This window comes from Lolium perenne, chromosome 1 (assembly GCF_019359855.2).
Source record: "Lolium perenne isolate Kyuss_39 chromosome 1, Kyuss_2.0, whole genome shotgun sequence".
NCBI classification, from domain to species: domain Eukaryota; kingdom Viridiplantae; phylum Streptophyta; class Magnoliopsida; order Poales; family Poaceae; genus Lolium; species Lolium perenne.
The window spans coordinates 256,799,650-256,871,738 of NC_067244.2; the positions used below are offsets into that span (position 1 = coordinate 256,799,650).

At 42.7% G+C, this 72,089-nt stretch overlaps 2 protein-coding genes across 4 annotated transcripts; one reads left to right on the top strand and one right to left on the bottom strand.

Annotated features, from left to right (window-relative positions):
- The first annotated feature begins 12,990 nt into the window (after nucleotides 1–12,990).
- LOC127327758 (nuclear transcription factor Y subunit B-4-like) lies at nucleotides 12,991–15,762 on the top strand. 3 transcript variants are annotated; one of them, XM_051354549.2, is made up of 6 exons: nucleotides 12,991–13,155; nucleotides 13,262–13,461; nucleotides 13,571–13,700; nucleotides 15,029–15,034; nucleotides 15,128–15,196; nucleotides 15,343–15,762. In XM_051354549.2, exons 2-6 carry the CDS (start codon nucleotides 13,277–13,279, stop codon nucleotides 15,355–15,357), a joined length of 405 nt encoding a protein of 134 aa, XP_051210509.1. In that variant the 5' UTR covers nucleotides 12,991–13,155; nucleotides 13,262–13,276; the 3' UTR covers nucleotides 15,358–15,762. The 3 variants fall into 3 exon arrangements, 1 of the variants encoding a protein (XP_051210509.1); XR_007868711.2 differs by having other exon boundaries at nucleotides 13,571–15,034; XR_007868712.2 differs by having other exon boundaries at nucleotides 13,268–13,461; nucleotides 13,571–15,034.
- A 3,788-nt stretch (nucleotides 15,763–19,550) lies between these two features.
- On the bottom strand, nucleotides 19,551–22,867 carry LOC127327757 (ketol-acid reductoisomerase, chloroplastic). Its single transcript, XM_051354547.2, has 10 exons — nucleotides 22,543–22,867; nucleotides 22,349–22,441; nucleotides 22,053–22,118; nucleotides 21,684–21,824; nucleotides 21,227–21,454; nucleotides 21,003–21,120; nucleotides 20,784–20,923; nucleotides 20,543–20,710; nucleotides 20,262–20,417; nucleotides 19,551–20,098 (listed from the first exon to the last, which is right to left on the bottom strand). Exons 1-10 carry the CDS (start codon nucleotides 22,801–22,803, stop codon nucleotides 19,733–19,735), a joined length of 1,737 nt encoding a protein of 578 aa, XP_051210507.1. The 5' UTR covers nucleotides 22,804–22,867; the 3' UTR covers nucleotides 19,551–19,732.
- Nucleotides 22,868–72,089: the final 49,222 nt, after the last annotated feature.

Consider the following 72,089-nt stretch of genomic DNA (forward strand, 5'->3'; position numbering starts at 1 on the left):
AAAGCGTCAATCACATGATCTATTCGAGATAGCTCATCTTGAACATGCACTTCATTTTTCTTTTCTTCATTACGTTGATATCTTGAAGATACACAATAGGGCTCACCCCCTCTTCATCTTCAAGACATACTTGGTCACTTGATCTTCTTCATTTTCATCCTTGACGCCAACAAATATCCCTAGAATGGTCCATGGAGAAATCCTACAAATATAGCTCAATGCAACCATTAGTCTATAGTAATTGTCGTTAATTATCAAAATCACCATAAGGGCTCCATGCACTTTCAACCATCCTACCACATTATGAGCTTTATTTGGATTAATGGTATGTGTCGATGTCTTTCTCCTTCAATTGCTTTGGTAGCGCTCTGGAGATGATCATGCCTGGCCATGGGTAGCTCAACCCTAAGCCCGACGAGAAATTATCGGGCCTGGGATGAGAAATGTTGGCCCAATAGTCGAGCCGGGCTAGGTCTGGGTAGGCCCAAAATGTGAAATAGGGAAGGCTCGGCTTGTGGCCCAACGGGCTTTGGCATTTTTTTGGCTGGTCTAGGCATGGGCCTAGTTTTTGTGTGTCGGGCTTTTCCTGGCCCGGCCCAAAGGATGCTCAGGTGATGCAACAAGCAACTTCGAAAAGGTAATACTCCCTCCATCCATATTTTGATAAAGTTGAGATATCCCACCTACAACTTATATTCTTTTTCAAAAGAGAAAAACGCACCCGCGGTCCCAATTCTTTAGCATGCGCGTCAGTTTGGTCCTAATTCTGTAAAACTGCATAGACAAGTCCTAATTGTTTCGTAGGCGAGTCACTGGAGGTCCTAAACTGGACTTAGTACCATTGAATGTTGTCACGTAAGCTATGGGGCCCAGCAGCAACAACAGCTGGTGGTACAGTTTTGCAAAAAAACCTCGTGGCTTTCATTTCTCGTCATAACCTTACCCCTCAATCGTTTCCACTTCTCGGTGTTGTCTCCCGCGACACCGGCGGCGATTTGGAGGCGGTGGTGTTGGGAAGTTGACGACACTGGCGGCAATCTCGCGGCGGCCGCTGCCGCGATGAAGGAGGAGTCGAAGATGGAGCCCGCGAGCAAAAGCCCAAAGCTGCAGCGGCCAGGCGATGCTCCGCCACGCTACGGTGAGTTCTCTGAACCCTAAATCCCCAATTCGAGCAGTAGCAAAGAGAAATAAAAAGTGATGATTTTTTTTGCAACATAGGAGTATTTGAAGACCAGTTCACGGTAGAAATAGACCATGGTGGATTTTTTGCGGATTTGGTTCAGCTAAGAGCTATGTAGATGGTGTAGTAGCTATGTTTGACCGATGCGAGGCAGACACATGGTCGCCTTTGTGGCTTACTAATTTTATGGAGCAGCTAGGGTATACAAATCCAGTGGATCATAGTTTGTATTGGTTGCTCCCGGGTAAAGATAGATTTAGGATCATGACTGCGCATAGTGGACAGTGATGTAGATACACTGCATATGATTGTCGTAGTGCCAAAATTTTAGTATTTTCAGTTGTTTGTGGATCACAAGAAACTGAATACTAGCCCAGCTGCAAGTATTGATGACGTTTTCATATGTGGATCTCCTGAATTGGCAATAGTGTTGAGCCCAATGTCTAAGAAAAATAAGGGGAAAGCAGCATCAGGTAGTAGCAATGCTTCAAAGCAACAACATCATGCTGGCCATGAGACCAGAAGAAGCAGAAGGAAGTTGTATGTAGAAGAGGAAGCGGATGATTACAGTGAAGACAATGATCTTGATTCTGATTGGGTGGACTCTGAAAATGAGGTAGAAGCAGATGATGGTAATTTGTTTGATGAATGGGTAGATGAAACATATGAGGCGAACAAAAAGAGTAGCAACAAATTTCATGAAGACAGTGATTATGATGCAGATGCAGATTTGGAGGAGCTTGAAGATTCATACATTCTAGAGGCAAGTTAAGCTGATGAAGTGTTAGTGAAGGACAAGCAAGGAAGGAAGAAGTTGAAGAAGAAATTTAAGCTCAGAAGGTGGAGGCCAGAGAAGATGAAAGAAGTGGAATTCAAGATTGGAATGGTTTTTATGTAAATTTATGAGCTTGAAGGAGCAATACATGAATACATTGTGCATCAGAGGGTTGGTGATCATTATGTAAAAAATGATCGGCAGAGAATTAGGGCATGTTGTGAGGAAAAATTCCCATGGTACATGTATGTTGCACCTTGTATCATTACCAAATCTTGGACTATCAAGAAGTACCATGCAAAACATATGTGTGAGAGAGATTTCAGGATCAAGCAATTCAAAGCAAGATACCAAACTGGTAAATACTTGGAGAAGTTCAGGGTTGATGACAAGATGTCATTGAAGAATTTTTGTAGGATAGTTGAGCAGGATTTCAACATGTCAGCTAGCAGAAGCAAGTTACAGAGGGCCAGAAGGTGTGCGCTGAAGCAAATGCATGGAGATGAACTAGCACAATATAATTTGCTATGGGATTTTGCTGCTGAAATTAGAAGATCAAATTCAAGGAGCACTAAGTTTGTGAATGCACATGCTGGTAGAAAACAGTCTTGATGACCCACAAGTATAGGGGATCGCGGCAGTCTTCGAGGGAAGTAAAACCCAAATTTATTGATTCGACACAAGGGGAGGTAAAGAATACTTATAAGCCTTAACAACTGAGTTGTCAATTCAGCTGCACCTGGAAAAGCACTAGTAACAGGGGTGATGTGAAAGTAGCAGTGATATGAGAGCAAAAATATGATAACTCAGCCGGTAATAGTAACACAGGAGCAATGGCACCAGAAAATAGTTGATACTACTTCCAATGACATGTAGAACGAGTATATGATGATGCGAGATGGACCGGGGTTCCCAGCGATCTACACTAGTGGCAACTCTCCAATAAGTGACAAGTGTTGGGTGAACAAATTACAGTTGGGCAATTGATAGGAATCAAAGCATTAAGCTAGAACATCAAGATTATTAATTATGTAGGCATGTTTTCCAATTATAGTCGTACGTGCTCGCAATGAGAAACTTGCACAACATCTTTTGTCCTGCCAGCCGGTGGCAGCCGGGCCTCAAGGGAAACTACTGGATATTAAGGTACTCCTTTTAATAGAGCACCGGAGCAAAGCATTAACACTCCGTGAAAACATGTGTCCCTCACATCACCGCCATCCCCTCCGGTTGTCCCGATTTCTGTCACTTCGGGGCCTTTGGTTCCGGACAGTGACATGTGCATACAACTTGTAGATACAATCTAAGCAATAATTATAAAGCTCAAATCTAAGATCATGCCACTCGGGCCCTAGTGACAAGCATTAAGAATAACAAGATTGCAACAACAATAACTTCACAAACTTTATAGATAGACTAATCATAATGTATCATCCATCGGATCCCAACAAACACAACACCGATTACATCAGATGAATCTCAATCATGTAAGGCAGCTCATGAGATCATTGTATTGAAGTACATGGAGGAGAGAATACCGACTAGCTACTGCTAGAACCCGTAGTCCATGGGGGAACTACTCACGGAGCATGATGGAGGCGATGGCGTTGATGGAGATGGCTTCCGGGGGCACTTCCCCGTCCCGGTAGGGTGCCGGAACAGAGAGTTCTGTCCCCCGAATTGGAGTTTCGCGATGGCGGCGGCGCCCCTGGAGTCTTTCTGGAGTTTCGTCAATTGGTACCGTGTTTTTAGGTCGAAAGGGATTTTATAGGAGAAGAGGCGGCGCAGGGGGGCACCTGGGGGCGCCTCACCCTAGGCTGGCACGGGCCCAGGCTTGGCCGCGCCGCCATAGGATGTGGTGGCCCTCTGGTCCCTCTCCGACTCTTCTTCGGTGTTCTGGAGCCTTCCGGGGAAAATAGGAGGTTTGGCGTTGATTTCGTCCAATTCCGAGAATATTGCCCGAACAGCCTTTCTGGAACCAAAAACAGCAGAAAACAGGAACTGGCACTGTGGCATCTCGTTAATAGGTTAGTTCCGGAAAATGCATGAAATCATCATAAAGTGCAAGCAAAACATGTAAGTATTGTCATAAAACAAGCATGGAACGACAGAAATTATGGATACGTCGGGGACGTATCAGCATCCCCAAGCTTAGTTCCTGCTCGTCCCGAGCAGGTAAACGATAAAAAGAATAATTTTTGTAGTGACATGCTACTTACATAACCTTGATCATACTATTACAAAGCATATGAAATGAATGAAGTGACTCAAGGCAATGATCTATAGTTGCTAACAAGTAGATAACATATAGCAAAACTTTTCATGAATAGTACTTTCAAGACAAGCATCAAAAGTCTTGCACAAGAGTTAACTCATAAAGCAATAAATTCAAAGTAAAGGCATCGAAGCAACACAAAGGAAGATATAAGTTTCAGCAGTTGCTTTCAACTTTCAACATGCATATCTCATGGATAATTGTCAACATAAAGTAATATGATGAATGCAAATAAGCAAGTATGTAAGAATCAATGCACAGTTAACACAAGTGTTTGCTTCTAAGGTGGAAGGAAGTAGGTAAACTGACTCAACATAAAGTAAAAGAATGGCCCTTCGCAGAGGGAAGCATTGATTGCTATATTTGTACTAGAGCTTTGGTTTTGAAAACATAAAGAGAGCATAAAAGTAAAAAATTTAGAGGTGTTTGTTGTTGTCAACGAATGGTAGTGGGCACTCTAACCCCCTTGCCAGACAAACCTTCAAAGAGCGGCTCCCATTTTATTTTATTTTTGGGTGGCACTCCTTCCAACCTTTCTTTCACAAACCATGGCTAACCGAATCCTCGGGTGCCTGCCAACAATCTCATACCATGAAGGAGTGCCTTTTTATTTTAGTTTTATTATGATGACACTCCTCCCAACCTTTGCTTACACAAGCCATGGCTAACCGAATCCTTCGGGTGCCGTCCAACAATCACAAACCATGGAGGAGTGTCTATTTTTATTAATTAATTTGGGACTGGGAATCCCATTGCCAGCTCTTTTTGCAAAATTATTGGATAAGCGGATGAAGCCACTAGTCCATTGGTGAAAGTTGCCCAACAAGATTGAAAGATAAAAACCACATACTTCCTCATGAGCTATAAAACATTGACACAAATTGAGAAGCATTTTGAATTGTTTAAAGGTAGCACTCAAGCAATTTACTTTGGAATGGCAGGAAATACCACATAGTAGGTAGGTATGGTGGACACAAATGGCATAGTGGTTGGCTCAAGGATTTTGGATGCATGAGAAGTATTCCCTCTCGATACAAGGCTTAGGCTAGCAAGGTTGTTTGAAGCAAACACAAGTATGAACCGGTACAGCAAAACTTACATAAAAACATATTGCAAGCATTATAATACTCTACATTGTCTTTCTTGTTGCTCAAACACTTTTACCAGAAAATATCTAGACCTTAAGAGAGATCAATTATGCAAACCAATTTCAACAAGCTCTACAGTAGTTCTCCACTAATAGGTTTAAACTACATGAAAAAAAACTTAATCATGATCTACTTGAGAGCTCAAAACAATTGCCAAGTGTCAAATTATTCAAGACATATGAGGCATTTTCTGTTTCCAACCAAATCACAATAAGTGTTGTAGTTTCCAACTTTTATCATTGAACATTAAAAGTAAAACGAAGAACAAGTGTTCATATGAAAAAGCGGAGCGTGTCTCTCTCCCAATCAAGGATTGCTAGGATCCATCTTATTAAAACAAAAACGAAAATAAAAGCACACAGACGCTCCAAGTAAAACACATATGATGTGACCGAATAAAAATATAGTTTCAGGGGAGGAACCTGATAAGTTGATGAAGAAGGGGATGCCTTGGGCATCCCCAAGCTTAGACGCTTGAGTCTTCTTGAAATATGCAGGGATGAACCACGGGGGCATCCCCAAGCTTAGACTTTTCACTCTTCTTGATCATATATCATCCTCCTCTCTTGACCCTTGAAAACTTCCTTCACACCAAACTTCTCATAAACTTCATTAGAGGGGTTAGTACTCAAAAAAATTTTGAATCCACCTTGGTCCTGTAGTGGCACATTGCAAGAACTCAATAAAACATTAGCTACAGCCCTCTACGTCTAGAAAGCCTTGCTTAAAGTCCACAAGAGACAATGCAAAAAACAGAGACAGAATCTGCCAAAACAGAACAGCCAGTAAAGACGAATTTTAAATAAATACTTCCGTTGCTCAAATCAGAAAACTCAAAACTAATGAAAGTTGCGTACATATCTGAGGAACACGCACGTAAATTGGCATATTTTTCTGAGTTACCTACAGAGAAAACAGCCCAGATTCGTGACAGATAGAAATCTGTTTCTGCGCAGAAATCCAAATCTAGCATCAACCTTCGATTAGAGGCTTCACTTGGCACAACAAAACACAAAACTAAGATAAGGAGAGGTTGCTACAGTAGTAAACAACTTCCAAGACACAAATATAAAACAAAGTACTGTAGCAAAATAATACATGGGTTATCTCCCAAGAAGTTCTTTCTTTATAGCCATTAAGATGGGCTCAGCAGTTTTAATGATGCACTCGCAAGAAATAGTATTTGAAGCAAAAGAGAGCATCAAGAGGCAAATTCAAAACACATTTAAGCCTAACATGCTTCCTATGCAAAGGAATCTTGTAAATAAACAAGTTCATGAAAAGCAAAGTAACAAGCATAGGAAGATAGAACAAGTGTAACTTCAAAATTTTAAGCATATAGAGAGGTGTATTAGTACCATGCAAATTTCTACTACCATATTTTCCTCTCTCATAATAATTTTCAGTAGCTTCATGAACAAACTCAACAATATAACTATCACATGCAGCATGCTTCTCATGATTTCCAAACACATAATTTTTATCAAGTTCAAGAATAGTGGAATAAAAACTTTCAAACTTACTTTTATTAATAATATAACAAGGTAGTTGATCAATCTCAAGAGATATGGGACTCATAGAATAAGTCAAGGACTCTCCAATCCCATTTTCATTAGTAGTACAATTAATATTATCAAGTAACATAGGACAATCATCTAGAGCTTTATCATAAACATTTGCTAAGCAAAATTCTTTAGTACCATGCATTTCGACATCAGGCACAAACAAAGCATTATCATAAGATTTATCAAAGTAGCATGGATTATCATAAATAACAGTAGCATAATTATTCTCACAAGTTTTACTCATAGGGAATATTTCAAGAGAATCCACAGGAACATAACATTCAACCTCTTTCGGTAAGCATGGAGGACAATCAAATAGTGTAAGAGATAAAGAGTTACTCTCATTAGAAGGTTGGCATGGGTAGCTAATCCATTCTTCCCCCTTTTGTTCGTCGCTCTCCTCTTCTTTTTCATCCAATGAGCTTTCAGGTTCATCAATTTCCTCCTCTTTTTCATCCAATGAGCTTTCAGGTTCATCAATTTCTTCTTCCACCAGTTCCTGCAAATTGTGAGTGCATTCTTGTGCATTAATGTGTCTCTCTTTATAATCAAGGATATAAGGATTCCTACTGTAGCATTCTATGCAAGAATTAAGGATAGTAGAGACATAATCTTTAAGGTCCTTACAAATAGCACAAGTTTCATAATTCTCAACCATGAAGGATTCTATCTCGGAGGCTCCCATAAATAAGACAAATTGTTCTACCTCTTCGAACCCATAATGAATATAGCAATTCCGATTATAGCTCTTAATAAAAAATTCCTCACTAAAGCCACATTGAAATTTAAGATGTTTAGTATCCTGTTGAGAGCAACAGTTTATATCATGGCGTCTAAGCAAGATTCTAGCAATTGTATTAAATTTTTCTATCATAGCACTCATTACTTTACCAGTTCTTGATTCTCTATAACAATTATAACATTCCATAAGCTCCAAGTAGGTTGTAGGTTCTCCCATAATAGCAGTTTTTAATTTTTTGGTTTTTCAAATTTTTATGGATTTTTGGATATATGAGAAAAATAAAACAAGACTGAAATAAACTAGACAAAAGTAAACTAAGCAAAGTAATACTAGACAGAAATAAACTAAGCACAAGTAAACTAAGCAAAACAAAATAAAATAAAACAGAGAGAGAGGTAGAGTGTACTCCCCAGGTGAACTTATGAGTAGAGCTATGCCTCCCCGGCAACGGCGCCAGAAAACAGTCTTGATGACCCACAAGTATAGGGGATCGTGGCAGTCTTCGAGGGAAGTAAAACCCAAATTTATTGATTCGACACAAGGGGAGGTAAAGAATACTTATAAGCCTTAACAACTGAGTTGTCAATTCAGCTGCACCTGGAAAAGCACTAGTAACAGGGGTGATGTGAAAGTAGCAGTGATATGAGAGCAAAAGTAACAGTAACTCAGCAGCAGTAATAGTAACACAGGAGCAATGGCACCAGAAAATAGTTGATACTACTTCCAATGACATGTAGAACGAGTATATGATGATGCGAGATGGACCGGGGTTCCCAGCGATCTACACTAGTGGCAACTCTCCAATAAGTGACAAGTGTTGGGTGAACAAATTACAGTTGGGCAATTGATAGGAATCAAAGCATTAAGCTAGAACATCAAGATTATTAATTATGCAGGCATGTTTTCCAATTATAGTCGTACGTGCTCGCAATGAGAAACTTGCACAACATCTTTTGTCCTACCAGCCGGTGGCAGCCGGGCCTCAAGGGAAACTACTGGATATTAAGGTACTCCTTTTAATAGAGCACCGGAGCAAAGCATTAACACTCCGTGAAAACATGTGTCCCTCACATCACCGCCATCCCCTCCGGTTGTCCCGATTTCTGTCACTTCGGGGCCTTTGGTTCCGGACAGTGACATGTGCATACAACTTGTAGATACAATCTAAGCAATAATTATAAAGCTCAAATCTAAGATCATGCCACTCGGGCCCTAGTGACAAGCATTAAGAATAACAAGATTGCAGCAACAATAACTTCACAAACTTTATAGATAGACTAATCATAATGTATCATCCATCGGATCCCAACAAACACAACACCGATTACATCAGATGAATCTCAATCATGTAAGGCAGCTCATGAGATCATTGTATTGAAGTACATGGAGGAGAGAATACCGACTAGCTACTGCTAGAACCCGTAGTCCATGGGGGAACTACTCACGGAGCATGATGGAGGCGATGGCGTTGATGGAGATGGCTTCCGGGGGCACTTCCCCGTCCCGGCAGGGTGCCGGAACAGAGAGTTCTGTCCCCCGAATTGGAGTTTCGCGATGGCGGCGGCGCCCCTGGAGTCTTTCTGGAGTTTCGTCAATTGGTACCGTGTTTTTAGGTCGAAAGGGATTTTATAGGCGAAGAGGCGGCGCAGGGGGGCACCTGGGGGCGCCTCACCCTAGGCTGGCGCGGGCCCAGGCTTGGCCGCGCCGCCATAGGGTGTGGTGGCCCTCTGGCCCCTCTCCGACTCTTCTTCGGTGTTCTGGAGCCTTCCGGGAAAAATAGGAGGTTTGGCGTTGATTTCGTCCAATTCCAAGAATATTGCCCGAACAGCCTTTACGGAACCAAAAACAGCAGAAACAGAGGCAGCCGTGGCATCTCGTTAATAGGTTAGTTCCGGAAAATGCATGAAATCATCATAAAGTGCAAGCAAAACATGTAAGTATTGTCATAAAACAAGCATGGAACGACAGAAATTATGGATACGTCGGGGACGTATCACTGGTGTGTTTCAAAATTGTTGCATGCCACTAGATGCTTGCAAGAGAGGCTTTATGGCAGGTTGCAGGCCTATTATATGTATTGATGTCTGCCACATGAAAAATAAATTTGGTGGTGTGTTGCTTGTAGTTGTGGGAGTTGATCCAAAAGATTGCATATACCTCTGGCCATTGCCATTGTTAAAGTGGAAGATACAAACACTTGGAAATGGTTTTTGGGCACACTGAAGGATGATCTTGGCATTGAAAACACTAGGCCTTGGATATTTATTAGTGATAGACAAAGGTGATATGCAATCTTGATGTACTTTACTCTCTTTAATCAGTTGAAATATCTTTATGCATTGTTTTACATGTTCATTAATTGTGAGTGTAGGGTCTGATAAATGCAGTCAATGCATTATGGTCTGATGCACAACACAGGTTCTGTGTAAGCCATTTACACCAGAACTTTGCAAGAGCTAGTTGGAGAGGAGACATTTTTAAAAACAAATTGTGGCAAATTGCTAGAGCAACAAGGGAGTGTGACTGGTAGGGGCACATGGATGATATGAAAGCACTGGATGAGGGTGCATTTGAATACTTGAATGCTATTGATCCTAGACAATGGTGCAAGGCTTTCTTTGAGGATCTGCCCAAATGTGACTTGCTTCTGAACAACATATGTGAAGTATTCAACAAGTGAGTTACTGCTTTATTTATTTATTTTCGCATGCATTGGTCAGTACCTTGAGAACCCTATATTTATCTTTATTTATTTATCCATGTAGGTATCTACTTGGTGCTAGAGAACTTCCTGTAGTTACTGGTTTGAAAAAGATTAAAGATCAATTAATGCTTAGGTTTTTTAGCAAAAGGAAGGAACTTGATGAAATGTGGGGCTCCATTTGTCCTACGATAAGAAAAAAGATTGACAATAGTATTGATTTTGCCAACAATTATGAAGCACTGCCTGTAGCAGAAGATCTGTTTAAAGTTACTGGGTTATATGGTGAATATGAGGTGCACATTGGGAAGATGGAATGCTCTTGTAGGGCTTGGCAATTGTGTGGAATTCCATGTAGACATGCATGTGTACCTTTTAGGCATGAAAGGATAAAACCGGAAACATGTGTGCATAAATGCTATAGTTTAGATGCCTTCAAATCAGCTTACAATGAGGTAATCATGACATGTAGTGATCCTAGAGTTTGGAAGAAAATGAATGGCCTTGAAATAAAACCACCTAAATATGACAAGAAAGTGGGTAGTACTAGTAAGAAGAGAAAGAAATGCCCACTGGAGGAGGAAGGTGGCACAAGGATTAGTAGGCATGGCATCATTGGACATTTGCAGTGTGTGCAATGAAAGTGGCCACAACAAGAGAAAATGTCCAGCACTTGACAGAGAGAGGAGCAAGCAACCTACACAGGAGCAAGCAGGTGAACCTGAGCCTGAGCAAGCAGGTCAACCTGAGCCTGAGCCTGAGCCCATTCATGTAGTATTTCCTGATGATGAAGAGCAACAACAACCTCGTAAGAAAATGCCAATAAAAAGGATGTGAAGTGCCAAGGTAAAATACTACCAATTCTCCTTTTCATTTCAAACTATAGTTGTATCTGAAATTTTATCGCATTTCTGTAGAAACAAATAATGCCACACACTGCCGCAAGTGCAACAACAAGTATTGTGGTATCTGCAATAAACTATGACATTACAAGCTCTACTGTTATGCAAGTTCTACATGAAAAAGTGAGTTAGTTATATGAATTCAATTGATATTCAAACCACAAACATTTCAATAACGAGTGTTGCACTTGATCTGTAGGCAGTAACAACACAAATGTCCTAGACTTCACCACCAGGTCCTCTACCTGAGAATCAGCTCATACTGAACTGCGGAGAAGATCTCCCACCTCCAAGGGCAGGCACCAAGACACTAGGTTTACCAAGGGAGAGGAAGAAGCTTGCTTCTACAAAGATGAAAACCGATGCTCATTAGTTAGGTTCAAGTATTTTAGATAGGTTTGCCATATTTTGCATAGGTTTGACAGAAACCTTATGCTAAATTGTAGCTCTGGTTTCAACCAAACCCGATGGTCCAAAAACTATGCCTTTATGCAAGTTTTAATGACATTTTATCTGCTTACTTATTTTCTATGAACATTGCTCTGGTTTCAACCAAACGTGATGGTCCCAAAACTATCAGCATCATACAATCAAATTAACCGAACTTGATAATCACTTTTATTTATCCATTCATTCATCCATCATTTAGCAAGTGCAACATACACCACTACAACAATGACAACAACAATAATTAGCTCATCCATCTTCTACATCACCCCATCCATCATCTTCAGTCCAGCATTTCCATTCTCATCCTCTTTTTTCTTCAGTTGCATCAACAATATAACCATTCGCCAATAGAAAAGCAGCATAGCTATCTTCACCACTCTCCAGTAGTAGTGGTTGCAAGGACTAGGTTCAATCTACGCCAGAAATCAGCAAAAACTCATAAAAATTCTTAAAACTGCAGCCAAAACAATGTCCAGTACAACAAACTTACACCATGATTAGGGTATTTGTAGAAGACTCGTCCTGGATTTGTGCTTGATTTAGACACGAGGCGAACTGTCCTCCGAATTCCATAGTACGGACATGGCACCAATGGCAGCATCCTTGTCGGCACAACAGCTGCAACATCCAACGTAGGAGATGCCAACGAGGGGATGTAGAAGTTGGCTTCCTCCTCAGCCTAGGGGCAACAACTGAGCTCGTCGAGTTGCTCATGGTGCTGCAGTGGGCGCGAGAGAGCAAAGAGAGAGATAGACAGACCTAAGGGCCTGGGAATAAGAAGGCAGGTTCTTATAGGGGTTCAGTTGCAAAAAATCACATGCCCAACCACGGGAAAACTCCCGTCAAACTGCCCACGGCCTGCGTGGCAACAGTCAATGGTCCCTAGACCAGTTTAGGACCTCTAGTGCCTCACTTACGAAACAATTATGACTTGTCTATGCAGTTTTATAGAATTATGACCAAACTGACGCACAGGTGAAAGAATTGGGACCGCGGGTGCCTTTTTCTCTTTTCAAAACTAAGTTGTTTGCAATGTCCTCACACCATTATTTCACATACAGTACTTTCTTTCTTTCAAAATCACATATCGCGTAACAACCAACATACTCAACCTGATTAGTCTTCAAAAAAATCAATTTGTGTTAGGATTCTTTAAGATCCATCATAAGTGTAGCAAATATTGTTGAAACAAAAAAAAATCGCACGGTTAAGAAGGGGTTATTGTTATTACTCCGTAGATCGGACGACTCTGGTTCCCAACCATCCCCTGGGTTCGTCGCGCTGAACGCAACAGCCGCCCACACCATCCCCTCCGCCCCTGCAACGCACCTCCAGATCCGGCGGCCGGTGGGCGGTGGCGCCCCCAACCAACGGCGCTGATAACCTCCGCCATCTCCGTCCATCCACCCCGAAACAGGTAACCTCTGCTGCTTCTCTCCCCCGAACCAAACAGAGACCTTTCCCTTTTCGTCACCTCACCGCCGGCGCTCCCTCCCACGGGCCACGGCGCCACCCATGTCCAGCTGCAGGCCTGCGCGATGTCGGAGTCGGTCGACACGCCCGAGAGCGGCGGCGGGGCCAAGGAGCAGGAGCGGTTCTTGCCGATCGCCAACATCGGCCGCATCATGCGGCGCGGCGTGCCGGAGAACGGCAAGATCGCCAAGGACGCCAAGGAGTCCATCCAGGAGTGCGTCTCCGAGTTCATCAGCTTCATGACCAGCGAGTCAGTCTTTCCATTCTCTCTCTCCCCGCTCTCTCTGTAGTCTGCTCCGCCCACACTTGCCCAGATGCGAAGTTGCTTAGTACTCATCGCGTCCGATCCCTGGCCGCAGAGCGAGCGACAAGTGCATGAAGGAGAAGCGCAAGACCATCAACGGGGACGACCTCATCTGGTCCATGGGCACGCTGGGCTTCGAGGACTACGTCGAGCCCCTCAAGCTCTACCTCAAGCTCTACCGGGAGGTATTCCCCTTTTCTCCCTCAGCACTCTTCCCCCTCTCTGCTCTGTTCCTAGCACCTCCTGATGCTACATGCGAGCTAATTTTGCACAGAATGTTTGCGTTACGCATGTGAGATGGGAGAAAGGTTTGGTCTTCAGGATTTCTTGAATTTTGCCAATCGGGGCTCTCTATTATGGATGTTTGTCTGCATTACTTTTATTGAGTAGGATGATGGGCAGGCAAGATGAGGCTGTTGAGTAGCGTTTGATTCTTGCTGTAGGATGCTGCTGGTGTCATGGTCTGACTGTGCCAATCAAGGCCTTGACTTTAGTTGGGGTACCACTCACATGGGTTTATTGATTCGCTACTCACTGTGTCGATGAATGCTTGATGGAGTTGTCAACATCAGGGTAGTGTGGAAGATCTGTGGATAATAAACATCCTAGAATTTTTATTCAAAATATGAATCTTTACACCCGCTGCTTATGACAATGAAACACAACCTAAATCGATTAAAACTGCCTTAATTTTGCGACTGGAAGGATCTGGATAGTGCAGGCTGTCAAATGGCCTGGTTAACAAAGACTGCAAAAGGAGTTTTGCCTTCACTCTGCTGACTTAATGTTCAAAAAATTTACAGGTTTACCTAATATGCCAAAAAAAAAAAGATGAACATAGTATGTTGCATTCTTGCTGAACTGAATATTAGCGTGTGGCCAGAACTACAGATATTGCTTGCCGGTTGTGTCATGAGAATGAGGTATATAGCGAAGTAATATATGGATCGAACATAGAACATGTTTTTTCGTAGAATTCTTTTGTAAACTTCTCTTTACCAATAAAGGCCTAGGAGTCTGAAGTATGCATCTCTAGGGTTAAATTTCCTGTGTACGTATTGACAGTAAAACAATAACTAATTCGATTAAAACTATCCTAATTTTGCTAGTGAAAGAATCTGGAGAATGCTTGTGGTGAAATTGCCTTGTTAGCGAAAATTGTAGCAGCCGAATTTACCAAAATTACCATCTATACATTGATGAACAAAACATATGTTGCATTCTTATTTGACTGAATATTACTGTGTTTGAACTGCATAAATTGTATGCCAATTGCTTGATGAGATATATTTAGCAAAATAACATGATGTTAATTGTTATGAAATATATATAGGCCAAACACAGGTCATGTCTTGTTTTTTTTTCTAGTAGTATTGTTAAGCGGACTGCTCTTTTCGGTTAGAATTATTACTACTTACATTTTACAGGAAATAATTGTGTGCTGACTAGTTTTTTTACTCTTCTTTCATGAATAATGATGATTTGTCGTTGATGACCTGTGATGTTTATAAAGATGGAGGTATTTATCATTGCATTATAGTACTTATTGATCTTTCATGTTTCGATGATTCACTATCTAGGGGTTTGCTAAACTACTCCTTGTTTTCCCTAGGGTGACACATCGAAGGGTTCGCAGTCAGGAAAGAAAGAGGTTGTACTTAATGGGCAACCTGGATCATCGGTAATATGTGCTTCCTTGTGTTAAGTTTGTCGAATCAATATGTATTCCATTACCTTGGCTTTAATACAGTTACTTGTTCTTTTGCTTTACATAATCTGGCTTGACATATGGACGCAAATCTCACTGGAAATTTTGTTTCTTGGCAGTTCAACGGCATGTAAGATGGAGGAGGATGATATAGTCAGACATATCACTCTTTGGAAGCGTGATGGCGGAACCATTGTGGTCAGCGAATGAACCCAAGAACCCTGTTAGTTCTGTACTATCAGGATGCTTCCAGTGCTATCCATAGATGTTAGTTGCTCTCTAAGACAGTGTTTGCATTAGCCGGTATGTGCAGACCTCTCGTGCATACGTAGCTCGTAGTTTAGTTCAGTCTCTGCTGTATGGATTCATGTAACCGTATTACCCATTTAGGGCTGCCTGGTATGGTAAATTCAGAAGATATCTTGTAGACCTCATCTTGCCCCCTTCTACTTTAGGAAGATCCGATCAGGTGAGAACTGTAATAAGTTCGTGATGCCTGGGTCTTATGGTTGAACAGGTCTGGAACAATGTCTTTAGCTTGGCTTTGGTGTTGACTGGAGAAGAGCATGCAGCTGATCTAGCTCGGCTTTGGTATTGACCAGAAGTTTTCTCCGAGGATATTTTCTTTTTGAGAAAAAAAGAGGTATGTTTTGGACAACATAGAAACTTGTATACACTATGACCTGGGAAAGACTCAGCACCCTGTTAGTTGTGTAGAATCAGGATGCTTCCAGTACTGTGTTATTTATAGATGTCAGTTGCTCTATCTAAAACGCCGTGTTTGCGTTAGCCTGTACGCGCAAGCAAATTTCATGCGTACGTAGGACGTAGCTCCTAGTTTAGTTCAATCTCTTGCTGTATGGATCTGCCTGGTATAGTGGTATGGTAAATTCAGAGATATCTTGCAGACCGCACCTTGCTCCCTTTTTACTTCAGGGAGATCAGAGCAGGTGGCAACTCTAATAATAGCACAATGCTGATGCTTGCGGCTTATGTTTGAACAGGTCTAGAGCGCTGTCTTTTACCTCGGATTTGGTATTGACTTGTGCGGTTTTGACTGCGGTAACTTGTCATGTATGGGTTTGACTAACCTAAAACATGTCCACGCAAATCACACACGTGTGCGCTGTGTGGACGTCATGTGATGCGTGTGTTGTCCTGCGTCGAAACTAAAAGAAAAAAGTGCTACCGCTTCTTTGTCTGGCATGTTAATCTGTGCTGCTGTACAGAAGTCGTATGTGTTCATCGTCTCAGTATTCTCTGGAGCTTCCTAGCTGCTATTTCCGTGACTGGTTCAGACTTACATCACCGTTTTGTAACAGCACGTCAGTGCCATTACAAGTATATGCCGTTTTAATATTTCGCACGTACTCATAGGTAGCACCTTGACCATCAAGGACTCCTATACTTTTCTTTTTTGGACAAGATAAAAAAACAAGTGTAGATATGGTAATATATTCACGACGGATAGGTTGGTTGTAGAAATTTGTTGCTGCAAATGTGCACGTCGATTATTGATGGTCAAACCTTAGCACGTTTGACTTGCTACATTTTACACGTACGCAGAGAAAATATGGTTATATCCTTTTTTTTTTTTGAGAATAAAATATGGTTCTATCCAAGAGCCCCAAAGAAGGAAGAGTTCCATGGTGGCATAACCTCGTCAAAGCCATGGCCGTGCCGTTTGAAGATCACACGTCTCCCTCAGCTTCTTTTACTGAGCACGGTCAAACCCCTGCCACTGACGGCTCGTCGGCTACTTATCTCCCTCCTGCGCTTCCTCTACCTCTAGACCTGCATTCCCATTCTCTCCTCTGACATTCTGCTCGATGTCGGGTGAGGAGCAAGGAGCGAAGCCGGCGACGACGGTGAGGATCGTCGAGACGGTGTACATCGAGGCCGGCACGGCCGACGACTTCAAGGCCGTCGTGCAGCGGCTCACCGGCAGGGACTCCTCTGCCACCGCCATCGCGGCAGCGGAGAATGACCGGGCTGATCTGCAGGCTGCTGATCGGAGGGGTGGCGGAGGAGGGCGCTCCCGTGGTGGTCGCGAGGTAGGCAGCACCTCCGACGTGAAGCGAGCAGCTGAGGTCGATGCTGTGCATAAGTGAACTAATCGTGTTCTAGGTTCCAGCCAGCTTAATTATTGGCAATAGCTTCCATTTTCTCTTCTTGTTTTTCTCGTCTTTTGTTTGTCAGAAGTACTCAGTTTCATGGCAATTGTTTGAATGTAATCGTGTTTGAGGCGTCTATCAACTAATATATAATTTGCTTTTTGGGCACACCGTGGCATTAACGTTTGAGTTCTTTGCAGTACTCCAAAATGAACACGAGGAGTAAAATACATGGTTGGTCCACGTACTTGTCGACCTAGCTCACTTTGGTCATCGTACATTGGAAATACGTATTCACAGCCCCCAAATACGTGTAACTGTTCATCTACGGTCACCGGACACTGGTATAACGATGTATTTGTCCACGTGGAAATGTGTTGACAAGTCTATCCGTGCATTTTTTGCAAAAACGTCCTCACTAAATCTGCAGGAATGGGTCTCACGAGTCAGGTCTCATCCACTCATGTCATTATTTTTTCACGGCGTGTCTTATTTTTTCCTTATCTCTTTCACGCTACGGTCAACATCTCCAGCCCGAATGGTTCCGATGCGGCGGCGTCCCCGGGCACGAGGGTGAGGCCGACGCGGCGGTGGCAGGCTTGTTCCGCCCCAATTGGTTCCGCAAGTCCGGCCGCAGGCGCCACCACGCGGAGCTACTAGCACACGCCGGCACGATTTCTTGCCCTCCAGCGCCGTCACCGCTAGCACTCCGCGACATGAACCACTGCGTTCATGAACCAATGGGAGGCCACAACCCACAGGGAGTCAACGCCGACACGCTGGACCACAGGGAGCGCGCTGGACAGTGAGGAGTCCACCGGGATTTGACATCGGCGCGAGCGCGGGTGGCCAGGGCGGCCCGCAGGACAGGCAAGCCGTGGCTACTCGCGGGAGTTCACGCGTAGGGGTGATTGGCCGGAGCGTCGGGGCTGGCTGGCCGAGGTGGTGCGTTGCGCTCTCACACTTTGCCGGCGAGCCGTGAACGCCAATCGTGCAGGGTCGTCGTGCTGCGTATCTTGCCTTGGAGTGCTGTGAGCACCATGATTGTCCGACGGCGAGTGAGGCAAGGCGAACGTGGACAGGGCTTTGCCGCCGCCCCACACCCCCGCCTTGAAACTCCACACCACGCACTCCTCGCCTCCAGAAGCTGAAGCCTCATGTTGAAGCCATTGGCCGCGCCTCCATCGTCGTTGGCACAACGAAGCAAGCCGTAGCAGCCTTCAGTTCCCAAACTCGTCGGCTTGCCGCCACTCAGGCGCTTCCCCCAGATTCTGTCGTTCATCTACATCACCAGGAAGACGACGCCAAGACCGAGGGATCAAGGCCCGAGCAGGACGACACGGGGAGAGCGCTCGAGGACGCGCGGCACTTTGGAGCTGTCGGAGTTGACCGCGGCGGAAACCAGACCTAGGCGCTTATGCGGTTAGAGATTTTTTGTGAAATAGCCCTGCGAGGATTGTTGCCGCACGCTCTGCAACAAGTAGGGAGATTCTTTTCAAAATAAATTGCTTGAGACCAGTCAACGTGGTGCCACATCAGCGAATACAATGCTATACCGGCAAGCAGTGACCGTAGATGAACGTATCTGAGGACCGTGAATTAGTATTCCTAATGTACAATGACCAAAGTGAGCTAGGTCAACAAGTACGGGGACCAACCATGCATTTTACTCGAACACGAGCCATCAATTTATAAACTCGTACTCCACACAAGGTATTTGTGCATCAGCACAATATTTTGCTCAAAATAAGGCGAACACACGCACTCTTATTTTTAGGACAAACTTCTGCATTCAGGTCACTTCGTTCATGGCCGACTGAGACGTGCAGTTGGGATTGTGTTGCTGGCATGATGAACATTAATGTGTCTATGCCGTACGATCGAAGAACGCATTATGCGAGATTTTTTCGATCCCCGTAATCAGCAACGCTCGTACTACTCACAGGTCGGTGCTTAAGAAAGGCCACGCATATCTTCAGTTTTAAGAAACAAAATGCATGAGGCTAAACGCAAAGCTGAACACCAAATCTCAGATCCAGAACATTAAATTCAGTGCTCCTCTACCTTTGACGAACATGTGGAACCAACGCTACGGATCAATCACGGCAGTCACCGCTGTAGAGAAGGTGGTGTTCAGCAAGACCTCACTAGGATGCGCTATGACTGAAACAGTTTGTAACGTGAATTCTGAGAGTGGTGGCAAGCACAGCATCTAACCGGACGAACTAACTTTATTCTTGAAATGACCACAGTTCAGTCCAACCCAACCATGGGCACTCTAATCTGACAGCAGCGCACAAGTTCACACACTTTGCTCCGCACACATAAGTTACAGTCCATGAACATATCCCATCAAAAAACAACTCTTCCTTTAGCCCGCGACCACCAGACCAATCTAGGCAGACTGCCTGAGCTCGGGGCGCACAAAGTCAGCGTCGGCCGTTACCGAGATGTCGACGGTCGGCCTCAGCTCGGCGCAGACCTTGATGGCGCCGTGGACAGGGTCCGAAAAGAAGTTGCTGATGAGATCCTGGTTGATGGGCGCGTCCTTGTCAACAGTCACGAAAGCCTGCTGGGTCAGGATGTAGTCGAAGCGTGGTGCCCACTTCCTTGATCCCAGCCGGGCAGTGGTGGAGCAGTTGTCGACCATGAAGGCCACCCCACTCGCGTGCATGAAGGGGTTCAGCGAGTCTACCGACTCGATCACGCTCTCGTTGATGATCTCAGAGTACGAGTGGCCCTTCTTCCTGAGGACCTCAATCTGCAGCATAGAAAAACCCAGACAATTCAATAAGATTCGTGCAGAATCCTCACTCATGAAATGTAATCTACAGCTGTGACATGGCAAGGTGATCCAAATAGGGACTCAATCAACCTTATCCTATATGCTAGTATAGTAGTACGTAAGAGGAAAGGAGACTGACCTGGGCCATCATTAGCGCAACGTAAACTCCAGCGGTGAAGGGGTGAAGTGGCCCAAGGTCACCCTGTGGCCGGGTTGCCCGCACCTTTTCACCAACCTTCCACATACGGGTTTGGTCAATTTTGCCCATAGGGAAAGCAGGAAGACCTTCCTTATCCTGTGAGAGCATAATCAATAAGATGGTGGTGTCAATGAATATCTTATTTGGTGTCCAAACTCCAAACTTTATCATGAAACAGAACCATAATCGAAAATTGAAGTTTAAATAGTGCAGAAACTCACATAAAACCTCCGTCCGGCCAACACAACACTCCTGATTTCACTTCCAGAGGCAACATCTTCATAGCACTCGTAGAGGATATCCATGCAAGGATAAAACGATGCGCTGTAGGCCTTGTTGAACTCCTTTTTGCCTTCCTCACTCAAGGAGTTGTACACTTCAAGCATACCCTGGTAACAATATGGGGATTGAGCGAGTGAGTAAGGTTGAAAAGAGGTAAGAAAAAGATTAATAGTGGTGTACCTTCTTCGAGATGGTTTTTGAGATAATTCCAGTGATGCCCTCTACAGTGGTTTTGTAAGCCAATTCCTCATCCATTCCTTGCTCTGTGTATCTCCTAAATAGAGCCTCCACGATGCCATGGACAGCACCAAGCAAAATTCCTGGAGAAACCCCAGTTAGTTACGGTACAATCAGAACAGCTAAGACAAAGTCCATAGATAGAGGAAACAGAAGGTCCACCTCGCTCCCCAAAGATATCACTCTTGTACTCCTGTTCTAGAGTAGTAGCGAATGTGAACGGGGATCCTAGTGCAACCGACCATCCTAGAGCAACATCAGTTGCCCTTCCATCAACATCCTACACATCAAAAAGAGCACACGCACATAAGCTCTCAGTGGATAGCTGCATGTCTTCAAAACAAATCGATGGTTAATAAGTTTGTTTCTCAGTGAAATTACTATACCTGGTGAACAGCGAAGCTAGCGTTGATGCCAGCACCATTCACTTCTTTGCCCTGAACATAAAGTCTCCGCACTGATGGGCCCATTCCCTTGGGGCATACAGCAACCACACTGATGTTCTTGGGGAAATCAAGGCCAGCTGATTGCAAATGTCCAAGGAGAAACCCGTGGGATAAACCAAGAATACTGTTTGGTTTCATGTGAGAGAAGATTTTCTCGTAGTTGTCTGCCTGCAGCGAGTAAGTGGGGACTTTAGTTACAGGGATGGAATAAAGTGACAGTGTGAGTAGAAGAATGTATCGTGTAGGGAATGATAAAAAGTACTCTCCAGATACAATAAATTAATTAATTAAACCAACAGGTTGCAAAGCAACATCATGCTGAAACTCTGCAGAATCTAAAAAAGCATTTAATAGGAGAAAGCTGGAAACCATGGAGCTAGCTAGCATAAAAGCACACCTGTGCAGAATCAGATATGAGCAGCAACACAAGATCACTGCCTGAAACCGTCTCCCATATATCTCCCAATGTCCCGTTCTCCTCAGTGAACCCAGCTGCACGTGCCTCATCAAAAGACTTGGAACCTTTCCGGAGACCAATCTGAAAGCAAAAGGCAGCTTAGTGAACTGACATGCCAAAGTAGATATAAACCATAATATATGCTGGCTAGTTATTTCCATGTTCAAGTCGTATGCAATCAAATGCCCACTGCAAGTAAGAGCGGGTGAAAACTGTGGACAGTAGTACAATTTAGCGAAGCTGAACAAAAGAATACACATCGTATCATTAATTTATTCAGAACTTAAGACAAAGCTTGAGCGCTTTTACCTTGACAACAATGTCCGACTTGGCTTCAGTCAAAGAGTCTCTCAGGTTCTGGGCCTGTGCCGGACCCTGCAAAAACACCACCAGTGGCACTCTGTTATTTCAAACAGAGTTGATTTTCTATTGGTATGAGAGAAATAAATCAATTTCAAATCGGCGACATCTGATCTAAGCTCGACAGTGTCAGTGTGCGCTTATTCAGGTAGGACGGCTAAGCGGATAGATAGACGGGGTAAATCTCGGCAGAGAAGGGGCTAAACAGTGCGCTGAGAGTGAGGGGAGCGGAGCTGGCACCGTACCTGAGAGCCCCACCCGATGACCCCGATCTGCTTGACGCCCTTGAACGCCTCCGGGAGCAGCGGGAAGAGGTTCCGCCCGCCCCTCACGATGTACTGCACCGCAGAAGCAAATCGTCAAAAAATAGAGCGATAAGCAATCCTCCAGGAAGGAAGACGAGATTGGTGCGGGAGCGAGAGCGAGAGCGAGAGCGTACCTCCTCGTGTCCGGCGAGGGAGACCTTCTCCTTGTTGAACACCGCGGTGTCGAAGTCGAGCGAGGGCATGGCGGCCCCCACCTTGGCCGGGGCGGCGACCATGGCGGCGACGGCGCGGCGGCGGGTGGCGAGGGCGCATGAGGGGTGGGCGGCGGGGAAGGCGACGGAGGTGGCGGCGGAGAGGGTGGCGGCGGCGGCGGCTAGGGTTTTGGGGTGGGAGAAGGCGAGCGTGGAGGCCGCGGAGGTGGTGGGCGCCGCCATTGCGTCTCTCTGGGGGTGCCAAGGGCTGCTCTGCAACGGCGGTGGTTGGTGAGCGAGGGGTTTGGGGTCTGGATGACCTGGATGGATTTATACGGCCGGCCCGACCGTTGGATGGCCTCGACGGTCCAGATTGATCCGGCGGGAGGTGGGGCCCACGTCCTGGCTCGAGTGACCTCACGTGCACCGCACTAGCAAAACTTTTTTTTGCTTCGGCAGCAGCGCATGGAGATCCGCGAGGGGTCCTTGTCTCTTCCTGCGTCCTTGGCGCAACCATGGCATGGGCAGCCAAGTTCGAAGTTTGCTGCTTCCCAGCATGAACATGGAGATTAGCTCTCTTCAGGTTTCAGACTATCATCAACAACAGAGCGATTGATGATAGCTTGTGTCGGCGTCAAATAGTCGCCGTCTGTGGCGGCATCTCGGGATATCGTCTTTGGCTGTGGGGCACATGGATCCGCTCCGACAATGACGCTGCCCGGCACAAAGCCCTCTCCCATCTTTGCATCGCCACTCTTTTTCCCTGATAAAACTATTGTGCTGTTTTCATTTGAAAATAAAATCATGGAAATCAAAATATTCCACATAAGTGATAGGGCTTATTTTTAACTGGATTTTATTTTGGATTTTCTTTCATAAAAAAAAAACATTCCTTTATGATTGCAACATGTTAACAAAACATATAGGTGGTTTAAAATATTTTGAAAAACAAATGTTCATGAAATCTTTATTTTCGGAAATACTTTTAGATACTGTTCAAAAAGTTTTCATTCCTCAACAAATACAAACAATTAATTTATTCTTTTCACATTTCATATTTTGGAATTTTTTGGGATGTTACATAAGCTATGCAGGATAGCTTCAAAGGGCCGACGAGGAAGTATAATTTGTTAGCCGATCCTAGCCGGGGGGATTTGTTGATGCCCAGTACTTCTTATTTTGCCAATCCACTTCTCATTCCCCTCTCACCGCCGTGTGGTATGCGGGGAACCCTAAAAATCTCACCTCCCCCGCCCCTCCATCCTGCTCCCGCCACTGCCAGATAGTATGACCAGGAAAAGCTCGGCTGTTGCGAGCGGTGGCGGGATATGTTCATCACCTTACGTGGAGGAACGACGCGGGAAGGCTCCTCCAATCCATGGTGTGGGCATGGTGCGGTCGCCGGACGCCACGGCGTGGTGGCTCTTCGGCGTGCAGCGGCGGTGTGCATGGAGTAGTGGCGGCGCGACGGATGGCGTGGCGGTAGTCTGCTCCTCCGGGTTGGAAGCTTGGCCTCTGATCTGTGGGTGGCAAGGATGTGGATGATACGTCTCCCACGTATCTATAATTTCTTATGTTTCATGCTAGTTTTATGACAATACATACATGTTTTATATACACTTTATATCATTTTTATGCATTTTCCGGAACTAACCTATTAACAAGATGCCGAAGCGCCAGTTCCTGTTTTCTGCTGTTTTTGGTTTCAGAAATTCTACACAGGAAATATTCTCGAAATTGGACCCCACCAAGACAGAAGTCAATATTTTGCCGAGACGGACCCAGAGAGCCAGAGAAGGGCCAGAGGGGGGCCAAGGGGCCCCCACACCATAGGACGGCACGGCTGGGCCCACTGCCGCCCCCAGGTGTGGGGAGCCCACCCCCTGGCTCCTCCGACGACCCCTCTTCGCCTATATATTCCCCCAGAAGTAAAAACCCTAAGGGTCCCAGTCATATTCCACGAAGGGTTCCGCAGCGCCGCCGCCATCGACGACATGTTTCAGGGGACAGAATCTCTGTTCCGGCACGCCGCCGGGACGGGGAATCGCTGGAGTCATCTCCATCGACATCACTGCCAACTTCATCGCCGCAGCTGACTCCCATGATGAGGAGGGAGTAGTTCTCCCCCGAGGCTGAGGGCTCTACCGGTAGCTATGTGGTTCATCTCTCTCTCCCATGGTGTGATCTTTATGTGATCATGAGCTTTGTAATCTAGTTGAATATGTAGATGTTACTCTTGTCTATTATGCACTCTAGAGGTTACTTTAATATGAACTCCGGAGTCACTCTCCACTGTGTGATAGTGACAGTGTGCGCATCGTGTGTGATTCCTTTATGACATTGTGGAGCTTGTTTACTCCGGCTTGAGGTGTGCTTTTGCATCCCTACACAATGAATGGTGTTTGTTATCCAACAAGAGAGTGTTTGAGAGTTGCATTTATTTATTCAGTTATGTGATCATTGTTGAGAGTGTCCACTAGTGAAAGTATGATCCCTAGGCCTTGTTTCTAAGCATTGAAACACCGTTTCCAACAAGTTCTGCTACATGTTCGCTTGCTGCCATTTTTATTTCAGATTGCAATTACTACTTATAATCATCCATATTACTTGTATTTCACTATCTCTTCACCGAACTAGTGCACCTAAACATCTGACAAGTGTATTAGGTGTGTTGGGGACACAAGAGACTTCTTGTATCTTAATTGCAGGGTTGCTTGAGAGGGATATCTTTGACCTCTACCTCCATGAGTTCGATAAACCTTGGGTGATTCACTTAAGGGAAACTTGCTGTTGTTTTACAAACCTCTGCTCTTGGAGGCCCAACACTGTCTACAGGAATAGAAGCGTGTGTAGACATCAGTGGACGATGCAGGCTGCAGAACAATGTGCCGCTCTGGCGGAGATGGTGCACTGCATCTACATCGTGATCCAATCAGTGTCGGGTATGGATTTTCATGGCTGCAGGGGAAAATCGAGGTGGACGATGGCGGCGCCGCTTGGCATCGTTTTCCTTGTCAAAGGCATCGCTTTTGCAGCTTCCTTTTCCATGGCTCGGGTACTCCGGGGGAAACCCTAGATCTAGGCTCCCAGATCGAATGTTGGCGACGCTTTCAGTGCCCCTATCCCGCTTGAGTGCAGTGTTTTTGAAGCGCATACTGATTGCAATGTGGTGGAGCGGTGTTGCTTTTTGTGCATCATCGACAACGAGTCTTGGCGGCATGGTGAATTGGAACCTCAACGTAGGTCACGTGATGGCGGATACGTGCAGGTGGAGGCACTGTCAGATGCCATGTTGGCGTCCACGGTACGCCTAGAAGGGGCATGCGGATCTAGGCCTTGAAGATGGACCAACGGTTGTTGGCGGAGACGGTTTCTATAGCCTGTCATGAGGTGCTCACTAGCTAAGATTCTAATAGACCGGTTGAGCGCTCCCATTTCTCTTAGAGGGTATCTCAGATATATATGTGATATTCCCGGTTCCTAATTTTTTTGATAAAGATCATATATTAATATCGCGGAGATACCAATTACATCCAACCTCTACAACAACATTATGCCCTAATGGCATAAAGGATGCACACAGCCAAAAAAATAGAAGAATTACAAAAAAATAAAAGTCCTGCTACAGAGATCGAAAACTTGAAACAACAATACTAGCACCACCAAGACAACACCAGAAGATCAGCTTCTCCATAAGCGAAGACTCCAAGAAGGAAACAGTGGACAAACACTATCGTCGCCCGATCATAGATCTTAGGTTTTCACCCTAAGTAAAGTCCTCACTCTCAAAACAATGCCTTCAACAAGAACATTGCTAGGCACAACCAATTAAGGCCAGACCTTGGATTTTCACCCTGAAAGATAGAACTCTAAACTTCTCGTGTGCAGTCGCCCCCACCTACAAGTCGATGTTTGAAGTCACGAAGCACCAAGCCAATTCCACCTCACCACCAAGATCCGATCACCATTGCTCTTCCACAGATCTCAGCTTTCATAACATTCTCCGCCAGCACCATGTAAAGAAAACGAGCTCCATGATATTAACAGCCAACAAAGCTTCGAAGCGCTCCTTCTATAACCAATCGGTCAGATAAAAAAACATGGATTCGCACGATCGAAAACACCCAATCCAGCAATCTTCAGGCATTTATCGCACAATGCATTTCGCCGGCAGGGCCTTCCGAAACACGACAATCCAGCCAGCCTGGTGGGAAGAAGCTTTCGACCGATCATCACTTGGCGCGAGAGGAATACGAGGACCACCACCATTATTCGCAAGACTAGCAGCCCCTCGCCGCTGGTCAACTACCAACCAGATCGGAAGACATGGAGAGGGAAGTCCAGCACGGACCGATGGTGTGGCAAGGACCAACACAAGGACCGCACCTGCCCAGACCACCCGGTCCAGATCTTGGCCGAAACTCTAGATCGGATCGAGGCGGCGCAGAGCACCACCGCTCAGAGGGCGCCAGCAGCGCACCACCTGTTGGATAACGTTGCATAGAAAACAAAAAATTTCCTACCGCGAACACGCAATCCAAGCCAAGATGCAATCTAGAAGACGGTAGCAACGAGGGGGTATCGAGTCTCACCCTTGAAGAGATTCCAAAGCCTACAAGAGGAGGCTCTTGTTGCTGCGGTAGACGTTCACTTGCCGCTTGCAAAAGCGCGTAGAAGATCTTGATCACGATCGGTTCCGGCGCCACGAACGGGCAGCACCTCCGTACTCGGTCACACGTTCGGTTGTTGATGAAGACGACGTCCACCTCCCCGTTCCAGCGGGCAGCGGAAGTAGAAGCTCCTCTTGAATCCGACAGCACGACGGCGTGGTGTCGGTGGCGGTGGAGAACTCCGGCGGAGCTTCGCTAAAGCTACGCGGGAGATATGGAGGAGAGGGGGGCGGCTAGGGTTTGGGAGGGGGTGGCCGGCCTCAAGGGGGTGCGGCCAACTTGTGGCTTTGTGGTGGCCGGCCCCCTCCCCTATGCCCCTCATTATATAGGTGGATCCCCAAGTGTTGGTGTCCAAGTCTTCGAATAAGATCCGAACCAAAAACCTTCCATATGAGGGGGAAACCTAGCCAAGCTAGGACTCCCACTAAAGGTGGGGTTTCCACCTCCCATGTGGGGGGGTGGCCGGCCCCCTAAGGGGGAGTCCACTTGGGACTCCTCCCCCACTAGGGTTGGCCGGCCATGGAGGTGGAGTCCCACGTGGACTCCACCTTCCTTGGTGGTTTCTTCCGGACTTTTCTAGAACCTTCTAGAACCTTCCATAGAACCTTCCGCGACATTTTAATTCACATAAAATGACATCCTATATATGAATCTTATTCTCCGGACCATTCTGGAACTCCTCGTGATGTCCGGGATCTCATCCGGGACTCCGAACAAATATTCGAACTCCATTCCATATTCAAGTTCTACCGTTTCAACATCCAACTTTAAGTGTGTCACCCTACGGTTCGTGAACTATGCGGACATGGTTGAGTACTCACTCCGACCAATAACCAATAGCGGGATCTGGAGATCCATAATGGCTCCCACATATTCAACGATGACTTTAGTGATCGAATGAACCATTCACATACGATACCAATTCCCTTTGTCTCGCGATATTTTACTTGTCCGAGGTTTGATCTTCGGTATCACTCTATACCTTGTTCAACCTCGTCTCCTGACAAGTACTCTTTACTCGTACCGTGGTATGTGGTCTCTTATGAACTCATTCATATGCTTGCAAGACATTAGACGACATTCCATCGAGAGGGCCCAGAGTATATCTATCCGTCATCGGGATGGACAAATCCCACTGTTGATCCATATGCCTCAACTCATACTTTCCGGATACTTAATCCCACCTTTATAGCCACCCATTTACGCAGTGGTGTTTGGTGTAATCAAAGTACCTTTCCGGTATAAGTGATTTACATGATCTCATGGTCATAAGGACTAGGTAACTATGTATCGAAAGCATATAGCAAATAACTTAATGACGAGATCTTATGCTATGCTTAATTGGGTGTGTCCATTACATCATTCATACAATGATATAACCTTGTTATTAATAACATCCAATGTTCATGATTATGAAACTAATCATCCATTAATCAACAAGCTAGTTTAAGAGGCATACTAGGGACTTCTTTGTTGTCTTATATATCACACATGTACTAATGTTTCGGTTAATACAATTATAGCATGATATATAAACATTTATCATAAACATAAAGATATAAATAATAACCACTTTATTATTGCCTCTAGGGCATATCTCCTTCAGTCTCCCACTTGCACTAGAGTCAATAATCTAGTTTACATTTGTAAAGATATAACACCTTGGCCTTATGGTGCTTTATCATGTATTGCTCACGGGAGAGGTTTTTAGTCAACGGATCTGACACGCTCAGAAACGTATGTATTTTGTAATTCATTTGCGTCTCAACGCATCACTCATTTACAAATGAGTCGGCATTTAAATATGTTTGGTCTTCTGGTGGAACCTTAATTCCGCGGTCTGAAATATGTCACTAATATTGTCACACACAATATAGCTTCAAAGTTCGACTCGTCAGGAACTACACCAAGTTCTCAAAGAACCTCTTGACTTAACATCCTTTGTCATTGTCAAAACAATGACATACTCTGCCTTCTTTTGTAGAATCCATCACAATATTTAGAACTCTTCTAAATCTAGCATAGACAACTTCTAGCTCATTGTGCTACCTTTTAAACAACACTTAGTCTAATTTGAGATTGAAATTATATTTTTTTATATGTGACAAAACCAGTATCGGTGCAACACCTTACAACGATTTGTTTGTCATTTCTCCATACAAAACTATTTATATATCCTTGGTTCTTCTAAAGTACACAGGGATATTCTTACTGTTTGTCCAATGATTATCACATGAATCATTCTGGTATATGCTCCTAACATTTTAGAGCACGGGACATCTGATTGTGTACATATTAATTGTGATCTAAATCACTCATGTGTTTTTACTCATTGAGTGTCAGATACACTCAAGTTTTGTTAAAACTTCACATGACAAGAATATTTTCTTAATATTTCTATATTGAACTACTTCAATATCCTTTCTATGTACTTTGACTTAAACTTATTATGTGTTTCAATCTATCTTCATAGATCTTGACACTAAATATGTTTCAGTCCATATCCTTTCATTGAAGTTAATTCTCAATGAAACCTTTTATAATCAAGTATATAATTACATCATTTATAACCAACTATATGTATCTACATAAAGTATTATAAATATGTCTCAGCGCTCCCACTTAATTTCTTGCAAATGCAAGCCTCTTCATCGTTTCTGATGAAATCAAAAACTCTTTGACTATTTCATCCGGTGAAGATTCCAACTCCGTGATACTCACTTCATCCAATTGAAGTTCGTTTACCTATCTAGTATTCCATGGACTAGCAAAACAATTGGTTGTATCTTGTATACACCTTTAATACACACTTCTGTTAAGTAATGTATTTTGCCATCCTACTATCATATCTCATGAAAGAAATATGTAGCGATTACTAGAATAATCCACATAGACTATAAGCATTGCTACGGAAGATCTAATCTTATCGTAGTCAACTCTTTGAACTTTGTCGTAAATAACTTTTCGACAAGTCGAGCTTATTCAAGGATATTCCATCCAAGTCCATCAATTTTATAGATCCGTTTACTTTCAAAAAGTATTCATTTATCTTGGATTTCATGACGTATAGCCATTTTAACGGAGTCAGGGCCCATCATAACTTCTTTGTATGTAGTTGGTTTATCATTGTTCAAAAACAATCATTTGTTCACAAATCATTTATTTGATCACAAAGTAAACCATACCTACAAGGTTCAATAAGTACTTCGATCTCCATGACTATAACATTTTGTAGACATGGGAGCCATGATCGTCGTGGCCGCTTCCTAACCAATTCCGATGCTGCGCTACTCTGATCATTATGCTCAGGTTCATAAACCTTATCAAGTTCTATTGTCCTCCCACTCAAATACTTCGCTAAAAACAATTTCTTCGAAATAAGTAAGAAACATTGACAAACACTTTTGTCTTTGTCTCCATAGTGGAAAGAATTCCCAATCAATTCTGTGGGATAACCAACAAAGACATTCATCCGATTTTGGTTGTAAACTTATTTACTTTATGCTATGCATTCCAAAATTTAAGAAAGGACTATTAAGGTTTATACCCATGCCATAACTCGTATGGTGCCATTTCTACGGATCATGATGATGCTCTATTCAGTGTAAAAGCGGTAGTCACTAAAGCATAATCCACAAAAAATATAATGGCGTCATGATATTTTATCTCATCATTAATCCAACAAGGCTTGGATACATCTCTCGGATACTATATCATCATTATGATGCTCCAAGAAATGTGAGTTGTAGAACAATTTCATGACTCTCTTAGATGTTCGCTAAAACTCGTAATTCAAATATTTTCACCATGATCTAATCATAGATATTTGACTTTTCTATTACGATGATTTCCACTTCATGTTGAAATTTATTTGAACCCATTCAAATGTTTCAAACTTCTTCCTTATCGAATATATCCACATATATATACTCAATTCATTGTTGAAAGTTTTCATGAAGTAGAAGAATCTCCCGCACACAACTATGCTCAGTGAACCATATACATCATTATGTATTTTTCCACTAAGTTTGTTACCCGTTCAACTCTTGGCCTATGAACGGTATTTTAATCATTCTCTTTAGAAAAGATTTGCAAGCGCCAAATGATTCAAAAATCAAATGACTCCAAAAATCCATTTGCATGGAGTTCCTTCATGCGTTCCTTTCTAACATGACCTAATATGGCGGTTCCACAAATAAGTGGAATTCAAATCATTTGCCTTATGGCATTTTAGCGTCAGTGTTATGTATGTGTGTTTCACCATTAAGATTTATAATAACTTATCCATCGTACATGGAGTAATGTCATAATTTGAACAACTCATTGTTTTCATTTGACTAGAGCAAAATAACAATTATTAAGTTCTTTATTATAAATTCTAAGGGCTAGATAGAATGCCAACGACGAACATAATAACACTTTATTTTTGTTCCAGACGTGCATTCCTATCATATTCCTTGTCAGTCACTTAGGCCATTTTATTCTTGTATTGCGTTGTTTTGTATGACACTTCATACCAACCAATATAGTACTAACCAATATAGTACTAATACCCAAGAATTTCATAGTGTGACTTTAACTAGGAATACAACCATAACATGTATATCATTTATATACACCTGAGCTAGACTTTCTAGTCTTTTCTTTTCTTTTTGCCAAAATATCTTTTGCGCTTCTCTTTTAGCTTTCCTCATTATTCAGAAAAACACTTCAACATCATTAACTTCTAGGTTTGTTGGTCAAATACCAATAACCTTGAGGTTCTTACTTTGAAGTTGATCATCATATGACAAGTGTTCCAGATTTCACTATTAGTAACTTTGTAATATGATGAACAATTTCACTCATAATTTTATCCATCATATCATGACGACTTTCCGAGACCATGTCTGTACATGCTAGGCTCGTAAAGTTTTAACCTGGGTATTTGCATGTGCAAATCTAGCTTGCACCCGTTGTATGCACACGTAGAATCTATCACACCCGATCATCACATGATGCTTCGAAACGACGAGTCTTAGCAACGATGCATATTAAGGATGGTCACTTCATGGATATGCGAATATCGTTAGTGCCCCAATAGTTGGAGGATTGTGACGCCTTGCGTCTTCAACCTTCGTACATTCCCATAAAACTTATGAGTTTATGTAGTCTCACCAAATTATATTCTATCATCTTGCAATAAGGTCTTAGATATCACTTATATCTCATACCTAGATTATTTCTGAAAACTAAATTTTCAGCTCCTTACTTTTCAAACAAATTTGAACTTCAAGTTTCACGGAGACAAGACAACTTTAGGTACTAATTGAAACCATAGCTCTTTGAATCAATAATGTGAGGTTTACTAAAAGTTTGCAATAGGACTTAATCAATTCTTGATTCTTTAACAATACGGTACCAATCCGTAAAGTTTCTTGTCAGATTTTAACAGTATTTCTATCTCAATTACAAGACTAGCGCATAGTAGTAAACGGATGCCAATACTACAAAATTAATTCAAAATACTATTCAGACTATGTTTATGATAATTAGTTCATGTTTTAATCTAATTACTAATGAACTCCCACTTAATACAACATCCCTCATAGTTGTTAAGTGGTACACGATCCAAATTCACTACACCAAAAACCGATCATCACGTGAGATGATGTAGCTTCAATGGTGAACATCAACATGTTGATCATATCATCCATATGACTCGTGTTCAACCTTTCGGTTTCCGTTGTCCCGAGGCCATGTCTGTACATGCTAGGCTCGTCAAGCAAACCCAAGTATTCCGCGTGTGCAACATGGCTTACACCCGTTGTATGTGAACGTTAAGTCTATCACATCCGATCATCACGAGATGCTTCGAAACGACGAACTGTTACAACGGTGCATACGAGGGGAGAACACTTTATTATCTTGATATTAATGTGAGGGATCATCTTATAATGCTACCGTCGCGATCTAAGCAAAATAAGATGCATAAAGGATTAACATCACATGCAGTTCATATGTGATATGATATGGCCCTTTTGTCTTTGCGCTTTTTATCTTCATCTCCAAAGCACGGACATGATCTCCATCATCTTCGGGCATGATCTCCATCATCGTCGGCGTAGCGTCAAGGTCCATGGCGCCGTCTTCATGGTTGTTCACCTCATGTAGCAACTATTACAACTACTTTGAAATACTACTCAACATCAAATTTAAAGACAACCATAAGGCTCCTGCCGGTTGCCACAATACAATAATGATCATCTCATACATATGCATCATCACATTATGGCCATATCACATCACCAAACCCTGCAAAAACAAGTTAGACGTCTCTAATTTGGTTTGCATATTTTACGTGGTTTAGGGTTTTCGAGAGAGATCTAATCTACCTACGAACATGAACCACAACGTTGATACTAATGTTTTCAATAGAAGAGTAAATTGAATCTTCACTATAGTAGGAGAGACAGACACCCGCAAAGCCTCTTATGCAATACAAGTTGCATGTCGAACGAGGAACAAGTCTCATGAACGCGGTCATGTAAAGTTAGTCCGAGCCGCTTCATCCCACTATGCCACAAAGATGCAAAGTACTCAAACTAAAGATAACAAGAGCATCAACGCCCACAAACCATTGTGTTCTACTCGTGCAACCATCTATGCATAGACACGGCTCTGATACCACTGTTGGATAACGTTGCATAGAAAACAAAAAATTTCCTACCGCGAACACGCAATCCAAGCCAAGATGCAATCTAGAAGACGGTAGCAACGAGGGGGTATCGAGTCTCACCCTTGAAGAGATTCCAAAGCCTACAAGAGGAGGCTCTTGTTGCTGCGGTAGACGTTCACTTGCCACTTGCAAAAGCGCGTAGAAGATCTTGATCACGATCGGTTCCGGCGCCACGAACGGGCAGCACCTCCGTACTCGGTCACACGTTCGGTTGTTGATGAAGACGACGTCCACCTCCCCGTTCCAGCGGGCAGCGGAAGTAGAAGCTCCTCTTGAATCCGACAGCACGACGGCGTGGTGTCGGTGGCGGTGGAGAACTCCGGCGGAGCTTCGCTAAAGCTACGCGGGAGATATGAGGAGAGGGGGCGGCTAGGGTTTGGGAGGGGGTGGCCGGCCTCAAGGGGGTGCGGCCAACTTGTGGCTTTGTGGTGGCCGGCCCCCTCCCCTATGCCCCTCATTATATAGGTGGATCCCCAAGTGTTGGTGTCCAAGTCTTCGAATAAGACCCGAACCAAAAACCTTCCATATGAGGGGGAAACCTAGCCAAGCTAGGACTCCCACTAAAGGTGGGGTTTCCACCTCCCATGTGGGGGGGTGGCCGGCCCCCTAAGGGGGAGTCCACTTGGGACTCCTCCCCCACTAGGGTTGGCCGGCCATGGAGGTGGAGTCCACATGGGACTCCACCTTCCTTGGTGGTTTCTTCCGGACTTTTCTAGAACCTTCTAGAAGGTTCCATATAACCTTCCGCGACATTTTAATTCACATAAAATGACATCCTATATATGAATCTTATTCTCCGGACCATTCCGGAACTCCTCGTGATGTCCGGGATCTCATCCGGGACTCCGAACAAATATTCGAACTCCATTCCATATTCAAGTTCTACCGTTTCAACATCCAACTTTAAGTGTGTCACCCTACGGTTCGTGAACTATGCGGACATGGTTGAGTACTCACTCCGACCAATAACCAATAGCGGGATCTGGAGATCCATAATGGCTCCCACATATTCAACGATGACTTTAGTGATCGAATGAACCATTCACATACGATACCAATTCCCTTTGTCTCGCGATATTTTACTTGTCCGAGGTTTGATCTTCGGTATCACTCTATACCTTGTTCAACCTCGTCTCGACAAGTACTCTTTACTAAATACCGTGGTATGTGGTCTCTTATGAACTCATTCATATGCTTGCAAGACATTAGACGACATTCCACCGAGAGGGCCCAGAGTATATCTATCCGTCATCGGGATGGACAAATCCCACTGTTGATCCATATGCCTCAACTCATACTTTCCGGATACTTAATCCCACCTTTATAGCCACCCATTTACGCAGTGGTGTTTGGTGTAATCAAAGTACCTTTCTGGTATAAGTGATTTACATGATCTCATGGTCATAAGGACTAGGTAACTATGTATCGAAAGCATATAGCAAATAACTTAATGACGAGATCTTATGCTATGCTTAATTGGGTGTGTCCATTACATCATTCATACAATGATATAACCTTGTTATTAATAACATCCAATGTTCATGATTATGAAACTAATCATCCATTAATCAACAAGCTAGTTTAAGAGGCATACTAGGGACTTCTTTGTTGTCTTATATATCACACATGTACTAATGTTTCGGTTAATACAATTATAGCATGATATATAAACATTTATCATAAACATAAAGATATAAATAATAACCACTTTATTATTGCCTCTAGGGCATATCTCCTTCAGTCTCCCACTTGCACTAGAGTCAATAATCTAGTTTACATTTGTAAAGATATAACACCTTGGCCTTATGGTGCTTTATCATGTATTGCTCACGGGAGAGGTTTTTAGTCAACGGATCTGACACGCTCAGAAACGTATGTATTTTGTAATTCATTTGCGTCTCAACGCATCACTCATTTACAAATGAGTCGGCATTTAAATATGTTTGGTCTTCTGGTGGAACCTTAATTCCGCGGTCTGAAATATGTCACTAATATTGTCACACACAATATAGCTTCAAAGTTCTGACTCTGTCGGAACTACACCAAGTTCTCAAAGAACCTCTTGACTTAACATCCTTTGTCATTGTCAAAACAATGACATACTCTGCCTTCTTTTGTAGAATCCATCACAATATTTAGAACTCTTCTAAATCTAGCATAGACAACTTCTAGCTCATTGTGCTACCTTTTAAACAACACTTAGTCTAATTTGAGATTGAAATTATATTTTTTTATATGTGACAAAACCAGTATCGGTGCAACACCTTACAACGATTTGTTTGTCATTTCTCCATACAAAACTATTTATATATCCTTGGTTCTTCTAAAGTACACAGGGATATTCTTACTGTTTGTCCAATGATTATCACATGAATCATTCTGGTATATGCTCCTAACATTTTAGAGCACAGGACATCTGATTGTGTACATATTAATTGTGATCTAAATCACTCATGTGTTTTTACTCATTGAGTGTCAGATACACTCAAGTTTTGTTAAAACTTCACATGACAAGAACATTTTCTTAATATTTCTATATTGAACTACTTCAATATCCTTTCTATGTACTTTGACTTAAACTTATTATGTGTTTCAATCTATCTTCATAGATCTTGACACTAAATATGTTTCAGTCCATATCCTTTCATTGAAGTTAATTCTCAATGAAACCTTTTATAATCAAGTATATAATTACATCATTTATAACCAACTATATGTATCTACATAAAGTATTATAAATATGTCTCAGCGCTCCCACTTAATTTCTTACAAATGCAAGCCTCTTCATCGTTTCTGATGAAATCAAAAACTCTTTGACTATTTCATCCGGTGAAGATTCCAACTCCGTGATACTCACTTCATCCAATTGAAGTTCGTTTACCTATCTAGTATTCCATGGACTAGCAAAACAATTGGTTGTATCTTGTATACACCTTTAATACACACTTCTGTTAAGTAATGTATTTTGCCATCCTACTATCATATCTCATGAAAGAAATATGTAGCGATTACTAGAATAATCCACATAGACTATAAGCATTGCTACGGAAGATCTAATCTTATCGTAGTCAACTCTTTGAACTTTGTCGTAAATAACTTTTCGACAAGTCGAGCTTATTCAAGGATATTCCATCCAAGTCCATCAATTTTATAGATCCGTTTACTTTCAAAAAGTATTCATTTATCTTGGATTTCATGACGTATAGCCATTTTAACGGAGTCAGGGCCCATCATAACTTCTTTGTATGTAGTTGGTTTATCATTGTTCAAAAACAATCATTTGTTCACAAATCATTTATTTGATCACAAAGTAAACCATACCTACAAGGTTCAATAAGTACTTCGATCTCCATGACTATAACATTTTGTAGACATGGGAGCCATGATCGTCGTGGCCGCTTCCGGAACCAATTCCGATGCTGCGCTACTCTGATCATTATGCTCAGGTTCATAAACCTTATCAAGTTCTATTGTCCTCCCACTCAAATACTTCGCTAAAAACAATTTCTTGGAAATAAGTAAGAAACATTGACAAACACTTTTGTCTTTGTCTCCATAGTGGAAAGAATTCCCAATCAATTCTGTGGGATAACCAACAAAGACATTCATCCGATTTTGGTTGTAAACTTATTTACTTTATGCTATGCATTCCAAAATTTAAGAAAGGACTATTAAGGTTTATACCCATGCCATAACTCGTATGGTGTCATTTCTACGGATCATGATGATGCTCTATTCAGTGTAAAAGCGGTAGTCACTAAAGCATAATCCACAAAAAATATAATGGCGTCATGATATTTTATCTCATCATTAATCCAACAAGGCTTGGATACATCTCTCGGATACTATATCATCATTATGATGCTCCAAGAAATGTGAGTTATAGAACAATTTCATGACTCTCTTAGATGTTTGCTAAAACTCGTAATTCAAATATTTTCACCATGATCTAATCATAGATATTTGACTTTTCTATTACGATGATTTCCACTTCATGTTGAAATTTATTTGAACCCATTCAAATGTTTCAAACTTCTTCCTTATCGAATATATCCACATATATATACTCAATTCATTGGTGAAAGTTTTCATGAAGTAGAAGAATCTCCCGCACACAACTATGCTCAGTGAACCATATACATCATTATGTATTTTTCCACTAAGTTTGTTACCCGTTCAACTCTTGGCCTATGAACGGTATTTTAATCATTCTCTTTAGAAAAGATTTGCAAGCGCCAAATGATTCAAAAATCAACTGACTCCAAAAATCCATTTGCATGGAGTTCCTTCATGCGTTCCTTTCTAACATGACCTAATATGGCGGTTCCACAAATAAGTGGAATTCAAATCATTTGCCTTATGGCATTTTAGCGTCAGTGTTATGTATGTGTGTTTCACCATTAAGATTTATAATAACTTATCCATCGTACATGGAGTAATGTCATAATTTGAACAACTCATTGTTTTCATTTGACTAGAGCAAAATAACAATTATTAAGTTCTTTATTATAAATTCTAAGGGCTAGATAGAATGCCAACGACGAACATAATAACACTTTATTTTTGTTCCAGACGTGCATTCCTATCATATTCCTTGTCAGTCACTTAGGCCATTTTATTCTTGTATTGCGTTGTTTTGTATGACACTTCATACCAACCAATATAGTACTAACCAATATAGTACTAATACCCAAGAATTTCATAGTGTGACTTTAACTAGGAATACAACCATAACATGTATATCATTTATATACACCTGAGCTAGACTTTCTAGTCTTTTCTTTTCTTTTTGCCAAAATATCTTTTGCAGTTTCTCTTTTAGCTTTCCTCATTATTCAGAAAAACACTTCAACATCATTAACTTCTAGGTTTGTTGGTCAAATACCAATAACCTTGAGGTTCTTACTTTGAAGTTGATCATCATATGACAAGTGTTCCAGATTTCACTATTAGTAACTTTGTAATATGATGAACAATTTCACTCATAATTTTATCCATCATATCATGACGACTTTCCGAGACCATGTCTGTACATGCTAGGCTCGTAAAGTTTTAACCTTGGTATTTGCATGTGCAAATCTAGCTTGCACCCGTTGTATGCACACGTAGAATCTATCACACCCGATCATCACGTGATGCTTCGAAACGACGAGTCTTAGCAACGATGCATATTAAGGATGGTCACTTCATGGATATGCGAATATCGTTAGTGCCCCAATAGTTGGAGGATTGTGACGCCTTGCGTCTTCAACCTTCGTACATTCCCATAAAACTTATGAGTTTATGTAGTCTCACCAAATTATATTCTATCATCTTGCAATAAGGTCTTAGATATCACTTATATCTCATACCTAGATTATTTCTGAAAACTAAATTTTCAGCTCCTTACTTTTCAAACAAATTTGAACTTCAAGTTTCACGGAGACAAGACAACTTTAGGTACTAATTGAAACCATAGCTCTTTGAATCAATAATGTGAGGTTTACTAAAAGTTTGCAATAGGACTTAATCAATTCTTGATTCTTTAACAATACGGTACGCTTAATTGGGTGTGTCCATTACATCATTCATACAATGATATAACCTTGTTATTAATAGCATCCAATGTTCATGATTATGAAACTAATCATCCATTAATCAACAAGCTAGTTTAAGAGGCATACTAGGGACTTCTTTGTTGTCTTATATATCACACATGTACTAATGTTTCGGTTAATACAATTATAGCATGATATATAAACATTTATCATAAACATAAAGATATAAATAATAACCACTTTATTATTGCCTCTAGGGCATATCTCCTTCACCACCCCTTCCTTGTCGTCGATCCAGTAGAGACGCTCAGGCCCCGGCCACGCCCAGCCGCGCCGCACATGGCCCTCCGCTGCCGCCCTCCAACTCCCCTGAACAGCGGCCGAGAAAACCTCCCATGCCCACCGCCGCACCGGACGGATAGGCGCTGCCAGCGCCGGTGGCAACGGTGGCCAGGAGAGGGAGGAGAAGTGGGGCTCTTAACGTTGGGGAAGGAGGGATCCTCCGGAACCGCCCGGGGAGAGACGACTCGGGAGGTCGAGGAGAGAAGGGGCGACCCGGGGGGACATGATCTCAAGGCGGGGGGGGGGGGGATCCAAGGGGACACAAGTTCCTGCTGACTATACATATGCAGTGCGATACCATTAGAGGAGGCGGAGGTTTTCTCTCATGTAGCTGAGGTCCTGAGGGAGAGACGATGAATCGTTATATTCTTGCTTGGATCATGGACCATTTTCCCCTTTGTTTAGCTTGGCCTTATTCCTTTGGTTAGAATGGGCTTTCAAAATAGCTATGAAGGGGCTGCGTGAGTTGGGGCCGATATGAAGAAGACCGATCCAGGACCAGGAATCAGTTTTCTTTAAGGAATCCTGTGGTGACCCGGCATACCACTGCATGGTGTAGTATGCAAGTCTGATATAACACCAATGAAACACCGTTCCACTCGTATTATATCGCTCAGAGTGGTACAACAGAAACATATGCGGATCCAAGGCATGTCTATAGAATTACAACACAGACTCTTTACAAAAGATCCACACAGCCTCCTACTTTACAATGAGGTAAAACTGCAAATAAACTCCAGAAGAACGACTCGTAGTCTAATCTTATCACGGACTCTATTTATAGAGTATTTGACTAGCTAAAGAGGCTATGACTAGATTCTACCTAAATAGGAACTAGGTTTAGGAAGCTAGTTCCCTTCTTCTACTTAATCTAGGTTTTCTCCATGGTAGTTGTGGTGTTTGACTCTTCCGGCAGGTTCATGTCCCCTTGAAGTATTTGTAGACTCCTTGGTCTTCGAGTTGCACGGTAGATCCTCCTTCGATGCCTCCATATCTAAGCAGGGGATTTAAGAGTGGGATGAGTACGAGCGTACTCAACAAGTTCATTATAGGAAAGAGGTGTTTAATGCACTAGCTACGGCATTAGACCAGAAAGTCTAATACCCATGCAGGTTTTCATAACCATTTCTTAAAAAGGTTGCTTTTATTCAGAAGAACTATGTCCGTCAGCCTTCACCGGTTTACTAGAACTTCATGGAGCTCCTTTCCGGCCGCGTTCGCAGTTCCATATCCCGGAACAGGGAGTGACAGGTCACGGTTCTTTACACTCTGCAGAGGTGTGTTGCTTTACCCATAAGAGATCTTAACCTTGGTGCCAACCGAGTCTATAGTTCTCGTCCACACTTCCTTTGGTGTGAGGCCCGGTATAAGGTCATAGCCAATCATATTCCTCCGCTACCTCATACACCCACCCGTTGTTGCAAACTCCGACCCTGGGTCCTCGCCGGTCCCATTATTCCCACTTGCGGGTGGACCCCGACCATGACAACAGTTCAGGTCTCTACCATGAACTCCTTCGCCGGCAGCTGCAACCCATCATAGACCGCAATTACCGTGGGGACTTCATCGGGACCCCCACCCTACCACTTGTCCTCTCTTGGATCAAGGGTACCACTTGTCCTCTCTTGGATCAAGGTCTACGGTAAAGCGCATCCGTTGATGTACAAGAGGTGGAAATACAATTGACTATTCCGTCCCACTCCAGATCTTATGGTTAACACGGGTATTACGGCACAAGAATCACTGGCGACATTTGTTGTTTAATCCTAGATGGATATAAACCCTTGCAATGGAACCTCCACCATATCAACACAATCCATGGTTCCATTGCCCACCACATAGTCATATTCATAGTTATGAAAGTAGTGGTTTTGGTTTTTATGCAATAGTGATAACCATAGTACTTTGCAAGTAATTTGATAGAAATACTCAAATGACATGAGCAAGTGATGAACTTGCCTTTCTTGACTGCAAGATTATGCAGGCAAGGTCTTGATCTTGCAATAACTCCAAATTCTGAAATAGCATCATCGTCCGGTAAGGACGATGTTTAAAAGATTGGCAAGGATGCTATAATGCATAGTATGAGATGCAATCGTCCCGAGCGTAACCTAATCCCTATGATTTAGGATTGATAAGTTGTAAAGATTTATTTAGGGTGTGTTGCACTTTTAGAGTGGTTCTCAAACAAGGTTCTTATTCAGGGTTGTGTTGTTTTAGAATCATAAGCAAGTGGCAAAATGCATAGTAACAATTATACACACCCAGGAATAGTAGTTGTATAATCAGTAAAGAGCAGTTGTCCATTTTAAGTTCTATGGTGCATGTTTGATAGTTACTTGTTATATGCTTCAAAAGAATAACTTTTGAAGAATATGTTCTTTAATAAAGAACCAGTATGATAATTAGGGTTGTGGAGTTCTGTGGTTTACTATGGTTCTAATTGGGTTCTAGAGTAAGGATTGGATGGATCCCAACAATGTTGGATTCATCAACACCTAGGGCTTGTAAGGTTGAGTTAGGCTTAGGCTTCCTAAGCAATTATTTATACATGATTGCTATCAAGGTTGGTTCATATTGTAGGGGATAGCTAGTTAGGGTTTATAGGTCCTTATAAGCAGGGTTGATGATGATTCTCTGTTTACTTCAAAAGAATAACTTTTGAAGAACATACTTCTTAATTAATGAGAAGTATTACAATTAGGGTTTATAGGTACAAGGTTTTGCTATTGGATCCCTTAGGTAAGTAATAAATAGTTCCTAAATAGGATGGTTCATAAGTGTCCAACACTAGTAGGGTTTAGTGGAATATAGTTATGTAATGCTACATAATTGGTATGGTTGATACTAGGGTTCATTACAATGGTGTGATACTAAATATGGATTGTTAAGGTTAATAATAATTGGGATGATAGGAACTAGGGTTTAGACTTGGTTGATCCTACTTGATCAACTAGGTCTGATTAAGATGAACACATGGGATGCTAATTTAGCAGTGATAGGATTCCCATATTTTATGTGGACATAGTCATGCATTTAGTTGCTAATTATGGATCTATGAATGATAATGGAGTAACATGATTACATGTTATACTCTAGGGTTTTGGTTTATAAACAACTTAGGGTTCATATGATTTAATGGAGCTAGAGTTCCTAATGTCATTAGGGTTTTAGAGTTGAAAACAATTTAGGGGTTTCACATAAAATAATAGGGTTAAGGTCTTTACACATATTAGAACTAGGTTTCCAAGTTGTGATACAATTATTAAAGTATTGATTGATAAAAGAGTTGGAATTATTAATAACGTTGAAATAGAAATAATAGTGGATCTAACATTATATTATTTTAACAGACTTAATAAAATATTGATAATTACTATTAGGGTTTAGGGTTTTAATTAATAGTTGAAGAAATGATCAATTAGGATTCTTATATGATTAAACATAACCATATGGAACAATTGTGGTATTTTAATACAAAGTAATATTTACTATTTTCTGGAGGTGAAACATAGAAACAAGAAAATTATATTTTTAGTATTTAGGTCTTAATGGCTTAAGATTAAAATTGGTCTTTTAAAATTTAGAGGAAAGTTTATATTATTGTCCTTTTAATTTGAAAATATCATAGATGTCATTTTCTGATACTTACTTCTATTTATTGATTTCTTTTTATTTTCTTAAATGTTTTAAAAAAATTTTAAAAAATAAAATAGATCAAATGATCTATTGGGTTGGCCCAATAGCCTGGCCAACCAGGCCTGGCCCAAAAGGCCCGAGTCGGTTGGGTCTAACCCAAACCGACCCCCACTCTCACGCTCACCCTCCTCACACATACGAACACGGTCACCGTCCTCCCTTTCTCCTCTCTTGCGACCACCACGCCCCTGCGGCGGCGCCGCTCGCCCCCGGCCGCTCTTGACCACCTCTGGCGCCGGCGTGGTATGGATTTGCTCCGCCTTGAGGTGATCTACATCTCCACCTCCCCGATTTGATTCCTGAGGTTTCCCCCATTCGCCCCCAACCATAAACCCTAGCTGCTGCCCGGCGCCGCCCCGGTCGATGTTGGCCGTATCCGACGCCGCCGCTCGCTGGAGCTGTGCCGCCACCATCTCGTCCTTCTCCTCCACCAAATTCCCCTCGCTGAGACTCCTCTTACACCGAGTTTCGCGCCCCTCAGACCAACTCTAGCCGCCTCCTATCCCGGCAGTCGCTGGTCGATTCCGGCGTCGTCTCCCACAGGCGTGACGCCTCCACGGTATCCACCACCGGTGCCCGCTGCTTCGACACCGTCCGGCGCTCTCGTGCGACCCTGTCCACGGCTACGCCTAGCAGTGAGCCGTGGTTGTCCTCCGACGCTTCCCCACCTGCGCCTCATGTACGAGCTCCTTCTACTCCCCTTTCTGGCGCAAGTTGGATGGCAGCTGTGGCTGCAACCCTGGCGCCCCTCCTGGCTCGACATGGTCTGCTCCAGGTGCTGTGGTGGTGCCTTACGGCTGCTGCTGTCTGTGTTGCTGATGAACTGGTGGTGTTTCACTGCTTGGTTTGACGTGGTGGATGTACTGGTGGTGTTCGTGTTGGGTTGCTGCTTGTGATGTCTACCTTGGCGGTGAATTGGTGTTGCGGCGTCTACTTTATCCTCGACGCCGGCGGGATGGCGTCTACGACCGCAACCCCGGCGTCCTCACCTCTCTGCAGCCTCTACTACTATACTATTATGTGAGGTAAACCGCCTCACTTTCCTACTATATGTGTCTGATATGTGCTATGGAGATGCTCCTGTTTGGATGATGATTTCATCAAAGCATCTACGTTGATATTGGCTTGGCTAGATAACTCTACTGCAATTTATATATATACCAATCAGTGTGGTGCCTTAATTTGTATGATATTCTCATCCATGACATATGTGGTTGATTGGCTAATTAGAGAGTCCAATTATGTCTTTGTTTACCTCATCGATGAGTTGAGATTTTTCAAGATACAAGAACTGATGTTTATATCCATATTATTTACTTGATGTGTCCTTGTGGGCTAGTGTGCAGATTAAAGATGGATTTGTTGTTGGATCAAGATGCTCCATTGATCATCTGATCATATTACATACTGGCTGTACAATTGGTGTGGTTACAATGACATGCTTTTGTCTCCAGGAATTAATCCAGGAACAAGTTGATGTTACTGGTTGCTCTATCCTTATATTTCTTATTGATTAAACTGATAAGAACGGATCTGGCTTGCCTCATTGGTCTTGCCAATGATGCAAAGGGCTGAGGCACAACTCTTTGATAAGGATAGATACTAAAACTTGACTTTTCTTCTCTGTGAGGAGTATTGCATAGCACCTCTATGCATATCTGAGAGAATGAATTCTCACAACTCAACTGATGATTTGTAACTCTTAATCTTGATGCTTATTCAATTTGCTTTCCTGAATGCATGTGTGCCATCTGCTACTTCTTGGTTTCTCTGTGGTGCCTCATGAGAGTGTGCACAGAGCAACCACACTTAGCATGATTTAGTGTTGCAGGTGTTTGGGTGTGGTGATTTGGATATGCTTTGATCATAGATACAAATCAGATGATGTTAAAAACTTACAAGCAACTATTGTTTGATAAGGTCTTGTGGTTTTTGATGAATGATTGCTGTTATGCTTTTCTGGGGATAGATCTAGTATGCTCCTATCCTAAATATGATGTATACCTGATTCCTGCTCCTAGATGAAGTATTTATGCTGTTGATGTTGATCTTGATCTACTCCTTGTTTGACTGCACCTCCTCCTCGCTCCTGCTTGATCTTGTTCTAGAATACCACTATGCTGGTTCTTGGTTGGATGAACTGGGATATCTTCTAAGATGGTTTGATGGCCTGGATGAAGAATAGCTATTGTTTCTTGTGTTCTTGATCTGGTCGATGAACCCTGTGCTAAGGAGCTGTGTGCTCCATGGGATGCCTCTTTTATTGATGACCTGAGCTGTGTTGGGCCTTATACTACTGCCTATGTGCTCTGTGCGTGAGACAACACATAGCCAGCATGTGTGACAGTGCTACTTGCTTGTGTGGCGCAAGTCTCTGCCTGGTACATCCCCTCTTGTGGATGAGCATGGACTGAAAAATATCTTCTTATTTGCATTCCATTTCTTTCTAACCTGGCCACCTGGCTTTCCTTTTCCTTTTGTTTTCTTTGTTTGTTTTGCAGGTGACCAAAGAAACAAAGAATGGAAGATATTTAAATAGGTTTAGCTTAGCTTTTCATTTCTGTTTTAGATTCTTGTAATATTTGTAATTTGTAATATTATGGATATTGTAATGACTTTGTAAATGTGTATATAATTAATAAAATGTAATTTTTCCCTATTCTTAATACTTCTTATTTTGTCTTATTCATATTTCAAACATTGTTTGAATTGTAGTTAGAAATTTATAATATGAATTCAAATTTGAATTCAAATACTTATTTGAATTTCTATCTTCCATATTCGATTGTGAATTCAATTTATTTCTCCCAAAACACATTAATTTAGGAAGGTCATGTCGAAATTTGTCGCACCTATATCGAAGACTAACTCAATTCCATCGATGTAAGAGAAACCTCGATCCCTTTGGAGGTTTTAAACAAAAGCGCGAAAATTCCCCGGATTTTCTATGCATGAATGCAATGCTGTAATGTCCCAGGTTTAGAGACGATCGAGGGGTAGATTTTAGAAAGGGATGTTCATTGCATGGTAAATTCTGGGGAAATTTCGCGCTTTTAAACAAAAACTGCAATGGAGGGGGACAAGTTTCTCTCTCGACACCTTACAGGGTTAGGGTTTCGAGGGTGCGACAAACTTGCATCCCACTTAACTAGTTTAGGGTTTTGAGAAGAGAAGGGAGAGTTTGCATCAAACTTAAGTTGCATGATTGAATTATAAATTAAGTGACATGGTTGAATGCAAACCAAAGTTGAATTTGAATTTCAAATTCAAACATTAAATAATTACCCTAAATATTGAATTGTGAGGAAATTCATTAAGTAAATTATAAATAATAAACAATATGAGCAATTAAAATAAAGTAAAGCTCATTAGAGAAAACTTTGAGCTTTATTGATTATCACACAATTTACATTGTCATTACAATATTCATAAGAGAAAATAAATGAATAATACAACACATTACAAGAATTGCTTAAATAGAAAAAAAAAGAAAAAGAAGATTACAATCAATGACCTATCCTAAACTACAAGTCTAGTTTCATAAGATGCTTGAGCTTGATGATCTTCATCTCCACTTGATTATACTTCTGATTCCCTGCACATAACAAAGCAAAGCAACAATTATGCCAAGTGGCATTGCCACTTGGCAGGTTAGAAAGAAAGGAAAAATTGAGCAGATATGATCAACTCTGCCGAGCTGATCCTCTCCAAGCCAAGTTCAGAGTATCAGGTGCACACACACACACACAAGCAGCTCACACTGCATGTGTGCATGCTGTACAACACATAAGCCAGAGAGGAGTCACCAAGGGTGGCCAGGCCAAGCTGTTGACCAGGGAGCAAAAGGAGGTTCATATAAAACCTTTTTCCACCGCCAGAACTAGCTCATTCATCGATAGGCAACTTGGTAAGTCATCAGATAGCAAGAACACTTAGAACAGGAAGAACACATAGCCAGAACCCTCACCCAGGAACAGCTCTAGCAAAGAACTGTTTCCTGTTGAGAAGCAAACCATGGAGTAGATCAAGCACAAGTCACAAGGAGGAGCAGGGCAAGTCAAACCAACCACCAGAAGCTAAACCTCTACACCAACAACCTTTTTAGGAGCTGGAGTGAGGTATACTCAGATAAGCATGAGCAAGCCATGGTTTTGCTCATAAATAAGCATGTGCACATGTCACAGAAGCAAAGAGGGTAGAATACCCTATTTGTATCATCATTTGGCTATCAGTCATATGATGCAAGCAAAACCAGGGTAAAACTATTAGGAATGGAACCAAGGGAACACTGATCAAGCCAACAGTATTAAAAAGGACTTAACCAGAGAAATCCAGCTAGGAACTAATCCCTATTTAGCTACCCAGATTCACCTAGCAACACACAGCTAGCAAAGCCATCAGAATAATGGACAGATATCTGTCCAGTATGATTTCAACATCAAATAACCTGGCAGCCTATGATGGACTACCAGGATTAGTGCACAGAAGCATCCATGAGGTAGGAGCAACCATTGCTAAGCAGACAGAGCCTGCTAGGGTCACAACAGCTACCTATCCACATAGGAAATTCACCAAAGCATCACATCATTATCCAGGAGGATTCAGTATGAGCTAGGGTACCCAACCAGTGGTTGGCATCCCTCTAGCTACATCAAATTCATCCATATGATCATTACTGATAAACAGTTCACATCATTTATCCATCTAGTAAAACAAGGAAATACAGATAAATGAAACAGACAAGTAATCAAAGCATCAACATCTTGCCAGTGACCCAATGGATCACTACAAGCATCAGATGATGCTTGGGCAAGCATCAACACACACCAGCACAGGGTTGTGTGTCACACAGACATCTGGGTGAGCATCAGATAAGCACAGACAGCAGCTAGTAAGCAAACAACATGCACCTGGTGATCACTGGATCACCAGTGCTTGTCAAATTATGAAAGTGCTTGTCAGAGACAAGCCTGGCATCAATTCATGAAATACAGAAATGAAATAGCTCAATTAAGCAATCAGTGTATCACAGATAATCATCTCAATCAATCTATAACTGTATCCAGCAACACATTATCCAGAGGAGAAACTATCTAGTCAACCATCATGCTCAGTTGAGAATTCTCATGAATCAGGACACAATGAACTAGCCCAGAGGCACTGGCACTTGCAAATATGCAAGGATTAATCACAACAATCAAGACAGGGGCAAGAACCCAGGGCCAAACATGATTATCCAGTAACAGCAACCACAGCTGGAGCAACATGGCAAGCCATGAGCATCACAGCTTGCGCATGAGCAAATTTAGTGGCAGCACAGAAAAAGAGCTAGCATGAACATGAGCATAGAATTAGCAGTACAAGCACACGAACTAGAGTAAGGCCATGGCAGTAGCAGTAGCGCAGCAGCATGCCTAGCCCAGCACAACGTAGCAGCTAGCACAGCACCAGGGTTGGCAAAGCACAAGGCCACAGAAGCGTAGCAGCAGCAGCACATCATCAAGGCAAGCATTTCCACAGGGAGAAGTCGGCCAGTGGCCGAGCTAGACGAAGAAGAGGAGAAGAGAAGAAGGTAGAACAAGTAACAGAGGAGGAAAGAGGAGGAGAAACTTACAGGCGAAGCAGATGAGCACGACCGCGGCGGCACGGCGGCACACGCCGGGCGACGGCGGCGCCAGGCCAAGCCAAGCCTGGTCACCACATCACCGCAACGCCGGCATCTCCACGGCATCACCACGGCGCCAGGGACGCCGATGAACGGCGGACCTTCACGGATCCGTGCGGCCGAGGCGCAGGCGCGTTGGAGGAGAGTCGAGATGGACACGAGCGTCAGATCGACGCGGACCACCATGTCCGCCGTCGAGAGGCGGTCCAGATCCGCACCAGTTCGTCGCCGATGATGGCCGAAGGCGGCCGGAGCAAGGCGGCGACGGCGGAGGCGATTTTGGTGTCGCGGGAGCCCGAAAGGGGATTAGGGTTACGGGGAGGAGGAAGATGACGCGACTGGGTCGGTTGGACCGAGCCCAGTGGGCTGGTCCAACCTAACCAGCTCGGCCACCTGACAGGTGGGCCCAAGGGGCAAATCAGTCTTTTCCCAATTTCATTAAAAACCAGAAACTTTGAAATTCAATAGAAAATTGATAAAAGCTCTAAAAAATAATTAAAAATCAGAAAATGAATCAGCATAAAATTCTCTATTTAAATAAAATACCAAACAGAATTTTTGAAGACAATTAAGAATAAGTTCTATTTTGTTGATTTAAATAAGAATTTAAATCACATATATTATTTTCTAAAATGAAAATAAGTCCATTAATGCAATTGGACTTTAAAAACACCTTGACAATATTTCAAGGTTGTATTTACCCTAAATCAAGTATCTACAAGTTATTCTTAGTATTAACCTCTCACCTAAAATAACAACGACATCGGAAGGGGGGAATCAAACCCTAAAACTGGAATCATGCATAATTGCTTCTTTAACCATTGCCCTTATCGGACAATGATGCTATTTTTCAGAGACAGAGGACAAGGGTCAGTCCACACCTTCCAACTGCAAAACTTTGCAGTGTTCAGGCAAGTTCATCACTTGCTCATGTCATTTGAGTATTTCTATCAAATTACTTGCAAAGTATTATGGTTATCACTACTGCATAAAAATCAAAACCACTACTTTCATAACTATGAATATGACTATGTGGTGGGCAATGGAACCATGGATTGTGTTGATATGGTGGAGGTTCCATTGCAAGGGTTTATATCCATCTAGGATTAAACAACAAATATCGCCAGTGATTCTTGTGCCGTAATAACCGTGTTAACCATAAGATCCGGAGTGGGACGGAGTAGTCAAAAGTGTTTCCACCTCTCGTTCATCAACGGATGCGCTTTACCGTAGTACACTTGTAATCCAAGGGGGCAAGCTGGTGAGGCTGGGGAGTCCTAAGTCCCCACGGCATAGTCCGTAGTACACTTGTCGCCCGAAGGAGCAAGCTGGTGAGGCTGGGGAGTCCTAAGTCCCCACGGTATTGCGGTCTATGATGGGTTGCAGCTACCGGCGAAGGAGTTTGGTTCGATCCCGCATCGTCGTCGTGGTCGGGGTCCACCCTGAAATATATGGGAATAATGGGACCGGCGAGGACCCAGGGTCGGGGCATGCAACAAAGGGTGGGTGTTCGAGGTAGCGGAGGAACATGATTGGCTAGACCTTATACCGGGCCTCACACCGAAGGAAGTGTGGACGGGAAAGCTGCCCGGTTGGCACCAAGGTTAAGATCTCTTATGGGTAAAGCAACACACCTCTGCAGAGTGTAAAGAACTGTGACCTGTCACTCCCTGTTCCGGGATGAGGAACTGCGAACACGGCCGGAAAGGAGCTCCATGAAGTTCTAGTAAACCGGTGAAGGCTGACGGACATAGCTCTTTGAAATAAAAGCAACCTCTTGAAGAAATGTTTATCAAAACTTGCATTGGTATTAGATTTTCTGGTCTAATATCGTAGCTAGTGCATTAAACACCTCTTATCTATAATGAACTTGTTGAGTACGCTCGTACTCATACCACTCTTAAATCCCATGCTTAGATTGCCTGAATCATCTGGAGGAGGACTGCAACAACAATGAAGGAGCCGAGATCATCGGCTACGAGGAACCAGACCTCTCAGGAGGTGTTGAAGGCGTGGACTACCTCATTGTCTACGGATCCGGGGAGGCTTCCGGAGGAGATCACGCCTAGAGATACCCAGTAGTAGTAGTAACCGAGCAGCCCGAACTCTTAGTATTTAGCTGCTCGAGGAAATAAATGTTTAGCTTAATTAGACTCTTATATTGTAAGTTAAGTTGGGTTCGCCTCGAACCCAGGAGTATTCCTCTTAGGACCCAAGAGGAGCTCCAAGATGACATGTGTATGATAGTTGTAATAATAAATGAATGAGTTATGGACCTGCTATGTTCTGTTGTACTACTCTGAGGGATGTAATATTTGCGGAATGGTACTTCGTGAATGTTATATCAACGACTGGCATACTACAACATGCAGTGGTATGTAGGGTCACCACAGTTGGTATCAGAGCAAAAGCTTTGACCTTAGGTTGGAACCTAGTAAATGGGACCAAACATTAGGAGTCAAATAGGACTAGTAAAGAATTCTCTAAAAATATGGTGTATATTCAATTGAGAATACAACAATCATATCTTTTAGTGCGATAATTCTTTATTATCTCTATTATGATGCATTATTACTAATCTTATATTCTTTCTATTTCTACAGCCAACATGGCAAGTTCACGTCCTGGCCGAAACGTGAAAGTGATGGATTCCACACTGAGCGAATACCAAGGAGGACTTGCAGACATCTTACGAGCCATGTTACTTGAATTTGGGTGCGATCCCCAGATTCCAGTAAAGAAATACATGTTCTATGATGGTACTGTATTAGCCAAGTGCAGGGTAGGACTGCGACTTCCCGAATCTTTGGGAATGAGCGTAGTCATGCCAGCAGGGGAAGCTAGGACAACCAACACAGCCTACCATATAGCTGTTATGAGAGCCATAACCGACATACGGGAACATAAGACGAAGGAGCTTATGGATTCCGAGTTCTCCCATATTCCTCATAATCAGGAGGAAGAAGATCCCATGCTCAACCACTACAAATATGCCAAACGCAAACCCATAGCAGCGGCAAAATATATGGATAATAGCCGCAACTTCATATCATTACTCTTTCAGTTGAACCATCATCTGATAGGAGCAATTGATACGATGCTAGAGGAATTTACTGAACCCAAGGAGGAGAGTAGGGGAAAAGAACCTATGGAGAATGTGGTGCATACACCAGTTTACTCAGCTGGTGACTACATCAGTATTGATCCACTTGAGCGTGAACCTACACCTGTTACACCTGGGAACTACCTGGGTAGTTCCTATGGGGGATACGAGGGCGGAGAGGAATCCGGAAACAACCAGCGTTCCGAGACTCCTATCGAGAATTCCACGGGTTGGCGTTGGGGATCTGATACTGGAACCCATAGTACTTCTGTGTATTATGATGGGGATATGAATGATGATGCCACAACCCAGAACCAGAGTTATCCCAGTAATGAAGGAGTTGATGGTGGGTATCCGACACAGGTTGAGTCGGGTATGGGTGTTGGTAACACATATGGTGGTGCTACAGGGGAGTACACCCGATGGGTGGACTATGATGCACTTAATGATCAGTTTGTGAACACTGATTTCTCCCTAGGATCATCATCGGATTCGGATTACCAGCCAACGGGGAGACCTTATGTTCCAGGGTCTATCAGGAGGACGACACGTTCGACCGGATGGAAGCCTGGAATGTACCGGGAGTGAAGATCGACTAGAGTCCACCAAGGGAGGCGAGGCTATAATACACAAGTACCACGTGTATTATAGTATGTAATATTTGTATAAATTTGTACATATACTTTAATAAGTGAGTTTGCATACTCACATTGACTTGAGTATTGTAATAAGACCACTTAAGTATGTATATACAGGATATATGTTTTGTATGATTTGGATTTGCTTCTTGATTTCCATTGCGTGACTAGTTCTGTGCACAAAGTTGAGCTCAGAAAACATGCGCATGGAGTAATTATGAGTATCATCTTGTGTTGCAGAACTAGGGGGTTATGTCGGGAACGCTAGGAGACGAGACCGAAGCGCATCGCATGGAGCGTGAAGCAAAACAAAAGGAAGAGGCTGAGGGTGCAGCCAGAGATCAGTTTCCACCACCACCACCACCCATGACGCAGCAAAATTTTATCCAGTACATGCAGCTGGTAGAGGAGCGACAGCGTGTAACACTGGAGCAGGAGAACAAATTCTTTCAGGATTTGTTGCAGCAAAACAGGGCGGAGAGACCTGAGAACCCGGGAGTCACATTAGCAGACTTCCAAAACACCAAGCCTATATCTTTCGCATACGCGCCCGAGCCAATGGACGCGGAAGACTGGCTTATGGATACTGAGCGAAAGCTCAATACCGTTGGATGTAACGATCAAGAGAAGGTCCGTTACGCTACCCATCTGCTGTGTGGACCTGCCGCATCATGGTGGGACAATATCGTAGCCGTTTATCCGGCTGGAAAGGTATTTACCTGGGAGGAATTTGCAAGGAAGTTCAGGGAATCCAATGTCCATGAAAGTATTGTGGAACTGAAGCGTCGAGAATTTGAAAGTCTCGAGCAGAAGGATAAGGCAATCCTGACCTATGTCAGGGAATTCTCAAAGCTGTCCCGGTACGCTGTTGAAGAAGTCAACACTGAGGACAAGAAGAAGAAGAGATTTCTGAGGGGGTTAAGTCCCCAGTTCAAGGTACAGCTCTGTATGATGAGAGCGACGGAGTTTCAAGAGTTGGTGGATGCAGCCATCACTCTGGAAGATGATTTCAAGCAATTGCAGGAGGAGAAGCGGAAAAAAGCCAAGTTTGAGCCCAAGAGGTTTGTTAGTAACAAGCCTAATACCAGCTTGAGTTTCAAGCCCAGATACAACAACAACAACAACATCAACTACTACGGTAGTAGGAAGAACCAAGCATTTCAGACTGCAAACCAAATTGTTTGTCGTATTTGTGGAATTAAAGGACATACTTCAAAGGACTGTCGCAAACCCAGAATCATCTGCTTCGGGTGTCGCCAGGAGGGGCACATGATGAAAGACTGCCCTAATAAGAAGAATGGAGGAGGTTAATTTGGAGGAGGAGGAAGTCGAGGAGGAAACACCGGAGGGAACTGGAAGAATAAGAAGCCCTTCGGCAAGCTGAACTGTACCAGTCTGGAGGAGGTGGTCAACTCCGACCAGGCGGTGATAGGTACGCTCCAGATACTCACTCATCCTGGCAAAGTACTTTTTGATACTGGTGCAACTACATCATTCATTTGTCAACAATTCATCACCAAACATGGGATTAGTTGCACTAAGTTAGATACACCCATAACCATACTTTCTGCGGGGGGAACGATAGTAGTAACCCATACCAAACAAAAACAAGTCATCATGATCAATAAGTGCGCGTTTGACGCGGACCTGTTCATTTTACCGATGAAGGACATTGATGTCATTCTTGGTATGAACTGGTTAGAAGCTAATGGAGCATTGATCGACTGTGTAAATAAGACGGTGTCTTTGAAAAGCCCCGATGGAAGTAGAATGATCTACCAAGGCGACAAACATACACAAATTGAAGTTGAGCTACAGCTGAACAGCATGAAGGAGGTGAAGTTAGAAGATATACCTGTAGTAAATGAATTCCAGGATGTGTTTCCTGCGGAATTACCTGGTATGCCACCAGATAGGGAGATAGAATTCACTATCGACCTAATTCCAGGAACAGCTCCGATTGCTAAGGTACCATATAAGATGGGGCCCAAGGAGTTGAAAGAACTTAAGGAGCAACTGGATGACTTAGAACAAAAGGGATTCATTCAAGAGAGTGTTTCACCATGGGGATCACCTGTGATCTTCGTGGATAAAAGAGATGGAGGAAGAAGGATGTGCGGAGACTACAGAAATTTGAACAACGTCACAATCAAGAACAAGTATCCACTTCCGAGAATACAAGATCTATTTGATCAAGTTAGAGGCGCGGGAGTCTTTTCCAAGATTGATCTAAGATCCGGTTATCACCAGATAAAGATCAAGAAGGAAGACGTTCCGAAAACTGCCTTTGTCTCAAGGTATGGACATCATGAATACCTTGTAGTACCTTTTGGATTGACCAATGCCCCAGCAATATTCATGAATCTCATGAATAAAATCTTCATGCCATATCTAGACAAGTTTGTCATCGTATTTATCGATGATATCTTGATATATTCCAAGAACAAGTCCGAACATGCTGAACATTTGAGGTTAGTGTTGCAAACACTAAGGGAACATCAACTTTACGCCAAATTCAGTAAGTGTGAATTTTGGCTAGATCAAGTGGAATTCCTTGGTCATGTTATTAGTAAAGATGGAATAGCTGTTAACCCGAGTAAGGTAGCAGCAGTTCTAGAATGGGAAGCACCCAAGACTGTCAAGGAAATCCGAGGATTCCTAGGAATGGCAGGATATTATCGGAGATTCATTGAAGGATTCTCTAAGATAGCAGGACCAATGACAAAGCTGTTAAGGAAGAACACACCATTCGTGTGGTCAGAGGAGTGTGAGAAGAGTTTTCAAACTCTAAAAGAAAAACTCACCACGGCACCGATGTTAGCGGTTCCGGAAGTTGGCAAGGATTACACCGTGTACTGTGACGCATCCAAACATGGACTGGGTTGCGTACTCATGCAAGATCGGAAAGTGATATCTTATGGATCGAGGCAACTCAGACCTCATGAAGTGAATTATCCAAACCATGACTTGGAATTAGCAGCAGTCGTTTTTGCACTCAAAACTTGGAGACATTTTCTCTATGGAGCTAAGTGTGAGCTCTATACAGATCATAAAAGCCTCAAATATTTCTTCACTCAGAAGGAACTCAACATGAGGCAGAAAAGATGGCTAGAATTGATCAAGGATTATGACCTGACAATCAATTACACACCAGGGAAGGCTAATGTTGTAGCGGATGCCCTGAGTAGGAAGAGCACCGGAGGAGTGGAACAAGAAATATCACCGGAGTTGAGGAAGGAAATAAGTCAAGCCCAAATACAACTTTGGGAGAAGGAAGCTAATGAAGGACTATCAGCTTTACAAGTAGCCGATGAGCTAAATATCAACCTGAAGAATGAGATAATGATGGGTCAGCTGGACGATCCATTCATCATGGAGGAGATGAGAAGAATAGATGAGGGAAGACCATCAGAATTTCATCGCGGAGAATCTGGATCATTATGGTTCCAGAAGAGAATTTGCGTTCCGGATATTGCTGAAATTAAGGAAGTAATACTCCGGGAAGCTCATCAAACACCATATTCCATACATCCAGGAAGTACAAAGATGTACATGGATCTAAAGGAACTATTCTGGTGGAATAACATGAAGAGAGAAATAGCACAATATGTGGCGAAATGCCATACCTGCCAGAGAGTGAAGGCTGAACACCAGAGTCCGGCAGGAAAGTTACAACCTTTACCTATTCCAGAGTGGAAATGGGAGGAAATAGGGATGGATTTCATCACCGGACTACCCATGACTAATAAAAAGAAGGACATGATATGGGTAATCGTGGACCGGTTGACGAAAAGTGCACACTTCTTAGCGGTAAATCAGCAGGATAAAGGAGAGAAACTCATCGATCTTTACATCAAAGAGATCGTGAGTAAGCATGGAGTGCCTAAGAAGATCTTGTCGGATCGAGGATCCGTGTTCACATCAGCGTTCTGGAAGCAACTACACGAAGCTTTAGGATCCAAGTTGGACTATAGTACCGCTTATCATCCCCAGACAGGTGGACAAACCGAGAGAACCAACCAGATCTTAGAGGATATGCTTAGGGCTTGTGCCCTAGACTTCGGAGGATCATGGGAAGAGCACTTACCACTAGCAGAGTTTTCATATAACAATAGTTATCAAAGCAGCATCAAGATGGCACCATTTGAAGCTCTGTATGGAAGGAAGTGTAGATCACCGATATGTTGGTTTGAAGCCGGAGCAAGCAAGGAGTTCAACCCTGATTATGTCAAGGAAAAACAACAAATCATTGACATTATCAGAGATAGGCTCAAGATAGCCCAAAGTCGGCAAAAGAGTTATGCCGATCAGAAGAGGAGGACATGGGAGCCACGAGTTGGAGACATGGTATATCTTAAGGTAAGCCCGATGAAAGGACTCCAGAGGTTTGGAGTAAAAGGAAAACTCAGTCCTAGATATATAGGACCTTTCAAGATACTGAGTCAGAACCGAGGTTTAGCCTTTGAATTGGATCTACCGGGAAGGTTAGCTCAAGTTCACAATGTATTCCATGTGTCACAACTCCGGAAATGCTTAAAGACCCCAGATGAACCAATATCACATGATGAGCTCGAGTTACAACCAGACTTGACTTACATCGAGAAGCCAGCCAAGATTCTCGAGGAGAGCTGGAAACAACTCCGAAATAAAGCTATCAAGTACTGCAAGATACAATGGAAGCATCACCCCGAGAGGGAAGCCACCTGGGAAAAAGAAGAAGACCTGAGGAAAACATACCCCGAGCTGTTCAGGTATTACAACCACAACTTCGGGACGAAGTTTTCTTTAAGGGGGAAAGGCTGTAATGTCCCAGGTTTAGAGACGATCGAGGGGTAGATTTTAGAAAGGGATGTGCATTGCATGGTAAATTCTGGGGAAATTTCGCGCTTTTAAACAAAAACTGCAATGGAGGGGGACAAGTTTCTCTCTCGACACCTTACAGGGTTAGGGTTTCGAGGGTGCGACAAACTTGCATCCCACTTAACTAGTTTAGGGTTTTGAGAAGAGAAGGGAGAGTTTGCATCAAACTTAAGTTGCATGATTGAATTATAAATTAAGTGACATGGTTGAATGCAAACCAAAGTTGAATTTGAATTTCAAATTCAAACATTAAATAATTACCCTAAATATTGAATTGTGAGGAAATTCATTAAGTAAATTATAAATAATAAACAATATGAGCAATTAAAATAAAGTAAAGCTCATTAGAGAAAACTTTGAGCTTTATTGATTATCACACAATTTACATTGTCATTACAATATTCATAAGAGAAAATAAATGAATAATACAACACATTACAAGAATTGCTTAAATAGAAAAAAAAAGAAAAAGAAGATTACAATAAATGACCTATCCTAAACTACAAGTCTAGTTTCATAAGATGCTTGAGCTTGATGATCTTCATCTCCACTTGATTATACTTCTGATTCCCTGCACATAACAAAGCAAAGCAACAATTATGCCAAGTGGCATTGCCACTTGGCAGGTTAGAAAGAAAGGAAAAATTGAGCAGATATGATCAACTCTGCCGAGCTGATCCTCTCCAAGCCAAGTTCAGAGTATCAGGTGCACACACACACACACAAGCAGCTCACACTGCATGTGTGCATGCTGTACAACACATAAGCCAGAGAGGAGTCACCAAGGGTGGCCAGGCCAAGCTGTCGACCAGGGAGCAAAAGGAGGTTCATATAAAACCTTTTTCCACCACCAGAACTAGCTCATTCATCGACAGGCAACTTGGTAAGTCATCAGATAGCAAGAACACTTAGAACAGGAAGAACACATAGCCAGAACCCTCACCCAGGAACAGCTCTAGCAAAGAACTGTTTCCTGTTGAGAAGCAAACCATGGAGTAGATCAAGCACAAGTCACAAGGAGGAGCAGGGCAAGTCAAACCAACCACCAGAAGCTAAACCTCTACACCAACAACCTTTCTAGGAGCTGGAGTGAGGTATACTCAGATAAGCATGAGCAAGCCATGGTTTTGCTCATAAATAAGCATGTGCACATGTCACAGAAGCAAAGAGGGTAGAATACCCTATTTGTATCATCATTTGGCTATCAGTCATATGATGCAAGCAAAACCAGGGTAAAACTATTAGGAATGGAACCAAGGGAACACTGATCAAGCCAACAGTATTAAAAAGGACTTAACCAGAGAAATCCAGCTAGGAACTAATCCCTATTTAGCTACCCAGATTCACCTAGCAACACACAGCTAGCAAAGCCATCAGAATAATGGACAGATATCTGTCCAGTATGATTTCAACATCAAATAACCTGGCAGCCTATGATGGACTACCAGGATTAGTGCACAGAAGCATCCATGAGGTAGGAGCAACCATTGCTAAGCAGACAGAGCCTGCTAGGGTCACAACAGCTACCTATCCACATAGGAAATTCACCAAAGTATCACATCATTATCCAGGAGGATTCAGTATGAGCTAGGGTACCCAACCAGTGGTTGGCAACCCTCTAGCTACATCAAATTCATCCATATGATCATTACTGATAAACATTTCACATCATTTATCCATCTAGTAAAACAAGGAAATACAGATAAATGAAACAGACAAGTAATCAAAGCATCAACATCTTGCCAGTGACCCAATGGATCACTACAAGCATCAGATGATGCTTGGGCAAGCATCAACACACACCAGCACAGGGTTGTGTGTCACACAGACATCTGGTTGAGCATCAGATAAGCACAGACAACAGCTAGTAAGCAAACAACATGCACCTGGTGATCACTGGATCACCAGTGCTTGTCAAATTATGAAAGTGCTTGTCAGAGACAAGCCTGGCATCAATTCATGAAATACAGAAATGAAATAGCTCAATTAAGCAATCAGTGTATCACAGATAATCATCTCAATCAATCTATAACTGTATCCAGCAACACATTATCCAGAGGAGAAACTATCTAGTCAACCATCATGCTCAGTTGAGAATTCTCATGAATCAGGACACAATGAACTAGCCCAGAGGCACTGGCACTTGCAAATATGCAAGGATTAATCACAACAATCAAGACAGGGGCAAGAACCCAGGGCCAAACATGATTATCCAGTAACAGCAACCACAGCTGGAGCAACATGGCAAGCCATGAGCATCACAGCTTGCGCATGAGCAAATTTAGTGGCAGCACAGAAAAAGAGCTAGCATGAACATGAGCATAGAATTAGCAGTACAAGCACACGAACTAGAGTAAGGCCATGGCAGTAGCAGTAGCGCAGCAGCATGCCTAGCCCAGCACAACGCAGCAGCTAGCATAGCACCAGGGTTGGCAAAGCACAAGACCACAGAAGTGTAGCAGCAGCACATCATCAAGGCAAGCATCTCCACAGGGAGAAGTCGGCCAGTGGCCGAGCTAGACGAAGAAGAGGAGAAGAGAAGAAGGTAGAACAAGTAACAGAGGAGGAAAGAGGAGGAGAAACTTACAGGCGAAGCAGATGAGCACGACCGCGGCGGCACGGCGGCACACGCCGGGCGACGGTGGCGCCAGGCCAAGCCAAGCCTGGTCACCAAATCACCGCAACGCCGGCATCTCCACGGCATCACCACGGCGCCAGGGACGCCGATGAACGGCGGACCTTCACGGATCCGTGCGGCCGAGGCGCAGGCGCGTTGGAGGAGAGTCGAGGTGGACACGAGCGTCAGATCGACGTGGACCACCATGTCCGCCGTCGAGAGGCGGTCCGTGATCCGCACCCGATTAAATCGCCGTTGATGGCAGAAGGCGGCCGGCGCAAGGCGGCGACGGCGGAGGCGATTTGGGTGTCGCGGGAGCCCGAAAGGGGATTAGGGTGACGGGGAGGAGGCAGATGACGCGACTGGGTCGGTTGGACCGAGCCCAGTGGGCTGGTCCAACCTAACCAGCTCGGCCACCTGACAGGTGGGCCCAAGGGGCAAATCAGTCTTTTCCCAATTTCATTAAAAACCAGAAACTTTGAAATTCAATAGAAAATTGATAAAAGCTCTAAAAAAATAATTAAAAATCTGAAAATGAATCAGCATAAAATTCTCTATTTAAATAAAATACCAAACAGAATTTTTGAAGACAATTAAGAATAAGTTCTATTTTGTTGATTTAAATAAGAATTTAAATCACATATATTATTTTCTAAAATGAAAATAAGTCCATTAATGCAATTGGACTTTAAAAACACCTTGACAATATTTCAAGGTTGTATTTACCCTAAATCAAGTATCTACAAGTTATTCTTAGTATTAACCTCTCACCTAAAATAACAACGACATCGGAAGGGGGGAATCAAACCCTAAAACTGGAATCATGCATAATTGCTTCTTTAACCATTGCCCTTATCGGACAATGATGCTATTTTTCAGAGACAGAGGACAAGGGTCAGTCCACACCTTCCAACTGCAAAACTTTGCAGTGTTCAGGCAAGTTCATCACTTGCTCATGTCATTTGAGTATTTCTATCAAATTACTTGCAAAGTATTATGGTTATCACTACTGCATAAAAATCAAAACCACTACTTTCATAACTATGAATATGACTATGTGGTGGGCAATGGAACCATGGATTGTGTTGATATGGTGGAGGTTCCATTGCAAGGGTTTATATCCATCTAGGATTAAACAACAAATGTCGATGATTCTTGTGCCGTAATAACCGTGTTAACCATAAGATCCGGAGTGGGACGGAGTAGTCAAAAGTGTTTCCACCTCTCGTTCATCAACGGATGCGCTTTACCGTAGTACACTTGTAATCCAAGGGGGCAAGCTGGTGAGGCTGGGGAGTCCTAAGTCCCCACGGCATAGTCCGTAGTACACTTGTCGCCCGAAGGAGCAAGCTGGTGAGGCTGGGGAGTCCTAAGTCCCCACGGTATTGCGGTCTATGATGGGTTGCAGCTACCGGCGAAGGAGTTTGGTTCGATCCCAGACTGTCGTCGTGGTCGGGGTCCACCCTGAAATATATGGGAATAATGGGACCGGCGAGGACCCAGGGTCTGGGCATGCAACAAAGGGTGGGTGTTCGAGGTAGCGGAGGAACATGATTGGCTAGACCTTATACCGAGCCTCACACCGAAGGAAGTGTGGACGGGAAAGCTGCCCGGTTGGCACCAAGGTTAAGATCTCTTATGGGTAAAGCAACACACCTCTGCAGAGTGTAAAGAACTGTGACCTGTCACTCCCTATTCCGGGATGAGGAACTGCGAACGCGGCCGGAAAGGAGCTCCATGAAGTTCTAGTAAACCGGTGAAGGCTGACGGACATAGCTCTTTGAAATAAAAGCAACCTCTTGAAGAAATGTTTATCAAAACTTGCATTGGTATTAGATTTTCTGGTCTAATATCGTAGCTAGTGCATTAAACACCTCTTATCTATAATGAACTTGTTGAGTACGCTCGTACTCATACCACTCTTAAATCCCATGCTTAGATTGCCTGAATCATCTGGAGGAGGACTGCAACAACAATGAAGGAGCCGAGATCATCGGCTACGAGGAACCAGACCTCTCAGGAGGTGTTGAAGGCGTGGACTACCTCATTGTCTACGGATCCGGGGAGGCTTCCGGAGGAGATCACGCCTAGAGATACCCAGTAGTAGTAGTAACCGAGCAGCCCGAACTCTTAGTATTTAGCTGCTCGAGGAAATAAATGTTTAGCTTAATTAGACTCTTATATTGTAAGTTAAGTTGGGTTCGCCTCGAACCCAGGAGTATTCCTCTTAGGACCCAAGAGGAGCTCCAAGATGACATGTGTATGATAGTTGTAATAATAAATGAATTGAGTTATGGACCTGCTATGTTCTGTTGTACTACTCTGAGGGATGTAATATTTGCGGAATGGTACTTCATGAATGTTATATCAACGACTGGCATACTACAACATGCAGTGGTATGCAGGGTCACCACAAATGCACACATCTGTTTCCTCTCTTTTTGTAACCCCCAATCCTGGGATATTACAGTCTCTCCCCCTTAAACTAAACTTCGTCCTCGAAGTTTGAACTCTCTCACGTTTCCGGAGTGTGGGTCCTACTTGTATAGTCTACAACTTTTTTCGAACTCCGTGGTGATCTCTCTGGATATAATTGAATATATCCCTTGTCCAGATTCTTCCTGGAATCCATTAGTGTCTGTTTCTGAGCCATGGCTTCTTCCTTCAATTCCATGATTTCTTTCAATATCATAATCTTGTTTCCTTTCTTATTGAAGATTCTATGATTGAGACTTCTTCTGGTGCTGCTAGTCAAATATTCTTAGTTGGTGAAATAGGTCTTTGTTTTCCCTTACCACCAAAACTGCAATAGTGATACTTAGTAAGGTACTTACCATAGATATGGTCTTGACAGTTTATTTCCCTAAAAATGGTTTAGACTCACTTAGTCTATCCAATCATGAATTATGATTGGTACCTAAAACTATTTTGGGTTTTTAGGTTCTATGAAAGGAATCTTTCAAATGGACTTTAGTATTGGTATAGTCAATATCCTTCGATCTTTGGCCTTCTCGAGCTGTATTTGGTCTACGGTATTTTCTTCTTCCAACTTCATTAGCATTAGCTGACTTGAGCTTAAGTACTTCTGAGTAAATATTACTCACTTGCTCAAGTGATAATCCAATTCTTACTTCCTCGAGGTAAAAACCTCGGCTTCTGGTCTCACATCCTTCTGAAAGTAGTGTTCGACAATCTTATGAAAATATGATCGAACTTTCTCTCAGTTTAGACCTTCATCAACTATCTTGCTCAAAGTATTGATTCATATTGGATCCAACTGATCCCTCGCTCTCCCCCTTAGGGTTGTCCTAATGGTTGTTAAGCTCATCTTCCCCAACCATCTAGCTCCTTGGTTAGGCTATATGTCTTTTCCTTGGCTTTCTATTGTACTTTTCTAGGGTATCCTATTTGGATTGATTGTGTACCCACATGGCTGTGAATACCAGTACGATATGTTAGTTGGTTATGCAACTATGGTTATTCCAACTTTACACAGGACAAGTGTGTTGCCCATGAAAGCTTGAGTAATTTAAAGATATTATTCTGCAACTAATATTGTGCTACATGAAGAAGTTGTGTTCCTCATATTGATTGGTTCAGAACAAGTATGGTCAAAGTCCTATGCATCCGTCCTTGTGCTCCATCCACTTCCTTGTTCGATCTTCTTAGATGATGAGCTCCCCCGGTGATTTGAAAATTGGTTCATTGCTTCATTTGATCTTCGTACCAGATATGGATCCGGGCATTCTGATTTCATATGACCTAGTTGTCCACATCCAAAACAGGTAATATCCTGTTGCGTGCAATCCTTGGCATAGTGACCTTTTCTTGCACAGTTATGGCATCGAACTTGACTATAAAACGGTGTGATTGTCTCATCTCTAGTTTGGAAATTCATCTCTCGATCGAGTTTGTTGTATCTGAATTGGTTGTGGTTCCAACCTTGCCTTCCGTTTTCTTTCATTCTGCACTTCTTCATAATCATTCTCCAAAGTAATTGCAGTATCCACTAGCTCGTGGAACCTTGTGCATTTGGTTAGATTCAACTGCATTTTCAGGAATGGATTCATCCCTTTTAAGAACCTTTTTATCCTTTTCTCCTCTGTGTTCACATCCTCTGCTGCATAACGTGATAAACGATCAAACTCTACTAGATATTTCCATACTGACAAGTCATTCTGCTTCAAGGTCTCGAACTCTCTTCTCTTTAGTTCCATGATACTTTCAGGAACCTAGGCTTCTCGGAACTTCTTCTTAAACTCGTCCCACGTGAAAACATGTTCCGTAGGTTGAATTAGAGTCACGTTATCCCACCATGACGCTGCTAGTCCTGATAGTAGATATGTGGCATATCTAACCTTCTCTTCATCATTACACCGAACTGTCTTTAATTTCCGCTCAGTGTCCCTCAACCAATCATCCGCATCCATAGGTTCTGGTGCGGTAGCAAAAGTCAGTGGATTGGTTTGTAGGAATTCCGTAAGACTCACTGATGACCCACAAGTATAGGGGGTGTATCGTAGTATTTTCGATAAGTAAGAATGTCGATCCCAACGAGGAGCAGAAGGTGTTGACAAGCAGTTTCGATGAAGGATTCCCTGTAAATGCTCACAGACAAGTATTCGGGGGGTTTTGATGTAACAGTTGAATAAAGTACGAGTATGTAAAGTGCGAGAGTAATAATTGCAGCGAGTGGCCCAATCCTTTTTAGCACAAAGGACAAGCCGGTTTGTTTACTTATAATGACTAAACGTTCTCGAGGACACACGGGATTTTAGTCTAGTGCTTTCGCTACATACGGCTAAATAATCTTCATTGTTGTGATAAGTGTTGTGTGGGTGAACCTATGCTAATGTACCGCCCTTCCTAGGACTAATACATACTTGTGATTATACCCCTTGCAAGCATCCGCAACTACAAGAAAGTAATTAAGAATTAAATCTAACCACAGCCTTAAACTACGAGATCTGCGATCCCTCCTGCATCGATATACCAACGGGGGTTTAGGTTTCTGTCACTCCGGCAACCCCGCAATTGGCAAACGAGTACAAGATGCATTCCCCTAGGCCCATAAATGGTGAAGTGTCATGTAGTCGACGTTCACATGACACCACTAGAAGAATAACACCACAACTTAAATATCACACCATTGAATATTACTCAACCATAGTTCACTACTAACATTTAGACTTCACCCATGTCCTCAAGAACTAAACGAACTACTCACAAGACATCATACGGAACATGATCAGAGGTGATATGATGATGAATAACAATCTGAACATAAACTTGGTTCAATGGTTTCACTCAATAGCATCAACAACAAGTAGAAATCGATACCGGGAGAGTTTCCCCTATCAAACAATCAAGATCAAACCCAAATTGCTACGGCGGTGGCGGTGTCCAGCGGTGATGACGGCGGTGATGATGGTGGAGATGATGATGATGGTGATGGCGATGATGTCCAGCTCGATGACGGTGTCGATGGCGTCGATTTCCCCTTCCGGAGGAATTTCCCCGGCGGATTCCTGCCCGCCGGAGAGCTCTTTCTCTCTGGTGTTCTCCGCCCCGCGAGAGGCGGGCTGTAACTCTTCGCGAGGTACCCTCTGTGGCTTAGGTCTTCGGGACGAAGGGTTTGGCGAAGAAAAGGAGGCGAAAAGGGTCGTGGGCCCCTGCACCATAGGCCGGCGCGGCCAGGGGCTGGGCCGCGCCGCCCTAGGGTGTGGGCCCACCCTGGCTCCTCCCGGCTCCTCCTTACGGCTTCCTTCGTCATCTTGAAAAATAGGATTTTTGGTATAATTTCCTTCCGAGTTGATCTTCCGAAATATTGCATTACGACGGTGCTTTTTCCAAAGAGAATCCCGGCTCCGTGTTCGATCCTCCAATAATGATGAAACATGCAAAATAGATGAAATAACATAAGTATTGTGTCCCAATATGAAATATATCAATGAATAACGACAAATTATGATATAAAATAGTGATGCAAATTGGACGTATCAACTCCCCCAAGCTTAGACTTCGCTTGCCCCCAAGCGAAACGGAGCTCGATAGACAGGACCACAGGGTTATGGAGGGAAGAGTCGATCAATAATATACGGACAAGAAGCATCATATTCATTCAAACAGGACATTAGAGTAAACAACCTCTTATAACTCATATTGAACCAAGTATAAGGTAATCACAAGTAAAGGTGCATGAGAAATCATGATTGGTGATGGCAAACTTCGTTCTTGGTCGAGAGAACAATTAACAGATTATATTTATCTCATTGAGCAGCGCTCTCATGTTAGAGTTTATAAGGCACAACTTGCATACTCAATCGTAATGGTCTACTCATAATCATTGATAACTTGCAAAGCTATATTCATTCAAATAAAACTTGTACTAAACAAAGGAGAATAAAAGACATGATGTAGCAAATCACAATATAATGGTTTGATCACAACTACTCAAATGCTTGCTTGAGATGGAGGGAAATAGGTTTACTGACTCAACATAAAGTAAAAGACAGGCCCTTCGCAGAGGGAAGCAGGGATTAGATCATGTGCTAGAGCTTTTTCAATTTTTGCAATCATATAAAGAGAATAAAAGTAACATTTTGAGAGGTGTTTGTTGTTGTCAACGACTGGTAGCGGGTACTCTAACCCCCTTGCCAGACAACCTCCTAAGAGCGGCTCCCATATTATTTTCATTTTGTGTGGCAGTCCTTCCAACCTTTCTTTCACAAACCATGGCTAACCGAATCCTCGGGTGCCTGCCAACAATCTCATACCATGAAGGAGTGCCTTTTTATTTTAGCTTTATTATGATGATGACACTCCCCCCAACCTTTGCTTACACAAGCCATGGCTAACCGAATCCTTCGGGTGCCGTCCATCAATCACATACCATGGAGGAGTGTCTATTTAGTTTAATTAATTTGGGACTGGGAATCCCATTGCCAGCTCTTTTTGCAAAGTTATTGGATAAGCGGATGAAGCCACTAGTCCATTGGTGGAAGTTGCCCAACAAGATTGAAAGATAAAACACCACATACTTCCTCATGAGCTATGAAACATTAACACAAATAAGAGATACTAAGTTTTGAATTGTTTAAAGGTAGCACATGAAGTATTTACTTGGAATGGCAGAAAATACCATGTAGTGGGTAGGTATGGTGGACACAAATGGCATAGGTTTGGGTTAAGGTTTGGATGCACGAGAAGTATTCCCTCTCAGTACAGGTCTTTGGCTAGCAAGGTTAATTAGCAAGCATAAGAGTCGAGGGAAACAAACAAATATACATGTGATAGAAACAATCATGCATCTTCCTTGTAAGTACAAACAATTTTAACTTCAGAATAATAAGCTATGAGCTAACAAGAAAGACAATGAAACATCTACATGTATTTCTCTTTTCTATTTAAACCCCAAAGTGTTGTTGCTATTGACCAATGCTAAGTTTGCCAAAACCAAATAGATTTATTCAATGCTCCCAAAGTGATACCAATACTAACAACAAGGTGAATCATATAGTAGAGATTGCAAACTAAAATAAGATGTGCAATATGTAAATGATAAAACTTCTCATTAATATTCCATAACGATAACTCACACACAGGGATACATAGATAACCAACTAAAGGAGAGATACTTCCAAACGCAACCCATCTTATATGATAACTTCCCTACTCATGATATGATACTACTTGACAATAAAAGTAAAAGGTAGTGATAATGTGATACCGCGGCACTCCCCCAAGCTTGGAACAAACCAAGGGGATGCCAATACCGATGATGAATTACTCCTGCGGTGATGGTGGTGATGAACTCCCGTCATCAAACTTCCAAGGAAAAGGCTCTCCATCAAGAAACGACATCTTGGTCTCGGGGATCCTGAAACTAGCAGCACGGGTTATGTATTTAAACCTGTTTTCATACTCACAGTTCTGATTCTGAAAATCATAGAGTTGTGCTTGGAGCTTGTTGGTGGTGTCGTGAAGTGAGAGGATATCGCTCCAAAGCTTTGCAGTTTCCTTCTCATGTTCAGCAATGAGTTCAGACACAATCCTGTGGAAAATATCCACCTCACGCTCAGCCATCTTCTTGTATTTGAAAACCTCTTGTTCTAGCTTCTCCATCCTGTCTTCCAGGCTTCCTTATCCTTTAGGACCCTGGACATCCTTGACCTGCAGTTCTCCTTCAATGAGCAGCAACTCCTTGGGGTGCATCCTCAGCTCCTCCATGTACAAGTTGCCAACATCCTTGCTGGAGCTGTTCTTCGGAGTTTCCGACGAAGACATGATGGCTCTAGATCCGAAGCAAATCCTGGCAGAAACAACTCGAAACAAAACACGTCGAGAAAACGATATACGGACCTCCAGGGGTCTGGGAGATTATATAGCAAAATTTTTCACGACAAACGGAAAGTACCAGATCGAACCAGAGTCGGAAAGGGGCGACGAGGCGGCCAAACCATAGGCCGGCGCGGGCCCAGGTCAGGCCGCGCCGCCCTATGATGGCACCCCCTCGTGCGTCCTTTCCACTCCGTTTCGAACTCGTAATTTCTCATATTTTCCAAAAACAGCAAAAATATAGTTCGGAAAGTAAATTGCGTACTTTTCATTACCAGTACTGTTACCTATTCGAAGTCGAGTTAAGCGGACTGTCAATTTGCCCTTTGATGTAGGCCTCCGGTGTTTCCACTTGAATAATATCAACATCAACATTATAAGAATCACCCGAGATATAATGCTTGAGTCTTTGTCCATTCACCACTTGCGTAGCATTGCCTTGGAGAGAGCTAATTTTGATTGCTCCTGAACGATACACCTCCTCGACAACATATGGTCCTTCCCATTTCGAGAGTAACTTCCACCGCAAAGAATCTGAGACGAGACCGATACAATAGGACTTTATCCCCAATATTAAATTCTCTTTTGATAATCCTCCCATCATGCCATTTTTTAACTTTCTCTTTAAAGAGTTTAGCATTTTCATATGCTTCACTTCTCCATTCATCTAGAGAACTCAATTGCAACAACCTCTTATCACCGGCAAGTTTAGGATCTTTATTTAATTCTCTAACAGCCCAATAAGCTTTGTGCTCTAGTTCTAGAGGTAAATGACAAGCTTTCCCATAAACCATTTTATAAGGTGACATTCCCATGGGATTTTTATAAGCAGTTCTATAAGCCCAAAGTGCATCCTTCAATTTACTAGCCCAATTCTTTCTAGTTTTATTAACGGTCTTTCCCAAAATAGATTTAATCTCTCTATTTGATAATTCTACTTGACCACTAGTTTGAGGATGATAAGCAGAAGCAATTCTATGATTAATACCATACTTAGCAAGAGTTTTTCTAAAACCTCCATGAATAAAATGAGAACCTCCATCGGTCATAATATATCTAGGTACTCCAAATCTAGGAAAAATAATATCTAAGAGCATTCTTAAAGAGGTCTCACCATCAGCACTTTTCGTAGGTATAGCTTCCACCCATTTAGTAACATAATCAACTGCAACAAGTATATGAGTGTTACCTTCCGAAGACGGAAAAGGTCCCATGAAGTCAAATCCCCAACAATCAAACGGTTCAATAACAAGAGTATAATTCATAGGCATTTCATTGCGTCTGGAGATATTACCAACCCTTTGGCATTCATCACAAGATAAAATAAACTTTCTCGCATCCTTGAAGAGAGTTGGCCAATAAAAACCTGATTGTAAAACCTTTTGCGCGGTTCTTTCTCCAGCGTGATGTCCTCCATAAGCACTACCATGACATTTACTCAATATTTCTTGTTGTTCATACTCAGGAACACATCTTCGCATAATACCATCCACTCCTTCTTTATATAAGTGTGGGTCATCCCAGAAATAATGCCTCAAGTCATAAAAGAATTTCCTCCTTTCTTTGAGCTGAAAAGGTTGGAGGCAAGTACTTGGAAACAATAAAGTTAGCATAATCAGCATACCAAGGACTTGTCTCGCGAGCTCACCTTTATTACAGCCAATTGTTCATTTGGAAAACTATCATTAACAGGAACATGATCATAAGCAATATTTTCCAATCTAGACAAATTATCATAAACAGGATTATCAGCACCTTTCCTATCAACAATATGTAAATCAAATTCTTGCAAAAGAAGTACCCATCTAATAAGCCTCGGCTTAGCATCTTTCTTTGTCATTAGGTATCTAATTGCAGCATGATCAGTATGAATAGTAACTTTTGAATCAACAATATAAGATCTAAATTTATCACAAGCAAAGACTACAGCTAATAATTCCTTTTCAGTTGTAGCATAATTTCTTTGAGCGACATCAAGAGTTTTACTAGCATAATGAATAACATTCAGTTTTTTATCTACTCATTGTCCAAGAACAGCGCCTACAAAGAAAATCACTAGCATCACACATAATTTCAAAGGGTAAGTTCCAATCAGGAGGTTCAACTATAGGAGCAGTTGTTAAGGCTTTCTTAAGAGTTTCAAAAGCTTCCTTACAATCATCATCAAAAACAAATGGTACATCTTTTTGAAGAAGATTAGTAAGAGGCTTTGAAATCTTGGAGAAATCTTTAATAAATCTCCTATAAAACCCAGCATGACCAAGAACACTACGAATACCTTTAACATCCCTCGGATAGGGCATCTTCTCAATTGCTTCAACTTTAGCTCTATCAACTTCAATACCTCTCTCAGAAATTTTATGTCCCAATACAATTCCTTCATTAACCATAAAGTGGCATTTCTCCCAATTAAGAACAAGGTTAGTTTCTTCACATCTCTGCAAAACTTTATCAAGGTTTCGCAAGCAACTATCAAAAGAATTCCCATAGACGGAAAAATCATCCATGAATACCTCTACAATACTTTCACAAAAACCATGAAAAATAGCAGACATGCATCTTTGAAAAGTAGCAGGAGCATTACATAAACCAAAAGGCATGCATCTATAAGCATAAGTTCCATAGGGACAGGTAAAGGTGGTTTTCTCTTGATCTTTAGCTTTAACAGCAATTTGTGAAAACCCAGAATAACCATCAAGAAAGCAAAAATGAGTATTTTTAGACAATCTTTCTAGCATTTGATCAATAAATGGTAAAGGGTAATGATCTTTCTTAGTAACTTTATTAACTTTTCGAAAATCAATGCACATTCTATACCCTACAACTACTCTTTGAGGAATGAGCTCATCATTATCATTAGGCACAATGATCATACCTCCTTTCTTGGGAACGCAATGCACAGGACTAACCCATCTACTATCAGCAATAGGATATATAATACCAGCTTCAAGAAGTCGTAATACCTCATTCCTTACCACTTCCTTCATCTTCGGAATTAGACGACGCTGAGGTTCAACAACAGGCTTTGCATCATCTTCCATATTAATAGCATGTTGGCATATAGACGGAGAAATCCCCTTCAAATCATCAAGAGTGTAGCCAATAGCGCCTCGATGCTTCTTCAATATTTCCAATAACCTTTCTTCCTCAATCTCTGAAAGCTTAGAACTTATAATAACAGGATATATTTTCTTATCATCAATATGAGCATATTTAAGATTATCAGGTAAAGGCTTTAAATCAAAAACAGGATCTTCCTTTGGTGGCGGTGTTGTACCCAAATCTTCCACCGGTAAATCATGCTTGAGAATAGGTTGGCGAAGAAAAATTTCCTCAAGCTCAT

Coding starts and splice junctions, on each gene's coding strand:
- LOC127327757 (XM_051354547.2), bottom strand. CDS start 22,803: ATGGCGGCGCCCACCACCTCCGCGGCCTCCACGCTCGCCTTCTCCCAC. Junction 21,825..22,052: donor AGTCGGACATTGTTGTCAAG/GTAAAAGCGCTC, acceptor TTTTGCTTTCAG/ATTGGTCTCCGGAAAGGTTC. Junction 21,121..21,226: donor CTAGCTTCGCTGTTCACCAG/GTATAGTAATTT, acceptor TTTGATGTGTAG/GATGTTGATGGAAGGGCAAC.
- LOC127327758 (XM_051354549.2), top strand. CDS start 13,277: ATGTCGGAGTCGGTCGACACGCCCGAGAGCGGCGGCGGGGCCAAGGAG. Junction 13,462..13,570: donor ATCAGCTTCATGACCAGCGA/GTCAGTCTTTCC, acceptor CCCTGGCCGCAG/AGCGAGCGACAAGTGCATGA.